We start from the raw sequence: 72,089 nt of genomic DNA, 5'->3' as shown, positions 1-72,089 counted from the left end.
GGAGAACTATAAATTCCTGTAGATCCAGGCTTGCTTCTATTTATCTCTGAGCACCTGTACCAGGGAGACCCACGTGATCAGAGGATCGGGATCTGCAACCTTCTCAGCCTAGAGCACTGAAGAAATGTACAGAGAAGGAAGGCTGTGTTCAGAGTTGGCAACTCCATAAAATTTAGCAGTCCTCGTACTGAATGCAGCAGCATTTGCAGAGAGCAGAATGAAAGCCCCCTGTTGAATCATTGTATCACTGTCATTCTGTGGTTCATCGATTGCCTTGAGCAGGTCCCAGTAACGTCTCCTTTGTCCTAGTCCTGAGATTTTAAAAAGCGCCACATTCGAGGCTCTTTCAGGGTCAGGAGAATGAGACCCATCATTGTTACTGGTTTTTGGCATATTGAATACACCACGGGGAGTTTGCCAGACTCTGCTGTGCGGGTAGGATATTTTTGGTAGCCTGCCAGGTTCTCCAGAGTAAGAACTAGATAATAAGATGTTGCATGGCCACAAATGCGGCCATGCGCTTCCTGGAGCAGGGTTTTATAGTCTCTGGGTCTTGGCCGTTGATGGGATTACACGCTGGGGGTAGTTGGTGGGTGTAACGCCTACATACTGGAAGGTGAGGGATCTGGGTGGAGGAGGCCCCAGTCCCAATCCAAGCAGGGTTCCTCTGCCGGTTCCTTCATGCATGAGGGTCGCCCGAATATGTGGAGAGTGGTCTTAAGCATGACTGTGACTGGAACCGGAGGTCTTCAACTGCTGGGGCTCTGCTCGGGGTGTGGAGGGAAACTCAACCCACCCTCCTCCAAGGGGCCCCGGTGAGGACAGCCAGGCTCGGAGACTGGAGACTCTGCACTGTTCTCTTCTGGGAGCAGGATTTTATAGTCTCTGGGTCTTGGCCATTGATGGGATTACATGGCACTGGGGCAGTTGGTGGATGTAATGCCTACATCCTGCAAGATGGGGGATCTGGGTGGAGGAGTTTCCCCCTGTTGAAGTGGCCAGAAAAAGTATTCCACCTTGAGAGGACCCAGACCCACCCCCAAGGGATCAAAGCCCCTGACACCTAAGAGAGTTTTCGCTGCAACAGCAGCAGCAACTGAGTGTCCAGACCTGAGACCCAGGAAAGGGGGAGGGTTGGCTGGCACCTCCTTCACCTGGAGGGGTGGGGAGGGGGAAAGACACTCCTACCCTTAGAGAGAGAATGGCAAAGGAAGGTCTGACTCCCAAGGGGGCTCAGGGAGGAGTTTGGGGTGTGAAATAAGAAACCACACATCCACTCCTCCTGGAGGAATCAGCCTCAGAGCAGCCGCCTTGAACCTAGAAACGGAAGCTGTAGTGGCCTCGCAGCATTCCCGCACACACCAGGCAAGTCTGGAGCCAGCCAGGGAAGAGCAGTCTCCACCCTCCAGCAAGAGAGGCCTCGGGCAGGAACAGGAGGCATGGGAGTTAGGTGGGACCAGTCAGGCAGCACTGGTCGTTCAATCAAGTGGTTTTCTCCTAGGCCATGACCCATTCCTGCCCCACAAGTCCTGGTTGAAATTCAGAAATACCACCTCGGACTGAGGAGATAGTACAGTGGGTAGTGAGCTTGAACTGCATGAGGCCACTCCAAGTTTGATCCCTGGCATCCCATACGGTCCTCTGAGCCCTCCCAGGAATGTCTCCTGAGGAAAGAGCCAGAATTAAACTCTGAGCACAGTGAGGTATGTCCCCCACCCACAAAAAGAAAAAAAAAATAAAGAGGAAGAAATCTCCTCTTTTACCCACTGCAGCTCAGATAACTGGAATTTCTCTTCACACAGAGGTAGAAGAACTGCTAACTACCTCGGGTCCCCATCTAGAGGGGAAAACCCTTCAACTCCCAGACCTCATGGGTTGAGCATCCTTGGTGAATGAACTGATGGGCCTCCGTTTCCTCACATGAAAACCAGATGCTGAGAGATGCCAAGACTTGCTCTAGACAAAGGTAGGATGGAACTTAAGTGAAGTCTCACTCACCAAGGGAGAAGAAAGAGTCAGGTCTCAGGGAGAGGAATTTCTCCCCTCTTCGTTACATTTACATACAATTACATACTTCCCATTTACATACACCTCCACTTCAGGTCCACAGTCTCTAAAGCCAGGAAGTTTTTTTGCAAGTCTCAGCCTATTCGCAGGGCCTCTCCCTCCATCTCTCACTGAATTCCCCTCCTAACATGGGGGAAGTGTGTTTTTACCCTACACCTCGGAGCAACTGTTTCAGTTCAACCTACAGAGGATGTCTGGGGTGGTCAGCAGAGGCTGCACCTCTCAACTCAGGGAGAGGGTGAGCTGTTCGTTTTCATGGGAGTGTGCTGGCACGAAGGCCCACACATCAAACAAAGACACGCAGCGGATTGAATGATGGCAGAGTCCTGCTTCCAACTCTTCAACAGTTTTCCTTTGCCCTCCAGAAAAAAAAAAAAAAAGAATTTCAACTGCAACCCTGGCCTACTGTGGTTCAGAATTATTTGACCCCATCTGCAATCTCCAATGGTATCTCCTGTCATTCTCTGCCTCATCTTCATCCTCCAAGCCTGGCCTGGTTTCAAAACATCTCCTCCAAACTGTCAATCTCTTTTACACAAGAGGACTTTGCAGACTTGGTTTCCTCGTACTAAAATGGCCCTTTCTTACTTTGGGAGAACCATCTCTTGCTTGCCCTTAAGAACTCAGTTTAAATCGTGGTGTGCTTTGATCTCCTAGTTCTGAGACAGACTTCCACATTTGCCTGTGGACAGCTGCTATGTCTTTGTGGCTCATCTCTGGGTACCAGCAACCAGCACAAAGTATGCACGCAACTAGTAATTAATAAGTATGTGTTAAATGAATAAATGGAAACTAAAGCAAATATTTTTGTTTCTCTTCTCACTTATGCATGTAACTCCCATCTGGACATTTTATAAATGCGAATCTTGTCTCCCAGTGGAATGCAGGTGGGAAAGCATTATAGATTTCTTTTGTTTCCAGCCCAGTATACAGTACAGCACATAGAACAAGTAAAGCTTCTATACAACAGTAAGGGGGGTGGGGGGTGTTTGAGGAATAAATGAATAAATCTCTGAATGAGTGAACAATTGGGCATTTACCCAAAACTTGCTGGGCTAAACGAATCAGGCTGCCTTGCATGTATAAAGTAAGTGTCACATCCTCCCAACTGTGAAACATGTGTTCTGCATTTGTCAGCAGGGCTCTCCTGTGCTCATCTTCCTCACATGGTCCTCACCATCAGCCTGTTAATGGGATCATAAAGGAAAGAGAATAGGGGTTCTGGGCTTTCTCAGAGTCATCAACTCAAAGTCCTTTTAATGTGAGTTCCTGACTCAATAGGGTGTGGAGAGAAGAGAAAAGGTGATGAATGGCCCATGTGCAAGGGGACTCAGATACCTGACTTTGTTCTTATCTGAAGAAGAATGCGGCTGCCTGAGAGAATCAGCAGCAGGCACACTGAGTCATGATGAACTAAGAAATTCAAGAATGCCCCTTGATAAATGTCCACTGGATAAATGAATGAATGCTTCTGTTGCTTATTACCTTTTAAGTGAACAGGGTCAAAGGTTGGTATTAACCCAAAACTCATGGGGTAAGATATTCTTTGTGACCTGGCAGGAATTATTACCAAGGGCAGAGTAGGCCAGCCAGTTCACATGGCTAATGAAGACAAGGTCACAGGTTTGAGGCTCCCTAGAGACCAGTTATCTGCAGGCAGAGGAAAAATGCTCCTGAGGCTGGGTAACCATCTTGCAAGCTCATGCGTTTGTCTGGGAGGGGAGGGTGTAGCAGGGAGGGCTTAGCTGAAACCCTTCATCAGGGAAACCATATTGTTCATTTGCCCGGAATGTCTGAAGTGTGATGATGATGATGATGACAGCTACCGTCTATTGAGTTGTCACTCTGTGCCAGGCACTGTGCGGAACTCTTTGAGTACTGTTTTTTTTCCCCCACTTAATTCTTACAGGCCCGTATTATAACACCACTTTGCAAATGAGAAAACTAAACAAAGTTTTCAGAAATCCACAGATGCATTCACACCTGCTCTTACCCCTGGCATCTGCTTGAATCTGACACAGCCCTGCAAGGTAGATTTCCTTCTCTCTTTTAGAGATGAGAGAATGCTGATATTGGGCACAACTGACTGTGACATGCTCCATATCACCCAGCTGGGAAAAGGCAGAGCCTTGATCCTAGAGAACCAGGTCCCCCTAGCTAATGCTATTCTCTTCACTGAGACCCCAGAAACACTGTTTGTTTGTTTGTTTGCGTGTTTTTCTAGACAAGAAGTTTAATGACATGGTCTTTACAGATAACAGGTAACTAATTCAAAACCAGTAAAAGCAAGACATTTGACCATTGCAAAGAATTGCCACCTAAGGCATTCTCTGGGCTAATCTCACTTGTTGAGGCTGACAAAGGAGACAGTGAAAGGGGGAGAAAGAGGCAAGACCTCTGGAGAAAGAGGAAGAGGGTGATGAGACCCAGAGGTCATCCCTATGAGCCCGTTTTATCATTTACTGGGCATTGCTGGGAATGTGGCTTAACCATCTAGCTTAATCCTCCTGAGGCACTATTTTAAATGCTTTTTGTTTATAACAATCTTTTAAAGTGGACATTAGTGATTCTATTGAGGAAAAAGAAGAACAGTCCATGAGTTTGGGGATCTGACCCATATACTGTCTATGGTACAACGCCTTTCCTAGAGTACTTATTCAATACATGACACATAAATGTCCCTCCTCAAAATTCAAACTCATGTTTTGTAGATGCTGAGCAATGGTCATGGTCATGGTCATGGTCATGGTCCTCCCGTTGTTCATCGATTTGCTCGAGCGGGCCTAGTAACATCTCCAACGTGAGACTTGTTGTTACTGTGTTTGGCATATTGAATACATCACGGGGAGCTTGCCAGGCTTTGCCGTGCGGGTGAGATACTCTCAGTAGTTTGCCAGGCTCTCCAAGAGGGGTGGAGGAATCGAACTCGGGTCGGCCATGTTGGCTGCAGGCAAAGGATGCTCAGCAATATCCTGCCAAACTACAGCTGCACGATACAGGCAGCAGGCCTAGAGAAATCAAGGGCTTAAAATTAACATTTTGTGTCTGGGCTGACTTACAAATTGTAGGATGGTCCGGTCCCTGGACTTGCAGGTTACTCTGGTGGTTCCCCACAGGGCGTGTTTAGTAAAGGAGACACTAAGGGTTACCATTGCCATGAAAGGTAGAGTGGGGGAAAAAGAAATCAGGCACAACTTGCACTCTGAAATACAAGCTTAGAGATCTGTTATCAGCCAATAAGATCTGAATCATGGGGCTAGGTCTCAAGGACAAGGGCACATATCCCTGGACAGACCTCACTAAGACAAGGTAGGCTAGAGAAATGTCTGAAGTAGGAAACCAAGGGCTGATCCAACGAGAATAGGCAAGGGATGAGTGAATAGTGTCAGACTAGCTTCATTCCAAGCAGCTGATAACTAGAGAGAATGTGGGAATTAGAGCGGGAAACAAAATAAAATTCAGTTTCATTTCATTCAGTTAGAATCTCTGACAACTTTCCTGGGTCAGAAGAGTTGGGGCCTTGGAGCTTGGCAGAGACCGAGGTAGAGAGCAGGCAAAGTGGTTCCAGCCGGCAACAGAAGGTGCCTATTAAGCAGAAGGAGACTGAGAACCAGACAGGGTTATGCAATTTGTTGTAAATGTTGGGGTGGACATTCCTGACTTCCGTCGTGTTAGGCAGAGTGACTTTAATATACCCTCCAACTCGTTAGCCCAACTGTATAGTCTCACAGTTCCTGCTGCTCAATCCCTATATCCCCCAGCCCCAGTCCTGGATAATCCTGAGACACCTTAGGCCTGCTTCCAAATACACAGACAGCACCAATTCTCCAGACTTTGAATCCGGCAGAGATGTCTCCAAGAAGCGTCACCCTATAAAGTCAACATTCATCCTGAGATCTAGGATTCCAAAGCCTTCAGTCTGTTTTGGAAGGTGACGTGACAGCCCTGAGAGACAGGAGGCCCAAGGGCGGCGCCAGGTCTCTCCAGGAGCAGGGATAGGGCGACCCAGCCATCAATGGGGCTTTGTGGCCTAGGTGGAAGAGAGAACACCCTGTCTCAGGAATGCACCCTCCTGAGCACTGAGACAGCCGCTCTTTGCCATTATGAAACCCCAAGCACTCTGGGTGTGGTGGGTTTTTTTAAAAGCATATTCTACTGCCACTGAGGAGCCTTGGAAATGTGGAGAGAGCATACCACCCAAATCATTAAATGCCCAGACAGCTCGAGACAGACAAGAATAAGGAGCCATGAGCTTGAGGCTGAGTGTCTCAAAGAAATAAACATGCGGTGAAGGTATTTCCATTGCCAGTAAATACTGTCTTTCAGGGGGTTCAGAAGACCAAACAGCCTCTCTGCACCATCCCCCAATAAAAGAGTGACGCTGTGTATCTAAGGAATGAGCAGCCAGGCACAGAAGCCAGATTTGCCAGCCACCCTCTAATTTATAGGCCGTAAATGATGGAGCCCATGATCTATTGCCCCTGACTTGGGGTGGCGGGGGCGCGGGGGATTTATTCTGGCTAAGCGCACACACAGAGACCACTGATATAACTAATGGCCTTGGGTTGGAAAAGGTCGGGCTCTCACTGAATGCTAAGTATAGATGTTTTGGGACAGTATGCTTTCAAACACATCACAGGAAACAGTTCATGCTACCCATCCCATAAGAGGTCAAACTGATGGAGAGAAGCCCCGGGAGGTTGTTCAGAGAGAGACAGTCTGCAATGTCCAGCAACAACCTTGATCTCTAACAACATTTCCACTGTGCAGCTTTTTACGGTGCCTTCTGACCCCAGTTCTGCCCCATCAAAACCTATCCTCAGGCAAAAGTTAGCTCCAGACCTTCACACCAGGCTATTAGATCAGTGAATCCTGGGGGAGGGGAGGGTCTAAATTTATCTTGTCCTTAATCATGCCACTGCCAGTGTCAGCTTAGTGTCCATCAGACATTCATAGTTATCCATTGATTCATACACCCAACCATCCATCCATTCACCTCTTCGTCCATCCAATTCGTGTGTCCCTTCATGTATGACTTGCACCCAACAAAATGTGTTTCATTCTCAATGCCAAGCCAGCAAGAGAGAATTGAATAATGTCTTATTTTCTTGTGTTTTACTGTTGCCATCTATACATGAAAAGTTTTACTGATTATGGTAAAATAATCAGTACTGCATTGTACTGTCTGTCCTGCACTGTCCTCCTGTTGTTCATCGATTTGCTCAAGTGGGCACCAGTAACATCTCACAACAAATTGTGAGACTTGTTGTTACTGCTTTTTGGTATATCAAAGACGTCACGGTTAGCTTGCCAGGCTTTGCCATGTGGGCAAGATACAAAAAATAATTGTTGAAGAAGGCCAGGAGAACAGCACAGGAGCTTGGCTCCAGTTTAATCTTTGGTATCATTTCACCACTTTGGGTATCATATAATGCCATTCTGGAGGTACCCAAGCACTCTGAGGTGGAACCTCTTGGCTCCCATGCACTCCTGCCTTAGCCCTTGTCCACCTGACACTGCAGGGCATAAGCAACAACACATCCTCTGTTCCTAGCGCTGAATCATCTGACCTATGCAACCCATTAGTCCCATATGGCTCAGTTAAACAAGCATCATGAGGACTACTACTCAGAGCCCCCCAAAAGAAAAAAATGGTTGAATTTTAATACCAAAGAAAGCATTCAATTTAATTAAAATTAATAAATGGTTAATAAAATGTTTCATAAAATGCAGCAAGATATACTTCAGAGATAACCCAACCTCAAAAATACCACAATAAATTGATCAAAGGTAATTCTAGAATTAGTTCAAGGCAAAAGGCAAAAAGCAAGTTATATTTTTCTGAAATGCCTTTTTGTGCTCACTGAAATTTTCTGAACTTCTTTTGATTTATGCTATCAATGGTGTGATTAGTATAATCAAATGACAAATTCGTTGATTTTTTTTAATTCATAAATTTCTGGCCTGAGTAGTATTTCTGCCATCCCACTACCAATGTTCATATATGGAAGCTCTAATGTTACTGCATTAATATGTGGGGGGTCTTCAAAAAGGTTACTGAGTTAAAATGAGATTCGAAGTGTAGACCCTCATGCAAAATGACTGGTGTCTTTACCAGAATAGATCTGGATGCCAGAGACAAACTAGCAATGAGAATAATCATCACTACCCTCTATAGAGCTCCTTAAATGCTCCTATGAGTTTTAGAAATAATAATATGCAAAAATACAACATAAATGGCACTCAATAATGTAATTTGTAGTGCACTCAGATTCCAAAGCTGGTAAAGTGGCAGGCGCCAGAATGAAACCCCAAGTTTACCAAATGTCAAAGCCTGTGATTTTCCCGATATGCAAATTGGATACCACCATGAGTTTGGGGTGAGGACAAACAGGAGAGCTCTCAGAATCATGCTTTATAAGCTAAAAACCATATATTTGCATGCAAAGATCAATCACTAACATTATTAGTAACTTTCAAGATCATGAATGTGAGCATTTGCAATGTCTGGATACCAATACACACACACACACACACACACACACAAAACATATACATATGTATATATATACATATATATATATTTCATGTTTCTTCTTTTGCCTAAATTTCTCATTAGCAGAGTAAATTTTAAAAAACAACTTGGGCTGGAGACATAGCTCAGTGGGCTAAGCAAATGGTTTGTAAACAAAACTGGGTTCAATACCTGGCATCACATGGAGCCCAGAACACTTCCAAGAGTGACCACAGCCTGAGGAGTGGCCACTGACCATCACCAGTGTGGCCCCAAAACAAAACAAAACAAAAATAATTGAAAAAAATAAAAAATAAAAAAATAAAAGCAACTTCTCGAATACTGAGTTAAAAGCTCACATATTCACAACCAGATATCAGATACAGATATCAAGTAGGTAATATGAATGTATCCATATCTGAAAATTTTACATGAATAATTCCAAACATTAAAAATTAAATATTTACTATGCAAAAATAAATGTATACACAAGCATACATTTGCAACAATGCCACTTTGAACACAGAGCCAGTTAAGGCTTAAATAATAGCATTAGGTTATATTTATTCAATTTACAAAGCAATTTCATTCACATCAATTTAATTTTAGGGTCTAATTATCTAATACAGTGGTCAGACCAGAAATGATCACAGCAAAGTCTAGGTGGAAATTATATGTTCTAGAATCAGGAAGATTTCTTTCAAATCTTCATCAAGTCTGTTGTATAAGACTCATAGGCATAATAACAATAGAAAGTGGCAAGTGCTGTGAGATAATTTAAAAAAAGAAAGTACTAGGTACTTGATCATTGTATAATCGAAACCCAAGCACAAAAATTTGTAAGTCTACAACTGTAGCTCATGGTGTTTTACTAATAAAAAAATAAAACTGTCCACTGTCCTCCTGTTGTTCATCAATTTGCTCGAGCGGGCCCAGTAACATCTCCATTGGAGGCTTTGTTGTTACTAAAAATAAAAAAATAAAAAATTTTAAAAAAAATTTTTTTAAAAAAGAAAAAGAAAGTATTGGAAGCCCACATCCAGGTTCTTGTGGCCTGCTAAGAAAAAATCAGGGTAGATATCCTGGAAGGACTACCTTCTAACCTAGGTTAAATTAAATGATGGATTCCAGGGGATCAGGAACATACACAGACATGGAAACACACACACACACACACACACACACACACACACACATACACAGCCACATGGACAAAAAATCAGTTTATTAGCTGCTCTTCCTTTTCTCAAATCTGAAACCTCCATCCTCTCCTTGGATAGTGCCATGATCTATTGTGCTTACACACACTAAGGATTATATTGTATCTTTGTCCCAAAATCAGCATGTTGTAATCCCAATACCCAATACAACTGTATTTAGATAAAGCGATTTTAGGATATAATTAAGGGTAAATAGGGACATAAAGATAGAATTCTAATATGATAGGACTATTACTCTTGTAAAAAAAGATAAGATTCTAATTATCAGGACTGGAGAAATCACTCAACAGGCTGGAGCACATGCTTCGTATTCAGCAATTCAGCAAGTCAGGGTTCAATTCCCGTTCCCTAATGGTCCCCAGACCACTTTCAGAAATGAATTACTAAACACCCTGCCTGGTGTTTGTAATTTGCTAAGCCCCTTAGCAGTGCTGTATCAGATACCCCAAAATAATTCTAATTCTCTCTCATGCTCACTCAAGTCTTTGTCTCATCTCTCTGCCTCCCCTGACTTCTCTCTCTTTGTATATGAACCTAGGGAAGCAAGAAAACCCTGGACACCAGGAGCCTTTCCTTGCTGGCATCCTTATTTTGAACTTAAAAACCCCCACAACAGTAAAAACATCAGTTTGTTAAGCCACTGTAACTTAGGGCATCTTAATGTGCTTCCCAAAAACCTAAGACAAACTCTCCCCATATTTTCCCTTAATTATTTCATTCACTGAATAGTTCATATAGTTAATGCTTCTGGTTTTAGAGATATACTCTCTTCTCTGCTTCCCTGCAAAATGGCCCCCTACCAGGTTATGCATACTAACTAGTGACTATTACTAAATAGTTTCTGAATACAGAGTCAAGAGTAACTCCTGAGCATCACTCTATCTGGTCCAAAAACAAAAAAACAAACAGTCCCTAATTCCTACTCTTTATTTACTCAAAGCTTTTCCACTGCCTATCTGCATAAAGTATTCCACTACATTAACAGAACTCTTGGGGGGCTGGAGGGTGAGGGACAGAGGAACAGAAATTTGAAGATAAATTTTCATTTAATAAAGAGGATAATTTTCTGTCTAATAAAATTCAAAATTATGTTTTAGGCAAAGATGAACTTGACATTTCACCCTTACCCAATATCCTCTCTGCTCTCATTCTGAGTTGACTTTACTCTCAGTTGCTCTTTCCTCAACAGACACAGCTTTGGACTTATAATCTACCAAATGGGACCCTTATGGGTAGAAGAGTATCTCCCCCATGGTGCGGGTGACATTCTAAAATTAATAACTGTATTGTGAAAATAACATGGTCTCTGCATATCTCCACGTGGATATGGCCAATGACATCCACGAATCCAAGGCACAATGTGAGGTGTAGGGTAGCCCCACCCAAATCTTAATTATTATGAGTGTGAAAAAGAGCTCCCCAAAGCAATCTTGAGCTACTACACCCAAATCAGGAAGGATTACTAATCGGCAAGATAGATGATTGATAATAGATAGAATGAAACATCTGTCTATTCCTCTTATTTGTATTTCTTAATTCCGATTTCCTTCCACTTCAACAAGCACTCTTTCCTGTCAGCAAATTCATCTCAACGTTACCACACATTATTTCTTTCCCCTGTTCACAATCCTTCCGTGCCTCCCACTGGAGATGTTTAAGGAACGACAATTTGCAAGCTCAGTGAGAAATTTTAGAAACTCCTTGAATGGGAAAGGACTTGGCAAGAGATGAAGCTGCAATGACAGAACTGTTGTGTGGAGGGAAGGAATATACTTTTGTTTTATTTCCTACAACGAACACAGTTAAGCATTTCTGAAGAGTATGGCCAATAAGTCAGGTACGTAAGAATTCATGTCATAGGGGGCTGGAGCAATAGCACAGCGGGTAGGGCATTTGTATTGCACGTGGCCAACCCGGGTTTGATTTCCAGCATCCCATATGGTCCCCTGAGCACCGCCAGGGGTAATTCCTGAGCACAGAGCCAGGAGTAACCCCTATGCATCACCAGATATGACCCAAAGAGAAAAAAATAATAATTCAAGTCGTAGATGGCAAATTATTCAGAAATGCATATTTCAAAGGATCTCGGCTATCTGGCCAGCTCTTTAGTTAGTTCTGTCCTCTCTTCCCCAAAATTCCAAGAGCCCCAACAAAATGTAGTGTTATAAGGACAAGAAATCTACAGATTTCATGTCAGGATTCCCAATATCAGTAGAGGTAGTAGTAAATTGTACATTTGACAAATATTTATTGATCGAATATATGAGGGTGGCCAAGCATTACATGTGATACTTCAACAACACTTAATCCTGAGTCATATATACAGCCCACAGGATCTTAACTTTTATTGATTTTAAAACATAAAGAAGGACTATAGTTGGATCTTTCTGTTTTGAGCTACCACAAATTTTGAGGAGTAGCTGGATTTGAGTTATTTGTGCACCAACATTTCCAAGATTTATAGCATCTAATCTGTAAGAGATAGAATCTCCGTCCTTCTCGGAGAGCCCAGCAAGATACTAAGAGTATCCTGCCCATACAGCAGAGCCTGGCAAGCTACCTGTGACGTATTTAATATCCCAAAAACAGTAACAATAATGGGCCTCATTCCCCTGACCCAGAAAGAGCCCCCAATGTACCATCAGGCTACACTAGGGACGAATGGAGACGTTACTGGCACTCACTCAGGCAAATCAATGAACAACAGGATGACAGTGATACAGTGATACAGTGAATCTATAAAAGGTTTGTCGATGTAAGAGACTTAGTCTCAAACAAGTCATGCTGTGTTTTCTGTTCAACTTAGGCACTACTGAAGCAAGCATCAAGGACATTTGGAAGCAAGTGTTAGCCTTTGTCAGATGTGCATCAGCCCTTCTTGTCCATCTGTAAGGTAAAATATCAGCCAAATAGGGACAAACTTCCCTGGACCCCAGGTTCACTCCATTCTCCATAGGGTCTTCCCACCTCTGTCCCACCCTCTGCACTGCCAGGTGGCAGCCAGGCTCAGTATCCAGCAGTTTCTCCGCTTGTTGGCAAGTCCATTGAATGCTTATGCTATTGAACAGCTCGAACACTCCTGATGTGAACTGAGCAAAGCCCTGATTGCTAAGCAACCATCACAAAAGCTGAAAGATTTCCAAAATAAAGAGACCCAGAATACACTTGAATCAAGTACAAGAGCATTTGTAATTTGCAATTGGTTGGGTCGTACACTTACCTTTAGTTAGATGTTCTACACTTGGTTACTCTAGAAAATACCTCTTCAAATGCTTTTCTAAGCTGAAAGTTTTTTTTTGTTTACATTTTTCAAAGTCCCAATGAAGAAATAAAAAGGAATATTTCAAAGCTGCAATTGCTGTCAAATAGTGCAAGTTCAGTAAATATTGTTGAATGAATGAACAATAAACACGCGGGTAGAAGACCTGTTTTTGCAACCTGGGGAAAGCATGACCTTGGAAGATGTACAAAAACATACTTATACCACTATGTGTAGATGTATAAGTGGTTTTGAAATACATCTACTATTTCTTTGGCATTTTTAATGGGGGGGGGGGGGCAGTTGATGCTCAGGGCTTACTCCTAGCTCTGGCACTCCTTTTGAGAGACAAAGCATGAGTGAGAGTTGGACTTGGACCTATCTTCTAATAAATAAGATGGTAGAACTGAAAATGTACAAATTCATCATTATCTCTCTCTCTCTCATCTCTCTGATTTCTCATGTCATGAGGTATCTCAAACTATCCATGGAGAGACTTTGTTTTAAGGAATTGAGGACCTCTGCCAATAGGCCTCTGAGACAGCCTTCTTGGAAACAGATTCACCACCCCTGAGTGGGCTTTCAGATGACTGCGGTCTCTGTCCACAACAAACTTCAGTTATATGAAAGACCTCAAGCCAGAGCAACCCAGCTAAGGCCACACTGACCTACGGGAAACAGGGTAATCAAATATTTGTTTGCTGTTCGAAACCATCATGTTTTGGTGTGATTTGTCATGCAGCCATAAAACTATAACTTTCTTTTAACCATCTTTGAGATGACTGTGTATTAAGATACATGTTCAAGAATGAAACCTCTGTCTTGGTCATTCCTGTATCCCAGCACCTGGCATCTGTATGCAACAAGTCACTGAATGATGACCTTGTCTTTCATCTTTCCTGGAAACCCACACAGACAGACCCACACACAGAAACGGAAGTATAATTCGCCAATCCTAAAGAGACTTTGGTGAGGTGAGACTGAGGAACAGCTCACGTGCCTAGCATATGCCAGGCCCTGAGTTAGTTCTCAACAGTCTATGCCACCTTCTCAGCACCACCAAGTGTGTCCCTGAGCACCTCTGGATCTGGCTTTTATTCATAAATTAAAAGGTGGTAGAGGAGCATCTAATAAAAGCTGTTATCCAGACACAGTTATATCAAAAAGAAACTATTAGATACTACTCCAAAAGAGGATGATCCTCTCCCTTATTGGGGTGGAAGGGCATTACATCTAAAAGGAAAATAAAACTCATGTATAAAGGAAGGTGGGGCCATTCACAAAGGCGCCATCTGGGAAGTCCAATCTTGTCATATGGTGGCAGAGGAACTGAGGTGCCAGGTCCACTAGGGATCTATCTGACTTGTCCTGAAATAATGTCACATGACAAATCCACACCCAAGAGCAGATAGCCAAGATGGCTGGAGGATTTGCTCTCTGTGCCACAGTGAGTGGAAGTTCCCTGCTTGCCCGGGAGGCAGGTGGTCAAAATGCTGTGGTCAGTGGTCACTCCTGCTCTCTGCTGGCCCAAAGAAAGTTCACAAAGAAGACAGGAGTGCTAAGGGCAGTTGCACTCAGGCTCAGTACCCTGCCTCCAAGAAATTATGAAACTATGAGATGGAGGACCAATTGTTCACAGTAAGAGGTGGTAATGAGTCATGGCAAATTATGGCAGTAAATCACAGTAGGTTTCCTCTGGACCAAGGAGGGTGATGCGGATGGAACACAAGACTTCAGCCTACCAACCTCTAATGACCACAGACCACTGCTCAAATGAAAACATACACAGTGATGCTCCATTTTGTTTTTCTCCACTGACATTGTGTGATCTACCACACACTGTCCACAAGGAGAATGTAGACTCTGAATCCCATTCACTGGCTGCCCCACTCAGAGGGAGGGACATTTTGAAATACATTCAGTAGCCCAATACTACATAAAAACTTTAAATATTCATTTAAATGCATTACACCAGAAAAGCAAAATATTTTCTGGGGGTGGGCAGAGGGGACTTCCAAGCAATACTCAGGGGATCCCAGAACCACACTCAGCAATAGTCAGGGGAACTTTAGGATGATAGAAGCAGGGGTGGCTGCAGGCAAGGAGCCACAGGCCCCAGATACCAGATGTTGAGATACAGGAATGACCTAGGCAAAGGTTTCACTCTTGAGCATTTTGTATCTTAATACAATGCTCACGTCAAAGATGGTGAACAAAAGATTATTTTTTATGGCTGCATGACAAATCATGCCAAAATGTGTGTTTTCAAAGAGCAAGCAAATAATTGAATTGTCTTAGTTCCTGTGGGTCATTGTGGCCTTAGCTGGGTTGCACTGGCTTGAGAGGTTTCATAGAACATATACTCTATACTGTGCTGTCTCTCTGGCCTTCCATTTTTTTCCCCTACTACTTTTGAGTATTCTTCAACTCTCGGATACCAAAGTATCCTAAGTTCAATTCATTCTGACCTGAAGTTCAATTCATTCAAGGAAAGCATGTTGGCCATCAGTTGTGGGCTAGATGCTATGATAATATCATTATAAACATGATGTAATTTGATCTAATGACCTGATAAAGTGAGAGAAATGAAGAAATAAAATGAGAGAAATGAAGTTCAGAGATTTAAAGTGACATACCAAAGGTTACTCACCTGCCCAACTCTGAACCCCAGATCCAGCTTCTGTCTTTGTTACATGAGTCTTTTAAGGACTTGAAGACAATCTTTATTTCCACCAATACAAAGAATCTCAACACTTTCCTCACCTCTGTTTTCATATGTGCTGACCAAAATGCCACAATTTTGGAAACATTTAGTTGCTTGCCTGAATTTACTTAGGAATAATATTTCCTAGCTTCCTGAAAGACATTTAAACCTGGCTAGCAAGACTTTGTCTCAGCCTGAGACCATCAGATGTATCAAAAAATCCACAAGGATCCTAGCATAGGCAGTTGGTATTTCTCCAAGTCATAACTCTTCTGAAACATTAAAAAATGGTTCTAAGTCCTTCATGATTCGGGTCTTGCCTCCCTGAGATTTTTAAAGGAATCTTTTAATAATATTAATGTCGTATTTAAGAGGAATGCATTAGTATGAGGCTAAAAAGAATTCAGTTGTTAACCCGCAGTGTCACTGCCCCATTTCTCCCAGCCCATTCCATTAACCTAGCAGGAAGGACTAGCTTGGGGAGAAAGGGAAGAGTGGGGGATGGAGTCTAGTAAGAGAAGGCTGCCTTTTTAATTAGGTGGGTCCCCAAACCAATAAAGCAAGTGACAGACCAAGATCATACTATTTGCCAATGCTGCCATCTTCTGGCCAAAAACTAAAATTTCACTAGAAACAGTCAAATCCCAGAGATACTCTTTATACTAATAAAGCAGTCTGGATTTTTTTTTTCTTTATTAGATTGTTTACCATTTTATTAGGTGCTAGTATTTACAACACTGTTCAGCATACTTTTCATGCATACATCATTCAACACCACATCCACCACCACTGGAAAAGAACCCCTTCCCGAAAGCCCTTCCTGCCCTCCATGTAAGGTCAGTTCTAAAGGCAAAATCTTTAGTTTGGATAATTTTTCATTTATTTATTTGCAATGAATCACCGTGAGGTACAGTTACAGATTTACAAACTTTCGTGCTTACGTTTCAGTCATACAGTGATCAAGTACGCATCCCTCCACCAGTGCCCATTCTCCACCACCAATGTTCCCAGTATCCCTCCCACATCCTCCCTCCCCCCTCCCTCCCATCCACCCCAACCCCAGGCTCTGTATCAGGTGGATTCCCTTTTTACTCTCTCTCTCCTTTAGGGTGTTGTGGTCTGCAATGCAGGTGTTAAGTGGCCATCATGTTTCATCTATATAACTTTTTTTTTCACCCTACACCTTCAATGTAGCTCCGACCCCTAATTCGGATAACATTAACCATCTGTTTTTCCTTTATTATAACTCCTTTTTAATCCACATACTGGGGGAGGTCACTTTCTTTTTTTTAATTGTGGAGGTGATAACAGCTGAACACACTCACAAAATTGTACCTCAATGTTGAATCAAAGTTCAGAGAAAATATTTTTCAAATTTTATATCATTTTTATAAGTATGAAAATTTAAAAATTGATATTAAGAATAATTCAGTATGAATCTATTTTAAATTTTACGTAAAATATATAAACCCTTCAAATGTAAAAGAGTGAAGAGAATTAAGCAATTCCAGCTTAACACTTTAGAGCTGTTCATAATCTTTTACAAATGATCTTTTTATTTCTAAGAAGCCTGTTGTGATTTCTCCCTGCGACTCAGTTAAAGTTTTGTTCAGTATCTAAGTATTAGCGCTTTCCCCTCATGTTCTTACTATGGTTAATTTCAACATTCATAGCACTGTGGTCTGAAAAGATGTTTGATAAATTTCTAATTTTTTGACGTTATTGAGTCCTTGTATAGCAGTCGTTGGACTTCTCTGAAGAACGTTCCATGTGTGCTAGAGAAGAATATGCATTCAGCTTTGTGAAGTTTGAATATGTTCCTTTTGCTGTATATGTCAATTAATCCCAGCTCTTGAGGTTCCTTGTTCCGGGCTCTTGTTTCTTTACAGATACTTTGTCTGGTTGATCTGTCCAACAGTGAAAGTGGGGTATAGGAAGTCTCCCCCTGTTATTGTATTACCATCCAGGTGCTTTTTTAGTTCTCTGAGCAATAACTTTGCTGCCCCTTCATTTAGTGCCTCTCCGTTAACAGACAGTAGGGCTTTCTGTACTACTAGCTCAAAGTAAAGTAAAAGTAAAGGCCCTCCCGTTGATCATGGATTTGCTCGAGCAGGCCCAGTAACGTCTCCATTGGAGACTTTGTTGTTACTGTGCCTGGCATATCGAATACTCTCGGTAGCTTGCCAGGCTCTCCGAGAGGGGCAGAGGAATCGAACTCGGGTCAGTCATGTTGGCTGTGTGCAAGGCAGACGCCCTACCCGCTGTGCTATCGCTCCAGCCCTAGTTCTTTAATCAGTAAATAAAGCCATTCGTATTTCTTATTACTTTGTTAAGCACCAGTGCACTGAAGCTCCTATGACTTTGAACGTTTGGTGGCAGCACAGGCCCACTCCAACTTGGGGCTATAGGCCTTGATGGTACAGGTGCCAATACTTACAGTGTTACATCATAGCACATGGCCTGTAAACTGGTTTGGCTTCTATACGAAATAGTACAGAAATCTCTCAAAAATTTATAAACGAAGCTATCAGGCTGCACAGATATTATAGTGGGTAAGGCACTTGCCTTGCACTCAACTGACTCGGGTTTGATCCCTAGCATCACATACGGTTCCCTGAAACAGCAGGAGTAATCCCTGAGTGTACCTGGCTATGGTCCCAAAACACAGAAAGAAACAAATAAATGAAAGAGAGCTATCATGTACTATCCAGCATCTCCATTCCTTAGTATCTAGCCAAGAACACAAAGCACTAATTCAAAACCATATATGCACGCCGACATTGACTGCAGCATGTCAAAAACAAACATTGTCTTCCCGTTGTTCATCGATTTGCTCGAGCGGGCCCAGTAACATCTCCATTTTTTTTGAGACTTGTTGTTACTGTGTTTGGCATATTGAATACATCGCGGGTAGCTTGCCAGGCTTTTCTGTGCGGGCAAAATACTCTCGGTAGCTTGCCAGGCTCCCTGAGAGGGGCTGAAGAATCGAACCCGGCTCGGCTGGGCTGGCCGCGCGCAAGGCAAACGCCCAACCACTGTGCTATCGCTCCATCCCTGACTGCAGCACTATTTGCAATAGCAGTGGTCTTAAAACACCCCCAAATACACCATAACAAATTAACAAATGGGGGTAGATAAAGAAATTGTGTGCTCTCTCTCTCTCTCTCTCTCTCTCTCTCTCTCTCTCTCTCTCTCTCTCTCTCTCTCACACACACACACACACACACACACACATACACACATTTTCCTTTTCAGCATTGTGGTTTGCAATACTGTTACTGGAAGGGTATTGTGTATATCACTTTACCTTCTTTCAGTATTCAGTTTGTGTCTAGAGTGATCATTTCCAACTATCATTGTCAGTGTTGGTCCCTTCTCTGTCCTAACTGCACTCCCCCTTCCCCTTCATGGCATGTTTTCTACAATGGGTCAGTCCATCTGGCCCTTGTTTTGGGGTCAGGAATAATTTTAAATTATATAGCTTACACACAAATTTTTCTATTATGAACATTATGATATTACCCGGAAGAGAAGAGTGCAGAGTCTCCTGCCCCCATGCCTATCTGTCCTCACCGGGGCCCCTTGGAGGGGGGCGGGTTGAGTTTCCTTACCCACCCCGAGCAGAGCCCTGGCAGCCAAAGACCTCCAGAACCAGCCACAACCATGCTGAGACCACTCTCCACGCGCATAAAGGTACCGGCAGAGGAACAAAAGCATGCGGGTCCCGGGGCTGAGATCTCCAAGCCTGTTCCGATTGGGGCTGAGCATCCTCCACCCAGATCCTCCATCTTCCATTAGGCAGGGGTCACACCCACCAACTGACCCCCTGGCGCCATGTAATCTCATCAACGGCCAAGACCCAGAGACTACAAAAACCAGTTCCCAGAAGCTCGCAGCCACATTTGCGGCTGCGCGACATCTTATTATCTCATTCTTACTTTTGGACAACCTGGCAGGCTACCAAATGTAACCTGCCCACACAGCAGAGTCTGGCAAACTTCCCGTGGCGTACCCAATATGCTAAATACCAGTAACAATGATGGGTCTCATTCTCCTAACCCTGAAAGAGCCTTGAATATGGCACTTTAAAATCTCAGGGCTAGGACAAAGGAGACGTTACTGATGCCTGCTCAAGGCAATTGATGAACAACAGGATGATCATGATTGTGATCGTGATAATATTACTACTACCCTTCTGTGGTCATTATCATCACGCTTCATTCAACCTACTTTATTTTTTATGCACTTTTATAGCAAGCTAATGACACTTCACTTCACTCACTTGAGTACACACCACTGAAAATGATTCAAAATGTATATCATTGACCACCATTCAATTCTCATTTATACTAGATGCATGCAACATTTAAATTTGATGAAAAAAATTTTCCTTAGCATACTATTTCACAGAGCTGGAGCAATAGCACAGTGGTAGGGTGTTTGCCTTGCACCCAGCCAGCCTGGCTAACCCGGTTCGATTCCTCTGCCCCTCTCAGAGAGTCTGGCAAGCTACTGAGAGTATCTCGCCCGCATGGCAAAGCCTGGCAAGCTATCCCTGACATATTCAATATGCCAAACACAGTAACAATAAGTCTCACAATGGAGTCATTACTCGGCACAGTTGAGCAAATTGACGAACAACAGGAGTACAGTGCTGTACGGTGCTATACCGTGCTATACGATTTCACAAGTTCCACCACAGTACTCATGCATAAACAGACGAAAATCCCCCAAGTCTTTGCTGATTCCCACCAGGAAAGATAGGTTTCTTGAATTCCCCCAAGAACATCAGAGCCTATAAGAGTAGTCCCCACCCTCCCTGAACTGAATCATCGCCCACCCCCAACCCAGGGAGAATTTAGGCCACAGCCAGCTGCTGAAGCAGTGAGAGGCATCCATACAGGGCTGACAGTGGCATCTTGGCTTCCAGATCCCAGGCTGACCTATTGCTATTTAGGTCAATCTTTAGGCCACACTCCTCCAGCAGTTTGTAGGTGACAGCCACACCCTCATCCTTCAGTGGGGTAAGAAGCTCTGGTTTAAGGGTGAAAGGAATTCTCCAAGGGTATTTGAAGTTGGGCTCCAAGATACTCCTTACCTGAAAGAAACAGTATTTGGGGTGAGCCTTTGGGGTTGGGGAAAGAAAGTCTTCTGTCCCAAGGCTATGCAAAGGAAAGATGAGTCAATCCTGGCTGTGTCATTGAGCATGGGCTACTAAATAATGAAGCTAGCACTTATCTTGCATTTTTTCAAGACCATGTGATATGTATAACATGTGCATGTTTATGTTTATATTTACACATACATAAGAATATATACATATATAAAATATGAAAAAGAATTTTACAAATTATTAACTCCCTAACTAAAGCAAAGTTTAATTCAGATCTTCTGAGTTCCCAAACTATCTATCCTTGTGTGGATATTTTAGAATTGTGGGAACTCTCTGAAGGGCTTGGCATGGAAACTGAGACCCTCTAAGGTAGATTCATACCCATTTGGTCTGCTCTCTCAAGGGAAATGAGTCAGGAATTTCTAAGGACCACATAGGATGTATTCTGTTTTATACACAAAACCTGAGTGATTTCTCCTGCTCAGATTACTTCTTAGCCCAGGTGCCCTCCCTCCCCTCCCAGGATGCTGGTCCTTGAAGATTTCTCACCAGCTCCCGCTGATGGACTAGGATCTTCTTCTCCATGGACCATGCCAGCAGATCCCGTTGGGTGTCATTGAGCACTGAGAGCAATGAGATATGGGGAAAGAGTGAGGAATATGTCTTCTCCCCTACTATGAACAAAGATCATCTTTGGGAGGGAAACTTTCACAGGCAAAGGAATGAAAGTCTTTTGATTTGAAGATCAAATTTCTTTTTTGGGGGGGTTACACCCAGCGATGCACAGGGGTTACTCCTGGCTCTGCACTCAATAATTACTCCTGGCAGTGCTCGGGGGACCATATGGGATTCTGGGAATCAAACCTGGGTTAATCGCATGCAAGGCAAACGCCCTACCCACTGTGCTATCTCTTCAGACCCTGAAGAGCAAATTTCTGACCATAGGATGTTGTCTTTCTTCTTTTGAAAGAGCAACAAAACATGTTCCAGGGTCTGGGGTTCTGACACCAGAAACTTGAGCACTCAATTAATAATCTGATGAATGAAATCGGGATGCTGCTTCTTAGACTCAGGCTCTGTGTTAAATGATTAATTTATATAGTGAGCCCTTGAGTATGATGTGAGGAGAAAATAAAGTCATAACATTTTAAAGGCCTTAAACAGATGATGTCTAAAATCTTCCTTTTTGGCTGGAGTGAGAGTACAGAGTTTGCTTTGCATGCAGCCAATCAGTTCAATTCCCGGCATCTCAAATGGCCTCCTGAATCCGCCAGCAGTAATTCTTGAGTGCACAGCCAGAAATAAGCCCTGAGTATGGAGTAATGTAGGCCAAAAACCAAAACTAAACAAAAAAATTAATGAAATACTCCTTTTACTAGAGGATCACATGCTTTGCATGCAGGAGACCCATATTCTAACCCTTTCTCACATGTCCCCTGAGCACTGATACAGGAGTATACCCTTTGTACATATTACCAGGTGTCACCCCAAAGCAAACAAAAATTAAGTCTCCCTTTCAGGGAGTCTGCTGTTGATGGTAGGGGCTGATCACAAAACTGTGACTCTTCCACTCAATTTCCCAACTCATTCTTACCCAGCAAGGCTTCAAGGAGATAAGGGATGCAATATGGTGCATAAAAAAATGAATCTTCTGAGTTCTTTCTCAGTTCATTTAGAATGATTCCACCAGGGCCATTCAAATCACCCTGGGGAAACTGTTCCATCTGTGGAAGACAATATTCTTGTTGTTAATAATAATAATAATAATAGCAACCAATATTATTGTTATCAATAATAGCAATTAATAATATTGGTAGCAATGCTATTTTTATCAATAATAATTATTGTAGAATAAAAACAACATTAATTCTGCTTCTGTCTTATGAGTATGTAATTGCTCCACTAAGAAATGGGGACAGGGAGAGCTCCACCTCCTCTGGGAGATTCCAATCAGTCTTAGGATATAAAGATACTAGCACTGTAGCACTGTCCTCCCATTGTGCATAAAAAGCTTGAGCGGGCACCAGTAGCATCTCCATTGTGAGACTTGCTGTTACTGTTTTTGGCATATCGAATACACCACGGGGAGCTTGCCAGGCTCTGCTGTGCAAGCGAGATACTCTCAGTAGCTTGCCCTGCTCTCTGAGAGGAACAGAGGAAGATACTAGTAGCCCTCATTATTTTGCCTGGGACAAGAGCACAAATTATTAATTACTGGCATCTTTCTCATATTCCTTGCATCATCCCTTTTATCTAAGTATAAGAATATTCAAGTCTGCCAGATTTATAGGTTCCATCCAAAGTGACCATGGAATGTACTCACCATGTCCTGCAGGTCCTGAAGAGCCTCTCGATCCCCAAGCATGACCAAAATATTATGGAATAAAATATCCTGAATATTCTTGGAAAATTGGGATAGTTCTCCCATTCTCCTGGAAATCTCATCTTGTAGTTGCTTAAAATCTGATCTCAAAAATCAACATTAACCAGAAAAATAGTACAACTCATTAGTTAGAGTCTGCCTATGATGATATGTCCTGCTCCTTTAGTATGAGTCAGACACTTTTATTTGTTTTAACTGATGGCCAAACCTATCTCTGCAGTTGAGCTCCAGGATGGAGAAATAAAATAAGTTAGATAGATGTAAATCACAAGCTAAAAGTGGCGAAGAGAATTAGATAACAGAGATGGACATGGACTAGAGTCTTAGATGTTCTTAGGAACTCGGGGGCTCACTTTCCACATCAATGAAGTGAGGATTTAATTGTTTGTCTGAAAACCTTGGAATAAAACATGGTACACATGAGCTCATCCACTTCTTCCTGTATTATCTATCTTCTTACTGATTAATCAATTAGGTGTTGCATCCTGTCTGGGGTATCCTCAAAAGACCTGATGAACTTGAATGCTACAGAGACATATGCTAAATGAAATTAATTAGAAGGGGAAGGACATGAAATAAGACACAAGGGAAAGGACAAATACTAGATTATTTCACTCATCAATGGTATACAGAGAAATAAAACAAGGGAATAGACACTACCAAATGATAACCAACCATGGCCCTGTATTACAGAGCTGAGAACATGAAGTAAAAAAGGGAAGAAAGCAGTGACGAGGTGAATTAGGTAAAAGGAGAACATTGAGATGTCTTGGGTACCTTGGTGGTATGAGATGAGGTATTTTTATAAAGCAAAGCCACAAATTCTAACACTACTTCAAACAAGTGACCTAAAATATAATTAAATAATATTTGTTTGATGGTTTAATATTTTATAAAGTTTATCTGATGAGAGTGAGAGGAAGATTGAAAGGAAATGTATTTCTCCATTTCGTTTCCTTCCTTTCCCTGTAATCAGAGTTCCATGACTGATATGTCATGTTGGCTGCATCATTTTACCTGCTTCACAATAAGTCCTAAGAAGTACTTGTTTGTCAATGTACGAAAGAATGAATGAATGTATGAAAAAAGGAAGGAAGGAAGGAAGGAAGGAAGGAAGGAAGGAAGGAAGGAAAATGGAAGGAAGGAAGGAAAATGGAAGGAAGGAAGGAAGGAAGGAAGGAAGGAAGGAAGGAAGGAAGGAAGGAAGATGGAAGGAAGGAGGGAGGGAAGGAAGGAGGAAGGGAAGGAAGGAAGTAAAATGGAAGGAAGGTAGGAAAATGGAAGGAAGGAAGGAAGGAAGGAAGGAAGGAAGGAAGGAAGATGAAAGGGAGGAAAATGGAAGGAAGGAGGGAGGAAAGGAAGGAGGGGGAAAGAAGGAAGGAGGGGAGAAAGGAGGGAAGGAAGAAGAGAAGGGAGTGAAGGAAAGAGGGAGGGAAAGAAGCAAGGAGGGAGGGAAGGAAGTAGGAGGGAAGGAGGAAGGAAGGAGGGAAGGAAGGGAAGGGAGGAAGGAAGGAAGGAAGGAAGGAAGGAAGGAAGGAAGGAAGGAAGGAAGGAAGGTAGACTAACTAAGGGGCTTGCATAATGGCTTCTAATTTAAGTCCTGGAGTCTTGCAATTTTCCACCCAGAGCCCTAAGATCCCTTTTGACACTCACCTTGACTCAAAGGTTTCTCTATTCTTTCTGGAAAGAGAATAAACGTGAGCATGTCTCTCTTCATCCATAAATGTGCTTTTGATTCTCCAAGGGTTCTGGACTAGTACCATGTTCTTCCTACACCTGGCCTTCTCTTCAATACCCATCCCATTCTATATCCTCCACTTCCTAAGATGTCACAGAAACTTTCCATCTACAGAAATTAGGGTTAGACCCTAGGGTAGTGGTTACAAAGGCAAAGACAACTTCCTCCTCAACAGATATGTATAGAAAAGGATCCCACCACATCAAATACACACTCACGTATTGGCAGAATCTCACTTCTATTCTCTAAAAAGAGAAAATAAATTCACAATTCAGTAAGAGGCACTCAATTTCTCACATGTTCTGCCCTCAACATCCCTAAACCACTTCCATCAATCCACCCTGCCTTTCTTTACCCAGAGGCCTGGAATTCAAAGTCTTATATATAAAGACAATCAAGGTCACTAGTAGGTTTTCAGAAGTTCCCTGTAAACAATGTCACATGGTAGAAGCAAGGACAACTTCCTGCTCAGCAATATATGCTGAAAAGTATCCCACCCCATCAAATACACATGCACATATTGACAAAGCCCTACTTTTGTGAACTAAAAAGTAGAAATTAAATTCACAATCCAATAGAAGGTACTAAAGACATCCAGTTTCTCATATCTTCTACTGTCAACTTCCCCAAGCCCCTTCTTTCAATCCGCCCTGCCTTTCTTTACCCAGATACCTGTACTTCAAAGTCTCGCATAAAGACAGTGAAGGCCACTAGGTATGGTTTTGTAGTGCTCTGTAGGCAGTGTGACATGGTAGAGGAATCCCATTTCATCTTCACAGCTTAAAATTAACAACAACAACAGCAACAAAAAGAATCTTACCAGTGATAGACATTTCCACTGAAAAGAGAAATAAAAGAGCTCATGACTCCTTTAGGTTTTAGTCTCCCCTCCCACCTGATCCCCTTTATACCTCTTTCCCTCCATCACCCACTTTTTTTTACTCCTCTGTACATCTTAGATTTTGTCACTTACACGACTTTGATTGAAAGTCTTCTGTAGAAGAAAAAATAGAAGACCTTAGAATTTAGACTGAGATGAAGCCCAGGAAACCCTCACACCTCAATACACAACATCCACCTCTGCCTTCCAAGAAAGGTTGGCTTGTCTGTGGAAACACAAGGGTCTGGGCCAGGGTCAAAGGAAATAAAGATTCACGGTAGGGGAAGATTCTGTGGGTCTCTGGCTCTACATAGCTATATAGATGTCTAAAGGGATCATATATTAACAATGAGGGTAAGTAAAAAATAAATGGCCAGTTCTTAAACTCACCATCTGGAAAGGTCATCTGCTTTTTATCCTTGATGAGAAGAATCTCTAAAGGGGGAAAGAATCCAGGTCATTGACTGGAAATATAGTATGACAGGTAAGGTGCTTGCCTTGCATGAGACCAACCCAGGTTCCATCCTCAGCACTGCATTATGGTTTCTGAACACTTCCATAAGTGATCCCTGAGCACAGACCCAAGAGTAAGATCTAAGCACCACTGGTCAGGCAAAAAAAAATCATCTTCTTCATTATTTCCAGGTCGAGTTTGTCCAGAACACTCTTACAGAATCTTTCCCACCCCTTCACCTGCATAGTTTCCAAGGCTGCTTTCCTCAGTGTAAAGGGATCCCTTGTATTCTCTCACATTCACTCTGATCCTCCTAGAATTTCTGTCAAAATTCAGAAAGACGGTCTTAAAAAGATTTCAGAATATGTACTAAATAATGTGTACCTAGAGATCATTATGGACTTTAACAGAGAATTGCCTTTAAAAGAAAATCAGAGTGACTTCTGTGGAAATTCATCTCACTTTCCTGGAATCTCTTCCTTCATGCTCTAGGCCTAATTTTTCTTTGTTTTCTGCATGATTTCAAATATCAAATAGAGAGATATGAAAATTGTCTAATACTCAAGACTAAATGTTTCTAAAGAAACTAGAGTCCCAAGTGGCAGAATAGAAAATTTTCCAGAGAAGAAAACTCCAAGGAGAAACACTGCAGCTGAGTCGTCCAGGTAGGCAAAGTCTCCAGGCTCACATCTCTGGACCCTTCTTGGGATTGGGGTGGGCTGAGTCTCCACCCTACCAAAAGGCCCAGCACTCCACCCGAATCTGACATCTGCCAGCATAATAAATGGCCCAGCTGAGACTCATTCAGGTTCAAGGATCCCGAAGGGTGCCAGCTAAAAGAGACCCCAACAAAAACACTCCAAGACATATCATAGTTAGAATGATTGATACTGCCGATAGAGACACAATACTGCAAGCAGCAAGAGCAAAGAAGGAAATCACATACAAAGGAGCATCCCTTAGATTCACAGCAGACCTATCAGAGGAAACCCTACAAGCCCGAAGGCAGTGGCGAGATATAGTCAAAAAACTCACTGAAATGAATGCTTCACCAAGAATACTCTATCCAGCTAAACTCTCCCTCAAAATCGAAGGAACGGTACACTATTTTATAGATAAACAGCAGCTCAGGAACTTCATAGACTCAAAACCAAACCTAAAGCGAGGCCTAAAGGGGCTACTATAAGAAAAGACAAACCCTACAACCACAACACACCCGCACAGAAAGATGACACAAAACCCCATAACCATTCTCTCTCTCAATGCCAACGGTCTAAATTCACCAGTTAAGAGACACAGAGTGGCAAAATGGATACAGAGACAGAACCCAACATTCTGCTGCCTACAAGAAACTCATCTCAACAGCCAGAGCAAACACAGACTCAAAGTCAAAGGATGGAAAACAATCCTGCAAGCACACAACTCCCTCAAAAAAGCTGGGGTGGCCATACTAGTATCCGACAACATTAATTTCACCTTGAAAAAGATTAGAAGGGACAGTGAAGGCTATTTTCTCTTCATCAAGGGATACGTACAACAGGAAGAACTCACACTCTTAAATGTATACGCACCTAACGAGGGAACAGCTAAATATTTAAAACAACTGCTAACAGATTTTAAGGAGGACATCACTACCAACACAATAGTACTTGGAGACTTCAACATCGCCTTATCACCACTGGATAGATCAACAAGAACAAAACCCAGCAAGGAATTATTGGCTTTGAAAGAAGTAATAGAAGAGGAAGGGCTTGTGGTCTTATACAGGGCTTTACACCCCAATCAACATAATCCATCATATCAACAAAAGAAAAGATAAAAATCATATGATCATATCAATAGACACAGAGAAAGCATTTGACAAGATCCAGCTGGTCCAAACCTTTTGGAAAACAGTATGGACGACTCTCAAAAAATTAGAATTTGATCTGCCATTTGACCCAGCTATAGCACTCCTGGGAATATATCCCAGAGAGGCAAAAAGGTATAGTCGAAGTGACATCTGCAATTGTTTATTGAAATCAACCTTCCTAACTTTCCTCAATATAGTTAAAGCCATCTACCACAAACCTACAGCAAACATCATCCTCAATGGGGAAAAACTGAGACCCTTCCCCCTAAGGTCACAGACGAGACAAGGATGCCCACTCTCTCCACTACTTTTCAATATAGTACTGGAAGTACTTGCAATAGCGATTAGGCAAGAAAAAGATATTAAGGGCATCCAGATAGGGAAAGAAGAAATTAAGCTCTCACTATTCGCAAATGACATGATACTATACTTAGAGAACCCTAAAACCTCTACCAAGAAACTCCTAGAAACAATAGGCTTGTATAGTAAAGTGGCAGGCTATAAAATCAATACCCAAAAATCCATGGCATTCCTATACGCAAATAATGAAAGAGAAGAAAGTGACATCAAGAAAATAATCCCATTCACAATTGTGCCCCAGAAAATCAAGTATCTAGGAATCAGCTTAACTAAGGAAGTAAAGGACCTGTACAAAGAAAACTACAAAACGCTACTTCAGGAAATAAAAGAGGACATGAGGAAATGGAAAAATATCCCCTGTTCTTGGATGGGGAGAATCAACATCATCAAAATGGCAATACTTCCCAAAGCACTGTACAAATTCAATGCAATTCCTATAAGGATACCCATGACATTCTTTCTTTTTGGGGTGTAAAGCCCTGTATAAGTCCATAAGCCCTTTCTCTTCTATTACTTCTTTCAAAGCCAATAATTCCTTGCTGGGTTTTGTTCTTGTTGATCTATCCAGTGGTGATAAGGCGATGTTGAAGTCTCCAAGTACTATTGTGTTGGTAGTGATGTCCTCCTTCTTTGACATTCTTCAAAGAAATGGAGCAAACATTCCTGAAATTTATATGGAACAATAAGCCCCCAAGAATAGCTAAAGCAATACTTGGGAAAAAGAAAATGGGAGAAATCAACCTTCCTAACTTCAAACTCTACTACAAGGCAGTAATAATTAAAACAGCATGGTACTGGAACAAAAGGAGAGCTGCTGACCAATGGAACAGAGTTGAATACTGACATTTCCTCCCAAACATATAATCATCTAATCTTTGATAAGGGGGCAAGAAAAGTGAAATGGAGCAGGGAAAGCCTCTTTAATAAACTGTGCTGGCAAAATTGGATGGCTACATGCAAAAAAGTGGGCTCAGATCTCTGCCTAACACCATGCACAAAAGTAAGATCAAAATGGATTTATGACCTCAACATCAGACCAGAATCCATAATGTTTATTGAAGACAAAGTCGGCAAAACTCTCCATGATATTGAAGCTAATGGTATCTTCAAAGATGTCACACCACTGGCTGAGCAAGTGAAAACAGAAATAGACAAATGGGACTATCTTAAACTAAGAAGCTTCTGCACCTCAAAAGAAACAGTGATCAAAATACAAAGACAGCCTACAGAATGGGAAAGGATATTCACCAAATACACATCCGACAAAGGGTTGATATCAAGGATATACAAGGTACTGGTTAAACTCCACAAGAAGAAATCACCCAACCCCATCAAAAAATGGGGTGAGGAAATGAACAGAAACTTTCGCAAAGAAGAAATTCGAATGGCAAAAAGACACATGAGAAAATGCTCTACATCACTAATCATCAGAGAGATGCAGATCAAAACCACAATGAGATATCATTTCACACCACAGAGACTGGCCCACATCCACAAGAACAAAAGCAACCAATGCTGGCGCGGATGTGGCGAGAAAGGGACCCTCCTTCACTACTGGTGGGAATGCCGGCTGGTCCAACCCTTTTGGAAAACAGTATGAACGACTCTCAAAAAATTAGAATTTGATCTGCCATTTGACCCAGCTATAGCACTCCTGGGAATATATCCCAGAGAGGCAAAAAGGTATAGTTGAAGTGACATCTGCAATTGTTTATTCATTGCAGCACTCTTTACAATAGCCAGAATCTGGAAAAAACCTGAGTGCCCAAGAGCAGATGACTGGTTAAAGAATCTTTGGCACATTTACACAATGGAGTACTATGTAGCTGTTAGAAAAGATGAAGTTATGAAATTTACATACAAGTGGTACTACATGGAAAGTATCATGTTAAGCGAAATGAGTCAGAAAGAGCGGGATAGACACAGAAAGATTGCATTCATCTGGGGAACATAAAGCAACAAAAAGGGAGACTAATACCCAGGAATGGCTGAGATTAGTACCATAAATTTTGCTCCATGAATGGAAGGCCAGCCACACGTTCTAGGTGAAAAGGAAGCTCAGATAGAGAAGAGAGCACCAAATGAAAGGTGCTGTGAGGACCCTCCCAGGGTGGGAGAAGCATGCTAGAAATAGTCTATAGACCAAACGATTGCCACTCAATGCCTCTCTTGCAAAACACAGTACCCAAAAGAATAGAGAGAGAACAAGGGGGAATACCCTGCCACAGAGGCAGGATGGGACGGGGGGATGGGGGGTGGGGGGGATGCTGGGACCCGTGGTGGTGGATGACGGGCACTGGTGGAGGGATGGGCACTTGATCATTTTATAACTGAAACCCAAGCACAAAATTTGTAAGCCTATAACTGTACTTCATGGTGTTTCACTAATAAAAAAAGAAAAAAGAAAAAAAGAAAAAAAAGAAACTAGAGTCCCAAGTGACAGAATAGAAAATTTTCCAGAGAAGAAAACTCCAAGGAGAAACACTGCAGCTGAGTCGTCCAGGTAGGCAAAGTCTCCAGGCTCACATCTCTGGACCCTTATTGGAATTGGGGTGGGCTGAGTCTCCACCCAACTAAAAGGCCCAGCACTCCACCCGAATCTGACATCTGCCAGCATAATAAATGGCCCAGCTGAGACTCTATGCTGCTGAATTATTCCAGTTCCACAGCTCCTGGTGCATACGACCACAGACAAATTTCACAGAACTGACAACACAGTAGGATCACACAAAATCAGATGGGAAAGTTGTATAGAAACCCAGTAAGCTTATGGGGCCAGAGCCATAATGGGTACAGTGTGTTAGGTGTTTTCCTTACACGTGCTGAATTGGGATTGATCTCCACCATCCCATATGGTCCCCTGAGACTGCCAGAAGTGATTCCTGAGTGCAAAGTCAGAATAACCTCTAAGCATCATGGAGTGTGTCCCAAAAACAAAAAGACAAAAAAAAGAAAGAAAAAAAGAAAAAGAAGCCCCTAATATCCATGAGTAAAAACAACAACACAGAAGAATCAACTAGCACATAATTCTTCAATGACTTTAGTAACACATGAGATATCTGTTCTAACAAGCAATACGAAGTAAATTATTTTGTGCCTGTTAAAGGGGCAGACTTTGCAGGGTCACTTCCTGAGATGGGAATATTGGTAAAGGAAAGGTCACAATGGTGGTGGAATTGGTGTTGAGCCATTGAATACCTGAACAACTGTATTATGAACAACTTTGTAAATCATGGTGATTAAATAAGGTTTCACATTTTTTTTATGCAAGAGTACTGCTATTTATTCAGCCACTGATTAGGCTGATTGAATTGTGCATGAACTCCACCTTACTTTTTTTCCCCATATTTTATAATTTTATTTATTGAATCACCGTGAAAGCAGTTACAAAGCTTTCGAGTTTAAGTCTCAGTCATACAATTAAACACACATACCTTCACAGTACCCATTATCCACCACCAAAATCCCCAGTATACCCCTATCCCACACCTTCTCCCTACCTGTGGGGCGGATGATTTCCAAATTACTCTCTCTATACTTTGATTACATTCAACATTTCGACACCACACACACCATTATTATTTGTGATTTTACCCCAACACTCAGATCTGCCGGAAAGGCAACAGTAGACAATTTGTTTTCTATTGCTGGTAATGAATAACATACGATGTCATGTGGCTGCAGTAGTGGCCACGCGATTTTGAAATTCCTATATTTTAACAATTAAATCCAGAGGGATTTCTTGCCAAAACCTGCTGGGTTCTGAGATTTGTTCCTGAGTCTCTGGGATCATGGCCATTAAGCAGCTTCATCACGATCCAGAGAGGCAGTTCGTGGGCGGCGACTTGCTATCTCTTTGGGGTGGGGAGAAAAAGCCGGCTCCACCCCCATCCCATGAGGCCCCATATGCCTCATCACTGAGGGCCCAAACCTGACTGTCCAATGGCCACTGGCAGATGGTGTCCGGACAACACCCTTTTCCCCCCTGGGGTGGCCTGACAACAGTAACATACTGCGCAGTCCAGGCAGTTTTCTGCCAAAAGCCGCTGGGTTTCAAGATTTCTTTCTGAGTCTCTGGGATCATTGCCGTTAAGCAGCTTGATGAGGAGCCAGAGAGGCTGTTTGTGGGCGGTGACTCCAGGTCTCATTGGGATGGGGAGGAAAGAGCTAGCTCCACCACCATCCTGTGAGACCCCATGTGTCTCGTCACTGAGGGCCCAAAACTGACTGGCCTCTAGAGGATGGCAGGGGGAACAGGCCAAGGCATGAAACCTATTCCCACCTGGGGTGGCCCAGCACCGGTAACCTACTGCAGGGACTGGATGCATTTATGCCAAAAGCTGCTGGGTTTTGAGATTTGTTTCTCAGTCTCTGGGATCATGGCCATTAAGCAGCTTAATCAGGAGCCAGAGAGGCCATTTGTGGGTGGCGACTCAGGGTCTCATTGAACTGGGAGGAAAGGCCCGGCTCCACACTCATCCCATGAGGCCTCATGTGTCTTGTCACTGTGGGCCCAAACCTGACTGTCCAATGGCCTCTGGAGGATGACAGCCACTGGTCCACCAGGGGGAAAAGGCCAAGACATGAAACCTATTCCCACCTGGGGTGGCCCAGCGCTGGTAGCCTACTGTAGGAACCGGACGCTTTCTGCCAAAAGCCATTGGGTTTTGAGATTTGTTTCTGAGTCTCTGGGATCATGGCTGTTAAACAGTTCAATCAGGAACCAGAGAGTCCATGCCTCCAATTATATAGCTGAGCTGGAGGTGGTTTGTTGGTGTGTCTCCCACATACCTAGCTTTTGGCCGTTAACTTTCTTGCTAAACTTTGCCCCAAGTTTTTCGGGTCTGGCCAAAGGCACAGCAGCAATTTTGGGATATCTGGAAGTCTGAAGGCACCATCAGGCTGCTGATGCACTCGCCTCACAGGTACAGACTGACCTGCTGGCGACACCATAGCCCCAGTCAAATATTTTTTTAAGAAAGAAAACTACATCAATCATGATTTCCAGAGAGAAGAGAGTGACAAGAAAAGAATAATCAAAATTGTGCTAATTATTGACAATTTACATGGAATAAACCCACTCAAAGATAGACTGAGTTTGTGGAGGAATGGGTTCTAGGAAGAAGATGAGGATAGGGTCATACATTATTTAAGGAATTTGGCTATGTGGGTCAGAGGATGAAAGGAGGGAATTTCTGGAGAGGGAGTTTAGAGTTCATTAATATCAGTTGGTTTATGAGAATGCCTTATGCAGGGTCCATTTTGTTTTGTTTGGGGGCCACCCCAGGATTACTCAGGTAATACTCCTGGCTCTGCACTCATGAATAACTCCTGGTGGAGCTAAAGGGACCATATGGGATGCCAGGGATCAAACCTGGATAGGCCATGTGAAGGTAAATATCCTACCAACTGCACTATCACTCTGGCCCAGATGTTTATGAGATGTCAGAGAACTAAGTGTGTGGTCAAAACAGGAAAGACCCTGGTGAATCAGAGAGGTAAGAAAAGGGTGGGTCAAAAAAAAAAAGATCAAAAAGGAGTACATTGTGAATGTTCCTGTGTGTTTATACACAAAGAATGCATTAAAACAGAACAAAAGAGGTAAGTTGGGGACACCTGTAGAGGGAAGTTCACATCAGTGGTGGAGTTGGTGTTGGAGCATTGTATGTCCGAAACTCTATTATGAAAACTGAAGAGCATCCCACCAGCTAACTCTTGGACCAGTGCTTCCAAGGTGAGTTCAGAAATCTGAACAGTCTACAGAGACAGAGCAAACCTTGATACACCAGGCTGATTGCCTGTATGGAGGCTTGTCCCTAAATCTGCTACTTCCCTGGACACCCTCTCCCCAACCCCCCACCGCACTGACCTAGGGGGATCTCACTAAGAAAATTCATCAACCAACAAGCATCACCTCAAAGAGACTCAACTATGTGGAAGGTAGAACCTTATTCAAGTCCAAAGTGAAGAAGTCCTTTACCAATGTGGGATGAAGGGAGAAACAGAAACTGAAAAAGAAAAGTAACAGAAAATCTGGCAAATCAGTATCAGGCAGAAGACACTAACTGAGGGCAGGAGGGAGCATAACATGAAGGACTTCCAGAACATCAGTTTTATACTAGCATTCACTAAGATGTGTAATCTCCGGCCAGCTAGGAAGACCTTGGTGGCTCTCCCTCTCACTGACTATGTTTGGTGGACTCTTGTCACTCTCCCACCCAGGACAGCCCATGCCATGGGCGGACGAAGGAGGAAACGAGGGCCAAGCTGGTTGGTGATCAGTTGCCATTTATTCCATTCTTCCCACAGGCCTGTTCCAGTCTCAGTCTCACCAAACTCCCCATTCTAGTCTCACACTGCCCCTCATTCCTGTCTCCTCCTGTCTCTCCCGCTCATCTCTCTCTCTCTCCAACTATTCAGCATTGGGGGTATCAATCAACATATCAAAGACCCTTCCTGATGGCCCATCAGGCTCAAGAGGGGAAATATCAACTAGGTGTTTTTCTCCTTTTCTTAGTCCAATAACTTAATTAACATCTTAATTCAACTTCTTAATATTAGTTATTTTGTATGGACACAGTAAAGGATACATTAAGTTTGTAGGGTGGCTCTCCTGGGACATCTTGCTACAGACTCAGACTACAGTGCTCAGGCTGGTTTAAACATTCCTAACCCTAGCAGGGTCCGAATCTAGTTATTACCTTTTGGATAATGACAAAATTTGTCCATGACCATGCTCTTAACTTATAGTTAAGTATACTATATAATATGTATGTACATATACAGGTACTTATAGTTCAGTATTATGGCACTTTGGCCAGGCCCATTTCGATGCCAGGGTAGCTCACTGCTTGCCCTGGGTCCATCCAGTTTCTCATCGGGACCATGCTTTTGGGGTGCTAGGAAGTAAGGGCAAATGAGGCTTAAGTCAAGAGAACAGATGTCCAGGAGTGAATATCATTCAGTCAATTAACTCCCAAGTTTACAAAAGCATAGCATTAACTGTCTTCCTGTATCCATACAAAAGGGACATTGCTCTGAATTAACTATGCAAAAAAAGGACTTAAGGAGAAGAGAAAAGCAATATTTATAAGTCAATAGAGCACAAAGAAAGAAGTTACAAATAAACCAGGAGGAATGGGAACACTGATGGCAGTAACCCAATAAACCAAAGCTACCTATGGCATGGCAGTAAGGACAAACCAATAAGATAAAAATAGATTTGGGTCTTGATGAGCTTAACACAGCTACTACTCTCAGCACAAGCAGCAAGCAGCCGTTCCTGGGGTGATACAATCCCAAAGTGTAGTAGTAGTTTTGGGTCTGGTACAGCAGGCTCACTTCCTGTTCCTTATTTAATTTTTTACTTTACCTCAAGAGTCATAAAATCTTAGGACTTTTTTAAATCCAACAGAACCTGGTCACGATTGCAACTGCTACAGTTTTGTTTGGTTTGGGATTCCTTTTGATTATTTGTTTAGGGAGTATGTAAGCAGTGCTTAGGGCCTGTTCTAGCTCTGCACTCTGGGATCATTCCAATTAGTGCTCAGGGGATTGACTTTATGGGGATTGAACCTGGGTCAGTTACACAGCACACCCTTCCCTGTGTGCTATCTCTCTATCCCCCTGCAGCTTTATTTGTGGTTGTGTATTAACATTGGGATGAAGGTAACATAGGAAGGGCTTTCACTGAGAGGGGTGGGCTTTGAAAAAAACAGAGATAGTGGAGATTTGTGTCACAATTTGCCCAGAGCTATAGAAACCTTCATAATGATTCCCTTTTTTCTATCTTAATTTATCTTCCCATGGGAACACAGAAACATTTCACTAGGGACATCCTTGAAGGTAACTCTGGATTATAGCATATGTGTTTGCTTGGCAGTTTACAGCTGAAAAATGTTTCTCCTCTATCCCTCTTCTTCTCCCTGAAGAAGTCTAGGTTGCATGTTGATAGTTTTCCTTACCGGAGAAGCAAAGTCCCTCTCACAACAACTCCTTCAGCATCAGCTTACCCCAGCCATCCTTCTTAAAAATCAGCTGCTTTGTCTGATACGCCATCACCATATTCTCTGGTAAAGTCAGTAACTGTTCTCTCTTCTTGTCACCAGTTACCTGGCCTTGACCCTGAGAGAGAAATCAGGTCATGCAGTATGAAGTCCTTATAAACTTAAAGATCAAATTAACCTAGAACTCTCATGAAAATTAACAAATCCTTGATTGGTCATGAAGAGCTGGGAGAGTGATGCTTGGCACAGGGCTAAGCAGAAACCTTAATAAAACCCTCAGAGTCTCTCTCTTGGTCTCACAAAATCAGAGCACCCTTCAAGCAGATACAACCCACAGATTTAACATCCAAATTTTGCAACAATGCTTGATAAAGTACATCTTTGTTGGTGTTGACTAAATAGTTCCCAACAGTGTTTTCTTAAAATAAAATATTATGGGTAGGTGCTAAAGAAACAGTACAGCAAGTAAAGTGCTTATCTTCTATGCAGTTAAGATGGATTCTATCCCAGGCAATGTATATGGTACCTTGAGTCTTGCCAGTTGTGATTCTTGAGCACAGTCAGGAATTAAGCTCTGAGCAAATCCTGATGCTGGTTTCAAATCAAAATAGATAAATAAAAAACAAAAAACTTACAGTGATTGTGATGAGATATAAATCAAGTGTGCTCAAGCATTTTCAAGTTTTATTCAAAATATTTCTGCTCAGGGTAAACACTGCATTTAGGATACTTAAACCATTAAGAAACCATGTTAGTGACCTCTCATTTCTTTAAGCGGTAAAATTACATTTTAATATGGCACAAAAGTTCCAAACTTTGGATTCTCCAGAATTTACCTTTACCCACTCAATAATTTTCATATAATATCCTAACCATGAGGATACTGGAATATACTCTCTTCTCAATTAGGTTTTCTTGGCACATGATAAGTGGGGGGAAAGTAACTTGATCCCTTTGATCCCCAAAAAAAAACATGTCCTCACTGTGTTAGTTGTGATTTTGAAGTTCCCAATCCCCATTAAGAAGGATATATACCTTGATATAAGGGGTCTGTGGAATGGAGAATTTTCCAAACCACTTTCTATCACTTTCAACACGCAGCTGAGGACTGTTGGTCACTTCCACAGTTTCTGTCACCACATATAGATCCTCTCTTTTTTGTCGATATTGTTCCAGAAACCATGGCTCTGGTTTTAAAAGTGCCCTACAGTAAAGAAAGAATACAGGAGTCAACATAGAAAGGAGAAGAAAGACTTCTTAGGTTTATCTTGGTTTTGCTTTTCCTCAGGAACCGAAAGGGAGGCAGAGTCTTTGTACTTGTACAGGTGAGCCCTCAGTCAGTAGCTATATATTGGGTAATGGATTTTGTTACTTAAAACAACAGAGTATCTTCTCTGATAAATCAGTGGAGAGCCTCTTTCTTTGGTAAGGGTATGAGAGGAACTTAACCATATTTCTTGGTTTTCTGCATTTTCCATCATCCTATTAGTTTTCTATAGAGGAAATTTATAGATTTCTAACATAAAGTTCTCTCACCAGAAAAAGCTACAAGTAAATAGATACAGATGGTTTAGAGAGTCTTCAGAAAGCCTTAGTGTCAAAGCTAGGGGAACCCAAAGCATCAGGAGGCACAGGGTTTGTGTGGAGAAGAAACTGTGATGGAGTCAGGATTTCAGGTGATTCTCCAGAACGAGTACCAAGTAGAAAGAGAGAGATTATGGATGAACTAGTCATGGCAGGTAGAGATAAGGTGTAGATTCAGGGGAGAAGTGAGAGGTTTGAATAACTAGAGACAAATTTCAACTTTATTTCAGTTCTTTTGCTCAACTCAAGACCTACTCATGGAACTGCACAGGATAATATCTGGATATTTGGGGACTGGAGAGATAGTACAGCAGGTAAGGGGCATATCTTGATGCATTACCTAGATTAGATTGCCTCAAGCACTACCAGGCATGATCTCTGAGCACATAGCCAAACATTTTAAATTATCATAATGAATTCTGATTTTGATGTGTTTCATAAATATTAATGCCATTTAAATTGAAAAATCTTTCATTTTAAGTGGATAAAAACATGATTTTTTTTTTGGTAGAAGATCATTGAACATCATTTTACCTATGTACATAGAGACAAATTAAAACCAGAATCAAATAAAAAAAATTAGCTCTTCCTGTTCGTCCCCAACGCCTCACTAGGTTTTCTTCTTCCCTCAGGTTATACCCTCCACACACACCAGGTACCCATAGGGGGGTGGTCTCTTCTGAAGTGGGTGTGGCCTAATTTTGGCCCAGCAGATACTCAGGCGGCCACAGGTAAATTACTCATACCCAGCAATCTCATGTAACATCTCAGTCTCCATACCACCACACCAACATGAAGAAACAGTGCAAATCCTCACCACCAGGAGAGGACAATGAAAAGTCCAGAAGCCTCATTAGGCATTACTCACTTAAGGGAGCTCTCTGATAAAGAATTCAGATATAAGTAATGAAAATGTTTGATGAACTCAATGAAACAGTGAGACAGATATCCAGTAAATTAAAGGAGGATATTGCTCGAGCGGGCCCAGTAACGTCTCCATTGGAGACTTTGTTGTTACTGTGTCTGGCATATCAAATACTTTCGGATATAAAAGAAACAATTAAGAAAATATGAGAAGAGATGAGAACAGAAATTGGAAAGCTACGCACAGAAATATCACAAATAAAAGATTTCGTAGATGAAATAAAAAACTTAGTCTGTGCCCTCAACAGTAGAATGGCCACAGCTGAAGGAAGAATCAGTGAGCTGGAGATCAGTTGCACGAAGCCTACAGGCAACAACAAACAATGGCAAGAGACCTCAAAATAGCTCTAGAGTGAATCAGAGTCCTAAGGGGATGATTCCAAGAGGAACAACATTAGAATCATTGGAGTACCAGAAGGTCAGGGAAACAGTTCCAATGAAAAAGCCACGGTTAAACAAATCATTGCTGAAAAGTTCCCAGAGCTGGACAATGCAGGCATCCAGATTCAAGGAGCCTGAAGGGTATCAACTAAAAGAGACCCTAACAAAAACACTCCAAGACATATCATAGTTAGAATGATGGATGCCATGGATAGAGATACAATACTGCAAGCAGCAAGGTGAAAGAAGGAAATCACATACAAAGGAGCACCCCTTAGATTCACAGCAGACTATCAGAGGAAACACTCCAAGCCCAAAGGCAATGGTGACATCTAGTGAAAAAACTCAATGAAATGATTTCTTCACCAAGAATACTTTATCCGGCTAAACTCTCACTCAAACTCGAAGGATGGGAGGGCTACTGGGGTCATTGGTGGTACTTTAGGTAGCCTGCAGGGTTCTCCAGAGTAAGAATTAAAGGGATCAGTACTCGACCATTGTATAACTGAAACTGTCGATGTCACTGTCCTCCTATTGTTCATTGATTTGCTTGAGCGGGCCCACTAACATTGTGAGACTTGTTACTGTGTTTGGCATATTGAATACGTCACAGGGAGCTTGCCAGGCTTTCCCGTGTGGGCGAGATGCTCTCAGTAGCTTGCCAGGCTCTCCAAGAGGGGCAGAAGAATCGAACTCAGGTCGGTCATTTTGGCTGCATGCAAGGCAAATGCCCTACCTGCTGTGTTATCGCTCCATCCCATAACTGAAACCTGAGCACAAAAGTTGGTAAGTCTACAACTGTACCTCATGTTATTTCACTAATAATAATTTAAAAAAAGAACAAGATGGATAAAACACTAACAAAACTTACAAAGAAATGTAGAGAACACTAATAAACCAAATTGGAAATGGAAATGGGGACATTACAAGAGAAATTATAGAAATTCATAGGATCATCAGAGATTACTTTGAGAATTTTTACAGCACAGGACAAGAAAGCCTTGAAAAAATGGATAAATTGCTGTATTTCTATAACCTCTGACAGCTGAATCAAGAAGATTTGAGATACCCCAACAGACTATCAGAACTGAGAAACTGAAATGGTAATGAAAAGTCTTCCCCAAAACAAAAGCCCAGGCCCAGATGGAATCACCAGTGCATTCTTTTAAAACTTTAAAGAGGACTTATTGCCAATCCTTTTCAGATTTTGCTAGGAAATTAAAGAAACACAAACTCCCAAACAATTTCTATGAGGCAAATATCATCCTGATATCCAATAGACTAAGATAAAACCAAAAAAGAAAATTACAGACTAATATCCCTCAACAAAAAGATACCCTCAACAAAATACTAGCAAATAGAATCCAACAACTCATGAGAAAAATCCTACACCATAACCAAGTAGGATGCATCCTGGGGATGCAAGTCTAGTGTAGCATTTACAGATCAATCAACATAATATACGATATCAATAAAAGAAAAGATAAAACCACATAATCCAATCAATAGAAGCAGAGAACTTATTTGACAATATCCAATACCCATGTATGATAGTAACTCTCAAAAATCAGTAGTGGAAAGAAATTTCCTCAATATGGTCAAAGACATCTACCACAAGCTCATAGCAAGCATTATCCTCAATGGGGAACAAAGTAACAGCTTTCTCTCTAAGATCAGGAAAAGATAAGTTTGTCCACTCTTGCTACTCCTATTCAAGATAGTAAAGGAATTATTTGCTATGGCAATTAGCAAAGAGAATGATATTAAGTACATTCAGATAGGAATGTAAGAAGTCAAGTTCTCACTAATTGTAGATGATATGACACTATCACTGTATCACTGTCATCCTGTTGTTCATTGATTTCCTCGAGCAGGAACCAGTAACATCTCCTTCATCCTAGCCCTGAGGTTTTAGAAAATGCCACATTCAAGGCTCTTTCAGGGTCAGAGGAATGAGACTCATCATTGTTACTGGTTTTTGGCATATTGAATACACCATGGGGAGCTTGCCAGACTCTGCCATGCGGGCAGGATACTTTCGGTAGCCTGCCGGGTTCTCCAGAATAAGAATTAGATAATAAGATGTTCTGCAGCCGCAAATATGACACTATACTTAGAAAATTCCAAGAGCCTACCTAAAATAAGATACTAGAAATAATATATTTGTATAGTTGAGTGGCAGGTAACAAAATCAATACCCAAAAGTACATGGCTTTCCTATGTACAAATACTGAAAAAAAAGAGAGAGTTACTAGAAAAACAATACTGTTCACAATCATGCCTCAGAAAACCAAGTACTTCTGAATCAGTTTAACTAAGGAGTAAAGGACCTACACAAAGAAAATTACAAAACACTAAGTCAAGAAATAAAGGAAGACACAAGAAAATGAAAACAAATCTCCAGCTAATGGATTGAAAAGATTAACACAGTCAAAATGTCAATAATCCCCAAAACATTAAACAGATCCACTGCAGTCTCTATAAGGATACCCATTACATGTTTGCAAAGAAATAGAGCAAACAATTCAATCTGCTAATCAGTGGCTGAATAAATAGCAGTACTCCTACATGAAAAAAAGAAATAGAGCAAACACTCCTGAAATTCAGCACAGAGTTCTTATCTAAAGTGATCATTTCCAACTAACTTTGTCATAGTTTAAATTGGGTTAGGTCATTCCTCTCATCTCCCCCCCCCCCCCCGTGACTGCTTTAACTATTCATGGTAATTAAAGCAGTCACGGGGGGGGGGGGGGGGGGAGATGAGAGGAATGACCTAACCCAATTCAAACTATGACAAAGTTAGTTGGAAATGATCACTTTAGATAAGAACTCTGTGCTGAAAGCAGGTGAAGAAACAAACATGATAACCTCTTGGTATCTGTCTGTATTTCAAACCATAATGTCAAAAAGAAGAGAGAGAGAGAGAGAGAGAGAGAGAGAGAGAGAGAGAGAGAGAAGTGGGGAGGGAAACTGGGGACATTGGAGGTAGGAAATATGCACTGGTGGAGGGATGGATGTTGGAACATTGTATGACTGAAATCTGATCATGAACAGCTTTGTAACTGTGAATCTCATTGGGATTCAATTTAAAAATGTAAGAGACAAAAAATATAACCCCAAAATTAATGAATCCATAGTTCAGGTTGCACTGTGTTCTATTTTGGTTTGATTTGGTTTGGGGCAACATTTATGTTGTTCAGGGGCTATTCCTGGCTCTGTGCTTCAGTACATGAGGAATCACATGTGGTGCTATTGTGGAGGTGTTACCAGAAGACCATAAGAGACCAAAATTAGAAATTCGAGTAATTCGAGTATCTGTCTGTCTGTATTTCAAACCATAATGTCAGAGGGCTTGTCCTAGGCCAGGACAAAATAGAACACAGTGCAACCTGAACTATGGATTCATTAATTTTGGGGTTATATTTTTTGTCTCTTACATTTTTAAATTGAATCCCAATGAGATTCACAGTTACAAAGCTGTTCATGATCAGATTTCAGTCATACAATGTTCCAATGTTCCAACATCTATCCCTCCACCAGTGTATATTTCCTACCTCCAAGCAAGGGCAGCAGCCTTACTGCAGAAGAACTGGCCTTTTATTAAAATCCTTATCCTAGTGCCCTGAGCACTTTTGTAAGCACCTGAAAAACTTTTTTGCCCACCAGGGTCCACATCCTGGCACCTGTTAAGTTCACACAAGCTCAGCAAAGCAAGCATTGTTACAGAAGCAATACAAAGTGGTTATAGGAGGAAACAATGGTCTTCTTTAACCATATCCCATTAGGCCTCTAGCCCTTTGTTCCTGTGTGCAATCTGTGACTGGCTTTCAGCCCTTTGCAGGAAGTTTTCAATGTACTTATGGGATGACATCAGGTTAAAAAATAATCTTTAAAAAAAATTAACCCCAGATGCTAATATAGAATTCACACAAACAATGAATTAGATTTCTTCTCATATTAGTACTTTGTTAATTTCATTTTGTGCATAAAACATTGTTTTACTTAGAATATATGAGAAGAGATAGCGAAGAAAAAGAAAGGAGGGCATCCCATCAAGTAAAGGAATGGTAAATCCCAAGTTTCAAAGTTGACTATGTTTTTAATGATCATTTTCTTCTAACACCCACCCCACCAGCCCCACTAATTTCTGTTATTCTTCAAATACAGCTAGTAATTATAATGAAACAAACACTGTCAATGTCACTGTCACTATCCTCCCATTGTTCATCAATTTGCTTGAGCGGACCCAGTAACGTCTCCACTGTGACAATTGTTACTGCGTTTGGCAAATCGAGTACCTCACGGGTAGCTTGCCAGGCTTTACCATGCAGGCGAGATACTCTCGGTAGCTTGCCCAGCTCTCTGAGAGGCGGAGGAATGGAACTCAGGTCGACCATGTTGGCCTTGGAAGGCAAACGCCCTACCCGTGGTGCTATCACACAGAGAACAAATTAATCTAGAATGACATTTTTCCCCATTTCTATGCTGCGTCTATCAAGGCTGAACAATGCCTCTTTATCCTAAAGGATGCGTATTTTGCAAACCAACTTTCTGGGTTTTTTTTTTTATGACAGTCTTACCTTGAACAAAGGTCCGTCCAGGTTTTTGTTGTGATCTCATTAATCTGAAACTTGAGGATGGATTCATATGACTTGTTAGTTCCCCCTGATGCGGCCATTTCTGCCCCAAATCCTGCATCAATAGTCACATCACCCTCTCCTTTCCAGACCATATTGTCTTTGTAGATGAATGGGCCTTCTCTGGAAGGATCTGCATAAAGAAAAATTAACCATATATTTATCCAAGATAAGCTATGAGTCAGCTGGCATAGCAATGGTAATGGAATCATTTAGAAATTAACTTATGGAATAATAAGGTAATAATAATAATGAGGTAATGGAATAATTTAAAATTAACTTGCACCAACCCGCCTTCAGATTTCAGTCACATTCTTCAATCTCTTTTAATTTGAGATTCAAAGCCTGTCTATATAGCAGTCCACAGACCAGCAGTTATAACCACTGGTTTTCAACCTTTCTACATCTGCAGGCTAAAAATGGTCTACAATTGGGGGTTAAGAACCATGATTCAAATTTTTCAGTAAGGAAATTAACTAACCAACTAAATCAAATTTATTGATTGAGATATATGTTTGAATCCACGAAGGGCTGGGTAACAGGGAAAGTGTCCTAAAACTTGATAGTTTAGGAGATCCATGCCATCTCTGTGGCAGGTACCAGAAGACAGACCCAGTTGACAGAACATAAAGTAGAAAATGGAAATCATGACTGGGCAGACCTGGTGTGGATCCTAGTTCTACTAGCTCCCATGTGTATAACTTGGAACTGTTATTTCCTATGCTTCGTTTTATTCTTGTGTAAATAAATTCTCATTTGAGGTGTTGTAATGAACTAAGTCATATGAATCTAGATTCACATGATTGTTAAATTATCAGTCTTAGATCTTTATTTCTCATCTTTCATCAAGGCTGAGCCTATTGTTGACCTGTGTGGGTGAGTTTCACCTTGCATGCTATCCCTCCTTTACTTGAGCAGCTGCATTTTCAGCTCTAGCCTTCCTTGTTGCTAACTGACAATACCTGGGACTGGAGTACTTTGGTCCAGGATGTCCAGGAGGGAGAATCCAGCAGGAATGTCAGGCGGGTTCCAAAATGATGAGAATCCATTCTTCTTTTTCCGTAACACATTGAAGTGATGGAATTTCTTAGCGCTTTTTAGATCGGTAACTGGTTTCAGATCTTCTTTCCCCACCTGTCTCAGTAAACGCTTTACCGCATCATCAAAGAGGACCACCATGTTGCTAACAGAAGGAGTGTGAATACAAAGGGCAAGTATGTCAGAGAAGAAACGTACGGTCAACACTTTTTTTTTTTTCCCCTTTATTTTATTTTATTTTTTTAAAGTTGTAGATTTACAATTTTTTGTGCTTTGGTTTCAATTATACAATGATCAGATACCCATCCCTCCACCAGTGCCCATTTTCCACCACCATGGATAATATCCCTCCCACCCCCATCCCCCCATCCCCCCGTCTCTGTGGCAGGGCAATCCCTTAATATACATCTTAACAAGTTGTGCAATACTATCTTCAAAGATCAGAGGAAAGGTTGAATTGTTGCTAAAAGGGACACTAATCATGATGGGGATTTTTTGCAGTTTTAAGGGAAAGCCTTCACTGAAAAGTGACATTGAACAAAAACAGGATTGTCAAAAGCATGTCATGCACATCTTGAAAAGATATCTTTAGTTTCTGTGTTTAAATAGACTATAGACAAGCAGAAACAAATATCTAGTTAAGAGTGTTGCAATATTGATTGCATTCATCCATGTAAGAACAAATTTCTTTGAGAGGAATACCATAATCTGAGGGGGAAGGAGGAAGGTTTTCCTCTAGAGAAGTGGTCCTTCCAGAACACTGGAAACTCAGATTTATGCCCTAGTAACTGCCAAGGGAGCACTAAATGTAAAAAGGTACCAGACTTTTCTACTGAGTTGCCTGCCTTAAAAAATGTTTAAAACACTTAAAATAATGTTCTATAAAAACACTGCACAAGTCAGATAAAATTTATAGCAAAAATATAAAAACTATTTAAAAGCTTCAAAAAAGTTTTAAAAACCTAAAAAATAGCCAAGTTAAAAAAATACAAAAGAGGAATATAAGGGTAAACAGGAAATTGCCAATGTCTTCAAAGCTAATTTGAAAATGTGATAGTAGAATACAACGAAGCATGATAGCAATTAGAAAAAAGAATTATAAAACATGAAAGCAAAGTAACAGTCTTATATAACTAAAGCATTAACACTACAGTACTGTTGGTGTCTTCTGGGCTAGACTCTTCAATAAGAAAATTTGGCGGGCTTTTGCGTTGCTTCACCATTGTGACAAGTGTGGTTTAGTCCTTCATGTTCACTGTTACTATTCTGCTTGATATGCAGTGTGAGTTGAGATAGGCTTATGAGTTATTGGCTACTGTGTTTCTAGTGGCTGAGCTAAAATAGAGAAGATTCCATCTAAGAGGGTAGCTTATGGTACCTATGGCATATGTAGTGGGAGAGTATTTCATTAGCGGCTGCGGCTCTGGAAAGGGTCCCTGGCGCTGGGCACCGGACTGTACCTGGTTGGAATGAGGAGAGACTACCCGGAGATGTTCAGCTTTGTTGCCGAGAGGGAGGCCTCAGTTTCTGTCCTGCGCAGATTACGGGAGAAAACCAGCTGTTCTAGGAGATGGAGCTAGCTGCACATGCCCAGAGAGAGTCCCAGGCCCTGGGGGCGGGCTGTACCTGGTTGGAATGAGGAGAGAGTACCCGGAGATGTTCAGCTTTGTTGCCAAGAGGGAGGCCTCAGTTCCCGTCCCGCGCAGGTCAGGGGAGAAAACCCTTATTTTATTTTTTAAAAAAGTAAACATTTTATCAAATCATCTTTCAACAGCACTTTGCTTCCATATTTTAGCTTTACATATAAACTACAACAAATATTGGGATGAATATACTGTTTTTTGGTTCAGGATTGCTTATGCTCAAGGATTATTCCTGGCTCTGTACATAGGAATCACTCCCAACTATGAATGTCTGAGATCAAATGCTGGGGATCTAACTGGGTAGGCTACACGCAAAGTTAGAACCTTAGCCATCTCTCTCTCTGGCCCCAGGAATATACAGAAACTTTATCAAAGAAGAAATCCGAATGGCAAAAAAGCACATGAGAAAATGCTCTACATCATTAATCATCAGGGAGATGCAGATCAAAACCACAATGAGATACCATCTCACACCTCAGAGTCTGACCCACATTCTAAAGAACAAAAGCAACCGGTGCTGGCGCGGATGTGGCGAGAAAGGGACACTCCTTCACTGTTGGTGGGAATGTCCACTGGTTCAGCCCTTCTGGAAAACAGTATGGACGATTCTCAAAAAATTAGAAATTGAGCTCCCATTTGACCCAGCAATACCACTCCTGGGAATATATCCCAGAGAGGCAAAAATGTATAGTCGAAGTGACATCTGCACTTGTTTGTTCATTGCAGCACTCTTTATAATAGCCAGAAACTGGAAGAAACCTGAATGCCCAAGAACAGATGACTGGTTAAAGAAACTTTGGTACATCTACACAATGGAGTACTATATAGCTGTTAGAAAAGATGAAATCATGAAATTTACATACAAGTTGTACAACATGGAAAGTATCATGCTAAGTGAAATGAGTCAGAAAGAGAAGGATAGACATAGAAAGATTGCATTCATCTGGGGGATATAAAGTAACAAAATATGAGATTAATACCCAAGAATAGCTGAGAACAGCACCAGGAGGATTACTCCATAGCTTAGAGGCCAGCTGGGCATTCTAGGCGAAAGGGCAGCTCAGATAGAGAAGGGAGCACCAAATGAAGGGTGTTTGGAGGATCCTCCCAGGAGGGGAGATACATGTTGAAAGTAGACTATGGACTGAACATGTTTGCCACTCAATGCCTCTTTTGCAGACTACAACACCCAAAAGGAGAGAGAGAACACAAGGGATTGCCCTGCTACAGAGGCAGGGTGGGATTGGGGGATGGGGGTGGGAGGGATATTATCCATGGTGGTGGAAAATGGGCACTGGTGGAGGGATGGGTACTTGATCATTGTATAATCGAAACCCAAGCACAAAAAATTGTAAATCTACAACTGTACCTCATGGTGTTTCACTAATAATAATAAATAAATAAATAAAAATAAAAATAAAATGATGTTACCTGCAACAAACAGGAGTTTATGAGAATTGTGTAAAGCCAAATAAGTCAAAAATAAATTTAAAGTATTGATGATTTCACCTACATGTACAATGTAGGTACAAAGTTGATAATACACAAAACAAAAGAGGAAAAACCAATGAGTTTTGATAATAGAAAAGTAAGCTTAGCAGAAGAGAAATAAGGGAGAAGGAAGATGAGGTGAGGAGAAATTTACAAATTTTGAAAGGAAAAATATTAAGGAACAGCAGTAGAGAAGATGAATGGAATAGTTCCATTAGTTCCAATAGTTTCAGGGTTTGTTACATCTCATATGTAGGGTTAGAGCAACACAATCAGTAGAGATCAGTGACAAAAGCCATTATTAGACTTTACACTGACAATTAACTTCTAAAATTTATTTTGTATTTTAAGAATTAGTTAACAATAAAAATTTGTTTTCCTTAGCTTTTACATGCTTTTATAAGCTCTCTTTTTTTAAGAATGGCAAGAATTTTTACCTTTCATTTAGATCAAATTATGCATACACAAAATCTAGTTTTATAACAAAACACGTTGGACATTTTTATTTCTAAGCATGCGTGCTCTGTCCTCTATTCATCCATATCCTAGTCTCTGACTGAAACTTACCAGGCTGGAAATTGTTTTGTTCTGCACAGAAAGTACAGTTGAGAAGTCCTGTGCTAAACAGTGGACCTTCTGGAATAAGAGCTTGTCACAGATCAAGATCTAGGACCACAGAAAATTAGCTCTTGAGATCTTCCCTGGCAAACACTTGAGGAACTGAGTCAAGGGCTAGGGCATTTCAGTACTATAATAGCTGAGATTTTCTAAAGCAAAAGTGGTAAGGATATTCCAAGGAAGTGTTGTGGAAAGAACTGTCTGAACAAGTCTTTAACTCATGTATTTCTTCCAAGACTGGTCTGGGTGTTTCTCCTTCCTGTTTTGTTTCTTTAGTGCTGTTATAGCAACCTAAGACATTTCTTTCATTTGTTTTCAGAAGATTTTATCCAAGTGATAAAATATAACTCCAGAAAGTAACCTTCACAAACAAGAAAGTGCTAGTTTCTTCCCAGATACTGCCAGTGGGGTACAGAGATAATAGTGCCATTTGCAGATGGAGGCAGTTTTACTTTTTCCTTTCCAGTTCATGTGTCTGAGATTTCCTTTTTTGTTACACTGGGTGTGACTTGCAGTCATTTCTTTTTCTTTCTTTAGACATTTCTTTCAACTGTTTAACTATTTTAATCCAGTTTTTTATAGTTTCATGCTTAGTTTCATTATTTCATCTAGGGAAAGTTTTAGTAGTCAAGAATTGGTAGCTTGTCTCTTGTCAAGTGTACACAGACCTATTCACACTGTTTCTTACTTACGGTAGGGTGTTTGCCTTGTGCGCAGCCAGCCTGACCAAGCCAGGTTCGATTCCTCTGCCCCTCTTGGAGAGCCTGGCTAGCTACCAAGAGTATTCAATATGCCAAATACAGTAACAAGAAGTCTCACAATGGAGATGTTAGTGGGCCCACTCAAGCATATCGATGAACAACGGGAGGACAGTGTTTGTTTGATTCTTTTAATAGCGACAGGGTTTTTGGTTGTAACCACTCTCTTATTTCTCATATTAAAATTAATGCCTTTTTATTCTTTTACCTTTGCCAGTCACAATCATGAAAAAAGTTTATCAATGCAATGATATTTTCTTTTGATTTTGTTTTATTTTTGTCTGTTGTTACTCAAATTAATGAAATTTTCAAAGAACCAGTTAATTGTTTAACTGATTTTCTCTATTGTTTATTTATTTCATTGATTTCTGCTGTTATTTGGGTTTGTGTTGATCTTCTTTTATTTGTGTTTGGAAAAGAAAGCTTTGATTATTAAATTTGACCTTTAGACGGGTTTGAGCCGGGCTCGGGGGAGCGGCGGGGACCTCATGGGAAGGGGGGCTTTGTGGGCCGTCCCCCACGCCCCACCGAGGTCGCCAGCTGCCCCCCACGAGCGGCTCTCCGGCACGGCCACGGCCCCGGAGGCACAAGGACTTAGCACAGAGAACCAGCCGCTTGGAGCAGAAAAGCAAATGGACTTGTGTTGATCCGCGCCACCAAGCCTGCCCGGAGGGGGAAGGGCGTTGACCGGCCCGCCCGCTCCTCTCTGGAAAGAAAGATGGCGGCCGCACAGGAGCCTTGTGGAAAGCGGGTTTGAGCCGGGCTCGGGGGAGCGGTGGGGACCACATGGGAAGGGGGGCTTTGTGGGCCGTCCCCCACGCCCACCGAGGTCGCCAGCTGCCCCCCACGAGCGGCTCTCCGGCACGGCCACGACTCCAGGGCACAGAAACCAATCTATTAACTAGCTAACTTTTAATAGAAATTCTTCCAGGGTCAATAAGTAAAATAGCAGAAATTTAAAACCGCGCGGCCGCTATTGCGGCCGCGCGACATCATTTTATTCTTAAACCAAGTTGTAGAAAGCAAATCATTCCACAACGCTGTTTCAGCATGTCTGATTGGGGGGGGGGGGGGGGGTCGTAAACTCTAAACAATAATTGTGCATCTTCTATCGAAATAATCTATCTAGTCAAAGTAGATAGAGTATTAACTAGAACTCATCTGCCTCACAAAGAATTGGGAGGGGTGGGAGGTGGGGGTCTATTGGGGTTCGGGGTTAAAAATGAGTATTGGTAAAGGGAAATGTGTTTGGTATCTACATGACTGAGACCTAAACCCGAAAGCTCTGTAACTTTTCCCACAGTGATTCAATAAATAAATAAATTATAAAAAAAAAAATTTGACCTTTAGAGGGCCGAAGACATAGCTCAAAGGGATAAAATCTCAAAGGAATAAAATCTCCTAGGACTGTGTGAGATCCTGAGTTCTATCTTTGGTCACCACCAGCTGTGGTTCTGATGGTCCCCAGTACTTCTGGTCCTGAGTAATGCTGGGCCTTGGAAGCTGAGCCATCAGACCCACCCTTAACTCCCAATACTGCTGATATGGCCCTAGAAAAAAGAACTTTATGCTTGTTTCTTGGGGATCTCTGTTCATATTTTTAATTTATTCAGGTAACCATTAGTTTCAAGAATTCGTGGACTAAAAAAATAAAGTATTGCATGAACTCCCAAAATAGTCAGTGCCATTCATAGAGAAAATAAGCTGAAGTAGCACATTTCCTGACTTTGTAGTAGAAAGCTATAGTAATCAAAACAGCACAACGTTGTAGTATGGATAGTGTTGTAGTAAGAAAATGGTTTAGAATTGAGAGCCCAGAGATAAATCCTCAGATCTCTGGACAATTAACCTATAGCCAAGGAGCTTGTTGTGTCACATGGAGCAAGAAAAACTTATTCAACAAATGGTGCTGGGAAAACCGGATGCCACATGCAATATTGAAAATTGATCCATATTTCACACCATACACAAAATTCAAAGTTGTTTAAGGACCCCAAGTTTTACAAGATTCCATAAGAGTGTTGGGGAAAATATAGGCAGAATGTTCCAGAAAGATTTTTTTTCATGATTCTATCCCATTGGCAAAAATAACAGATATAAAAATAAACAAATAGGACTACATAAAAATGAAAGGGTTCTGCATGGCAAACTCATGCTAAAATAAAAAGACATAGGAGAGGTGTTAATATTGGGGTAAGGTGCTTGCCTTGCACAGAGCTGACCAGAGTTTGATCATTGGCACCATAGTGACTGCTGAGTGTAGAGCCAGGAATAACCCCTGAGCACCACTGGATGTGCCCAATAAGGAGGAAGGAAGGAAGGAAGGAAGGAAGGAAGGAAGGAAGGAAGGAAGGAAGGGAGGGAGGGAGGGAGGGAGGGAGGGAGGAAGGAAGGAAGGAAGGAAGGAAGGAAGGAAGGAAGGAAGGAAGGAAGGAAGGAAGGAGTGGGAGGGAGGGAGGGAGAGAGTGAGGGAGGGAAAGTGAGAGGAAAGAAGGAAGGAAAGAAGGAAGGAAGGAAGGAAGGAAGGAAGGAAAAAAGGAAGGAAGGGAGAAAAGAAAGAAAGAGAAGGAAGGAAGAAAGAAAGAAAGAAAGAAAGAAAGAAAGAAAGAAAGAAAGAAAGAAAGAAAGAAAGAAAGAAAGAAAGAGAAAGAAAGAAAGAAGAAAGAAAGACAGGAAGGATCAGGGATGGTCAGGAAAGACAATGCAACAGATAAGATAACTGAAAAAGTCAAACAGAGGTGCACACAGCTCTAGCCAGGTATAAACCCTGAGCATTGCCAGGTGTGGCACACACACACACACACACACACACACACACACACCACTTTCACCCGACTCGGGTGGATCCCTTGCCATCTGTGACACACACTTGTGAATCGGCTGGGGAAGTGCCGCTCGGGCCTCGGAGGGTCGCTCTGCGGGGCCCCGGGAGCCGGGAAGAGCTCGCGGCCCCGCCAGCGTGGAACCAAGAGTCCGCCCACCCGCGCTGGCCTCTTGTGGACGCGGCGGCCCGGGAATAGAAAACGCCGGAGCCCAAGCGCAAAGTTTTGCGCCACCTGGAGAAGGCGAGAGGCACCGCGGCGGGAGCGGCCGCGCGAGTCCCCCTCCCGCGCGGGGCCCCCCGGCGCCGCGCCCCTTCCCACTCGCGCCCTCGCCTGCTCAGTTCCCCGCGGGCGCCGCCGCCCCTCTCTCCACCTCCCCTTCTCTGCCTCCTCCATCTCCACCCCCAGCGCGCCCCCCTTCCTGCCTCTGCCGGCTTTTCTTTTCTCTCTGGCTCGCTGCTGTGGCCAGCCTCCGGTCTGAACACCCCCCCCCCACCTCCCAATAAATAATAGAGGGGCGTTTAGCAAAACAGGGGCGCTTCCTTGCAAGACCCATTACGGCGCGCAACGGCACCAGGGACCCTCATGGGATTCCGCACCCTGAGCCGGGCGTCTTTGGCTCCTCCACCGAGGCTAGCAGCTGTTCTGAAAAGGCCCGGCTCCTCGCGGTGCCAAATCCCCCCCCCCCCCCCCCCCCCCCCCCCCCCCGATCTCCGAGGTTCGGGGTCACCCTTGCTGGGACCCAAGAGACGGCAGGGGCGCCAAGGTGGGGTGCGGAGATGCGCTTTCGTTCCCCCTCCGGCAGCCCCCAAGACAGTTATTCCAGAACCAGAACCGGACTCATCCCGGCTCAGGCTTTCTCCCCTTTCCGAGCCTCCCCAACACCAAGTCCTAGCATTTTTTTTCTTTTTTTGCAGACCCATATCTCTAATCTGATTATTCTTTCTTAAAAGTCCAAAATGCCAACTTCTAAAAAAGGAGCAGGCGGGCGAATGGCACACGCCTTGGAGATCCGCGGGCGGTACACACGCGGCAGCGTCTGTGTGCTGCTGTCAGAAATTCTGTAAGCCGAAATTTAAATGTCCTTTCTGAGACAAGGAAAAGTCAGCGGCTCTGAGCTCTCGCTCACACCCGCGGTATGACTGCTTAGAAGGCGCTCACATTCACTTAATCACTTAATCCCCGTTATTCATTGATTTACTCGAGCAGGTGCCAGTAACGTCTCCATTCATCCCGGTTGCATGCTAGCGTAGCCCAATGGTATCTGTTCATTCTAGGAACATGCAGAGCCTCAAACCGATCATTCAGGGTCTTGACGAAGAAATGTGACCATCTTGTAGGTGGGCGTCCACGTGATCTTTTGATGTCCCGTGGAATCCAATCAGTAATGGCTCTAGTCCAGCGGTTGTCTGTAAATCTCATTACGTGTCCAGCCCATCTGATTTTTGATGTCTTGGCAAATGAGACAGCGTCCCTGATTCTTGAGCGTTGACGAAGATCAGAACTCCGGATTCTATCTCTCATTTGAGTGAATCGTGATATTCCAAGCATAGCTCTTTCGATTCCTCTTTGAGAGCCCCGAATAGTGTTCTCATCCTGTTTTCATAGGGCTCAGGTCTCTGAGGCATATGTTAATGCAGGAAGAACAGTGGAATCAAAGAGATGTGCTCATAGCTGGAGGTTCTTTGTCCTTTTAGTTATTTCTTCAACGTTCTTGAAGGCATTCCAAGCTGCTCTCTTCCTCCTGCGCAACTCAGGTGCCAGGTCATTCATCATGTTGATTTCTCAACCTAGGTATATATAACTGTTGCATTCGGAGATGGTGGTTCTGTTGAGAGCGAATGGAGCGTCAGGAACAAGGCTGTTTCTCATAAACATTGTCTTCGTAAGATTTAGCTGTAGTCCGATCTTTCCACATTCACGGTCAAAGTCGTTCAGCATTTGTGCCACTTGGTTGATGTTTGGTGTTATTAGAACGATGTCATCAGCAAAGCGGAGGTGGTGTAGTTGCCGACCATCTATCTTCACTCCCATGCTTTCCCATTCCAGTCGTCGCATGATGTTCTCGAGGGTGGCACTGAAGAGTTTTGGTGAAATGGTATCACCCTGCCGAACCCCTCTCTTGATATGGATGATTACTTCTTTGTAGAATGGTGAGATCTTGGTAGTGAATCCGCAGTAGAGCTCACGAAGGATCCTGATGTATTGAGTTTGTACGCCCTGATTGGCTAGGGCTTCCATGACCGCTTCCATCTCAACAGAATCAAAGGCCTTCTTTAAATCAATGAACGTTAGACAGAGCGGCATCTTGAACTCCAGAGAAACCTCAATGAGCTTAGTAATCGTGTGGATATGGTCAATGGTACTGAATCCTTTTCAGAATCCAGCTTGTTCACATGGTTGTCCTTCATCTAGTGTTCTGCTAATCCTATTCAGGATGACTGGAGTGAACAGTTTGTAAACAACAGACAATAGGCAGATTGGGCGATAGTTGCCAATGTCGTGGATGTCTCCCTTCTTGTATAGTAGCACAGTCCTGCTGGTTTTCCATTGGGATGGAACCTTGCATTCAGACAGGTAGCGTGTGAAGAGTCGAGCCAATGTATTGATGAGTACTGATGGTAAGTTCTTCAGATGTTCAGGTCTGATCTTGTCTGGGCCAGGTGCTCTTTGTTTCTTTACCTACGAGATGGCATGTTGAATTTCGGAAGGGTTGCATTTCGCTCACATTCGCAATATGGAATTCTTACTCCAGTGAGCTCAGGATGCAAAGATTTCTGCCTACTCCAAAGGACAGAGCCCTTCATCCCCAACACCCCCAAAGCGGGGGTGGTTGAGGGGATGAGCAATTAATCCAATAAAGCAGGAATCTTCCAACTGACCAGGATGTGTCAATACATAGACCCTCTCAAAAAACTCTAAATAGTTTCAAAAACGCTCTCCGTCTTTTTTTTTCTTTCCCCCTCTTCTGTCATCTCCGGAATCTCATCTTGACAAGTCTACCCGATCCAGTTCTGGTTGGTCCCCACCCTATCCCGACCCACCACAACTACTCCAAGCAAAGTGTCAATGGCAGGAATGAGAGAAAAGACACCCCGATTTGGGCATTCAACTCCGCGCGGCATAAAATGGCAGAGAAAATAAATTTTAATAAAAAGAAAGAAAAGAAAGAAAGAAAGAAAGAAAGAAAGAAAGAAAGAAAGAAAGAAAATGATCTGGGTGCTTACCGGGTTTTCCACTATCCGAAGGAAATCCAACGTCTCCCCCCTACCCCCAAAAAAGCGGAGAAGAAGCGCCTTTGAGAGGAGTGGGCAGTCGCAGGGGAAAGTGTCCTCTTAAATGGGCAGAAGAGTCTCTTCGAGTGGGAAAGGCGGCTTCGCCGCAACCTTGTTCTCGATCGGGTTTTGTAAGTTCCAGTGCAAAAGTGCCGGTCCGCGGCAATGGGCAAAGTTTCTGGGATGCGGCAGGGGTCGCGAGGAGGGTGGGCTGGGGAGAGGCGGCGGCAGGGCCGGGGACCGAGGAGGCTCCCCTTTCGCTGCGCTCCCCCGTCTCTGCGCGCCCGCAGCGCGTCTCCGCTGGGCTCCGCAAGCTTCGCTCTTCCACCCTCGCAGGCCCGCCCCGCTCGCTCGCTCGCTCGGCCTCTCCGGCTGGAATTACTACAGCGAGTCGAAGAAAGCCCAGAAAAAATGCTCTTTTATACTGGGCTGGAGTAGACGAAGATCCCTCCCCCTTGTTTTTCCTGCCAACCTCAGAGAAGCCCAGCCCTTCCCCCCCCCCAGACTGGAGAGGAACCGAGCGGCCGCCGGGGCCGAGCGGCAGAGGAAGGAACCGCCTAGAGGTGCGCAGCTCGGGGGTCTCCGAACGAGCCGACCCTCGCCTATAAAAGGCGGGTGGGCGGGGATTTCTCCTAAGAGGATCTTTTTTCTTCTCCCCCGGAGGAGGAGGAGGGGGGGGGGACGAGGTGGGAGGGGGCGCTGGTGCCGAGGGAGGGCCGTTGGGGAGGAGACTCGCAGCCTGGCATCTAGTGCGCCGAGTTGCCCGATGTAAACACTGAGCGCGCAGCTGAATTAACTGCATGCGCTCCCATTTTATCTCGCTCGCGTTCAAACCTCGCTTTCTCCCCTCCCCTCCTTTTTTTTTTTTTTTTTTTTTTGCTTTCTCCTGCTCCACTGGCGCAGTGCTCTGTTTGACAAGCCGCATACTTCTTTGCTGCCAGCTTAAATCTTCGCTGGCGGAACAGCTGAACCCTCAACTCTGAGAATACACTGCGTACCCACCGCCACGCCACGCACGTCCCAGGCGGGCGGGCGCCTCCCTAAGGCTGGGGAAAGGGCAGTGTTGGAAAAATAAGTCTCGGAAGACAAGGAGCAAAGGAAGGGTATTTATGGGCGCGCGCAGAGCGTGTGTGTGTGTAGGGTCGGGGGGCGGGGAGGGAGGATGTTAGTGTAGATGGGGATAAATGATAAGCGGTCTAGGGAGGGAAATGATTCTTAGAATGATTAAAAAAAATAACTACAACACATTGCCACGTACACTTGGAGACGCGGTATGAATAAAACACCCAGTGTATTTATTGGGGACTGTGATGCTTTATGCATTATGTGTGTACAGCTATCTCCGCCGAGCTCCTACCGCCCAGAATGAATTCCCCCAATTTGCTGCCCAAACAGCAGAACCCTCCAGCCCCCGCCCGCTCAGATCTCCACGAAGCTGGGTCTCCCCTCCCCTCTGCCCCCTCCCCCTCCCCCGCCCCGATGTGCTAATCCCGCTGTGATTTTTTTTTCTGCGCGTTTCCGAGCTGGATGGAGTATTGGGGAGGTCCGTGGTTGAGGATGGGTGCAGCTGGGAGGGTTGTGGGGGGCGGGGGGAGCTCTCCACTCGCTCTCCACCGGCTTTCGCCCTCCTGCTGTCCTCGGCGCCCCTTCCCGAGTTTCCCAGTTCCCGGAGAAGCCGGGCTTCTGAAGAGACAAATCCCTTTTGCACCCCGTGGCTCCGATTTGCACCGCTCTGCGGACTCACAGGTTTTGGGGGAAATCAAAGGCGCGAGACGGGAGAATATTGGGGAGGGGTCGAGACCGGACTCCCAGGAAGAGGGGAAGAGGAGAGTCCGCCCGGGGTGTCGGAGGAGACACTAAGTGAAGGAAACCGTTAACTCTTTCCTCCTCGGACGGACCGGACGTGGTTACTTCCTTTCTGCTCTCCTCTTCCCTTTATTATTAGAATCTTGGTTGCGTTACAAATGGATGCGTCTGTTCAATGGCAGGGAGCCTTCTACCACTTCCTTGCCCTCCCCGCTCCCTTCGGGACCTCGAGCCAATTAAAACATTGTCCGAATTTCAGGCGTTATTACCTAGGTCACCGACTATGCCCCCCTCCCCCCACGCCGTAGTGAAAGTTCCTAATGTATAATCTGCGCACTGCTGTATGCATTTCATGAATCCGTCGACCCAGAATATCCCACGCGACACATGACTTGGTAGCCTTCTGAATGAATATATATTTAACGTGCCCTTTGGGATTAGCTCTTTTGTTATACTAGGGCATTAAGCACAAAGACAATAACCCCATCCTTGCTCCCCCGTCCAAAGATATTTAAAGCAAACTTTTTTTTTACTGCACGCCCCGCCCCCCTCTTTCAAAAAAAAAAAAACCAAACCGAAAAGAAAATATATTCGGGGCGAGGGGCGTGTGGAAGGAGTGCTTGTGTTTAAGATAAATTATTACCCGTGGAGTTAGGAGCTCAGTGTTCAATTGTTAAATGAGTAGTAACTTCCAAGTCCTACGCACAGCACAATTCAGCTTGAAGGACTGCAAATTACTCCAGCCCCGAGGCCTTTGCAGCAAAGAGGGGAGCGACCAATCCCTGGATTTGCAGCAAAACGCTTCCCCCCGCCCCCTCGTCGCGCGGCCGGGGAGCTCTGGCTGAGAAAGTAAAGTTAGTGCGCCCTGTACTGGCCGCGGGGACGACCGCGGAGAGCAGTGGGGGAGGGGTTGGGGACAGGGCCGTCCGCGGCCACGGGTGTTCCTTAAAACGAGTTTCCAGCCACCTCCTCTGGATTCCTCCTGACAGGCCGCAGAAGGAGGCAAGAGAGGAATTCCTGGATGGAAAAGTGGTTCAAGAGACCGTTTCTTGAATGGCCTAAGCGGTGGTGAAAACGAACTGATCACTGTTTATTAACAATGACTATCCTCTTCGGGAGAAAGGATGCTTTTTCTGGGGATACGTAAAAGAACACACACACACACACACACACACACACACACACACACACAGAGGCATGCACATTTCTAACAAATTCCAAAGCAGCAAAGCACACTCGGCTCCCTGTTACCATCTAACCACGAAGTTTGAAAGCAATACTGAGCAGTAGTGAGGAGTATTCAGTTTTGCTTATTATTTTGAAGGGAAAAAAATCAGAATGGTGAACAATAACTCTATGCTTTGATAGTAATGGGTGGGGGAGGGAACATCTGTGAGACCATTGAGAAAAAGTGTGAGATACCATTTTAATAAGTCGTTTTCATACCAAAAGGACTAGGCAGCAAAGGGCAGGAAATTTACACAGCATGCTTCCGGTGGATTTCAAGTAGGTTTTTTTTTTTTTTTTTTTTGAGGAGAGGTTGTTTGACGGTGTCTGATCACCTGGATGTCCCCTTAGGGAATTTGTCTAGGGGAAGCGAGAAGGGCCAGGAAGAACCTTCCTGGATGCGGTCCCGGTATGCTGCCAGTCCCTGGAATCTTTCTCCTTGGTTGCTCAGATGCTCAAATGCTCCATGGGGGCAAAACCCCATCACCCACTCAAAGACCAGCCTCTAAATGTCAAGTTTGACTTGCCGGTAGTAGTTTTTGAAAGTTGCTGAAGATGGGAAGGTCTGACTTATCATGTCAGGCCAGTGGGGTGTGGGACTTGTGAACTCAGGCATTAGCCCCTCGGTCTCCCCGGGCTGGTTCTATCACTTGGGGTGTTACATTCACGTTAACACCTTAACCAGAGTTTGTTCTTCACCCCCTCCACCCCCCCCCCCCACCTCCCAAGTAAGTTGGGGATCATCCCATTTTACAGCTCAGGAAACGGTTGTTCCATCTCGGTAGGGTGAAGGGACTTCACTGTTTTTCTTTCAGTCATTTTAAAGAAACATCTGACCTAAAGTAGACGGACATTTGTCAACTTGAGAAATGCTAGAGACTGAAATCTACCATCCTGTCTGAGATGACCAAAGCTCATTGCAGAAGGACAATTGTAAGCTAGAAAAAAGGAAAATCAGGGTCTAAGGGAATTCAAAGATCCAGATCTCCCACAGATAGCTGCTGAAGGTAATCCCTGAAGGACTCTTCTAGGGTTTAGTTTTTGTTCTATTGTTTTGGGGCCAATTCAGACTCTCTGCTGGTGTAGGGAGGGAGGGTGTGCTGCTCCTTACCGGATTCAGGGGACCACACAGTGCCAGAGATTGAACCTGGAATTCCTAAGTGCAAATCTTGCACTCCAGCCCTAGAGCCATCTCTCATCTCTCTGGCCCTTGCTGGGCACTTTTTGAGAGAATAACTTACTTTTGGAAGTCCAGGTAACTGTGTCTATTGAGTGAACATCTGATTTGCAGTTGAAGAGACTACAGTTCTCTGTTTTTTTTAATCCCCCTCCTCTCCTATGTTGGGGGAGGGGAGAGGAGCAGGAATTCTAAGAATAGGAGGTTCCCCCAGGACATCTTTGTTATCACCAACACCACAGGCAAACTGTCCCTTAAGATTGCCTCACCAAAGGGAACTCCAGTTCCTCTTAAAAGGTTCAAAAAAGAATCATAAAGTCTCACAACCTCATTTTCATAACAGCAGTTTTGAATTTAGGAGAAAGGATTCTACCTCTTCTTCCCTCTGTTCTCTTCTTTGAAGACATTTTTCCCTCACTCCTCAGGATGGTTTCCAACTGAGTTGATCTATCCACAGGTAAGAACAGTAGCTAATAAGGAAAGGTACTAACTACAGTACCCTGGAGATCACCACGCTAGTGGCTGCTTGTGGATCCCACAGAAACCCCCTGCTCCCAATAATGGGTCCTTAGTCCAAGCTTCCTTCACTTCCTCTGAGACCTGTTAGAGTGTCAGTCAGAGAGGGAAGAGAATAAAAATACCCGTCTCTCACAGAAAGATCATATTGAGAGGACTGGTGGATTAAAAATCAAGCCAGCAGCTCAGATAGAGAAGGGGCCACCAGGTAAAGGGTGCTTGGAGGGTCCGCTCAGGATGGGAGATGTGTGCTGAAAGTAGACTACAGACCGAATGATGGCCACTCAATACCTCTATTGCAAACCACAACACCCAAAAGGAAAGAGAGAGCAGAGGGAATGCCCTGCCACAGAGGTGGGGTGTGTGTGGGGGGATTGGGTGAGGGTGGTGGGAGGTTTACTGGGATCATTGGTGGTGGAGAATGGGCACTGGTGGAGGGATGGCTACTCACTGGATCATTGTATAACTGAAACATAAGCACAAAAGTTTGTAAGTCTGTAACTGTACCTCACGGTGATTCATAAAAAATAAAAAAGAAAGAAAAAAATTTCAAGCCGGCCAGGTGATGGTAAAAGAAGGGAGCTTTAGAGTATTGTAAGACCAGCTTTGTGCCCCAAGGAGAGGAAGACAGCAAAGCAGCTCTTCAACACAGAAGAAATAACATTCAGCTTCATTCACCTGAGAGATGAGAACACAAAAAGGCCAGAAAAAAAGCCTTTGTGCTTTAAAAAAAAGAAAAAAAATGCAAGCTGTGTTTTTCAAATCTGGGCTCCCCACCACGACCACCCCTTGCTGCAAACATACTACATGGGTTAAAGCAGCTGAGCATGAAAAAGAAATGTTTTTTTCATACAAAATCCAAGAGTCTGTTTTCCTGTGAGTCACTGAATACGTGTGTGTGTGTGTGTGTGTGTGTTTTCACCTCTGACCTCAAACCCTGGCTGAGGGTCTGACGCTGGAGCCTGTCCATCCATCTCGTCTCCAGCTTGGCTGTCTCCCTTCTCTCCAGTCCTTAGAGGATCCTGCCCTTACTTTGTAGCTGCTGGAGCAGACAAATGGTTCCATTGTTTCACTGCTTCAAAGGCTTGGTTTATTGTTTCCTAAGTGCCAAACCCAAGCAGATCTCAAGAGTTTCCACACTTTGGCTCTCTTGGCCAGTCTTGACTATGGTCCTTTTGGGCTGCATCTGTCCTCAGGATGGGCCCTAGTTTACTCAGACATACAGGGGGCTTGGCAAGAGCCTCACTTGGGGGAAATCTTTGTCCCTTGTGACCTTCCTTTGTTCCTTGCAACCTCCTATTTTTGCGACCGGGCAGCTGGTGTTATACATCCAGACCTGATCCTTCTGACTTGCAGAGATCCCAAATTCAGGCCTCTGTATTTCTGAGAGCAACTCACCTTTGAAACTTTTCACTGGAAAACTGTCTTTTCCCTTCTCTCTCCTTTGATACAGACTTCGTTCCAGAAGCCCTCAGTGCCATTCAGAATTTTTCAGTAGCTTCCCGTGGCTGAGAACAAGGCTCTGCCTCCTGCTCTCAGCATTTGGGTTCTTGTGTATTGCTCTTCACCTTCTCTCTTTTTCCTTTCGGGCCCACTCGAGCAAATTGAGGAACAACGGGAGGACAGTGACAGTGACTCTTCCACCGTGACAGGCAATTTCCCCCCTCGTCACTGTGTTTGGGTAGTTATCCAAGGCATTGAATTGGCAGTTCCATCTTTCAGCTGAATTCATGGATATCTCAGGTGACATGTGCATCTGACCACCTGGAAGACCTAAGAACACCAGGAAGGCTATCCTTTTTGCTGAAACATGCAAATCTTTTTTCTTGCCCTGTAGGCTAACCTGGACACTGGAACTTTTTTTTCTTTTGCTTTTTGGGTCACACCCAGCGATGCTCAGGGGTTGCTCCTGGCCCTGCACTCAAAAATTACTCCTGGCATTGCTTGGGGGACCATATGGGATGTTGGGGATTGAATCCACGTCAGCCGCGTGCAAGGCAAACACCCTTTCCGATGTGCCATCACTTCGGCCCTAGGACACTGGAACATTTTTTCTTCAAAGCAGAGACTCACCCCCCCAGTCTTATTAAATCCCGTTCTGACATTGAACCCTCATTTTCTCCTAGAACATCTTAGATCAAACACTGCAAATGCGAATGCTTATAAGGGACCCAAACAAGGGATGTAAATTAGGGAGGCATCAGCGAGTGGTGGGCACCTTGGCCGAGTGAAAACATTTGTCTGTGTCAAGTACTCAGTCTTCTCATTTGTTGCCCTTTCCTGCCAGTTTATTGGGGATAGCACGTTCAGTTTTTCAGGGAAAGTGGAAATCTGGGTTTTTATATTGGCATCTAATTAAACAATTTATTTCCATGAAGAAGAAAAGAAAATCTATCTTTGGATAGATGCAAAGAAGTTTTTGAGCTAAGATCTCTGCTTTTAGGTCTCAGGTGGGTTCCTTTAATGGATCTTCTGACAACATTTCCGTTGTCATTAGCGTTTACCCATCACCTCATTCTTTTGTGGCAGGAAGTCTAAATGCTTACTGCCTTTGTGGATTTACATGTCTGACTGGCTGACCATAACTTTCTGAAGTGAGAACCAATTCTATCTTAATCGCATTTGCTTCTTCTGAGCAGACCTCTATGTTCTTCAATTCTGTGGATGCCACCTCCAGGGGGCAGGGTCCCTAACCTTAAGCCCAGTTCCCTCAGTGAATGCTTACTGAATGAATGGCTTTCAGAAGAAAGGTTTGAAGTTCAATTCTAGCCCCGCCTAGCTCAGTTTTGATTAAAAGAGGGTTGCTTTGAGAATCCTTTGTTTCATTTCCACCAGTGCTTTGAGAATTCGAACACAGGCAATGAAGATGGGAATAATAATCCCAGATAACTAGGGAGTCAAACTCAGTGACTAATAACCAAGTGCAATCAAATGAAATTAAACTAAACTTCACAACCGTTCAAAGAAGTTCCTGGTTCAGGTCCCATTCCCCCACACGTTTATCATATCATTCATAGAAAATTTTTTTTAAATTTTATTATATAACTGTGAGATATAGTTACAAGCTTTCATGTTTGAGTTACAACCACACAATGAACAAGCACCCATCCATCCACCAGTGCACGTTCCCCACCACCAATATCCCTGGTATACCCCCCTTTCCCACCCTCCCTCTTCTTCCACAGCAGATAGTATTCCCCATACTCTCTCTCTACTTCGGAGCATTATGGTTTGCAATGCAGACACTGAGAGGTTATCATGTTTGGCCCTTTATTCACTTTCAGCACACATCTCCCATCCCCACTGACTCCTCCAACCATCATTTTTTTAGTGATTCCTTCTCTATTCCACCCCCGCACCCCCCTCTGTCCCCCCCATGTCCCCCCCTCCCCCATGCCCGCCCTGGCTCATGAGGCAGGCTTCCAACCATGGAGCAATCTTCCTGGCCTTGCATCTACTGTCCTTGGGTGTCAGTCTCATGTGACGTTATTTTTATACTCCACAAATGAGTGCAGTCCTTCTTTGTCTGTCCCTCTCTTTCTGACTCATTTCACTTAGCATGATACTCTGCATGTCTATCCACTTATAAGCAAATTTTATGACTTCATCTCTTCATAGGAAATTCTAAAGAGAATGAAAGAAAGGGACGTGGGGGAGATGGGTATGGGATGTGGGCTGGGACAAGGGATGCCCCAGTGTTGGATATCAATTCAACAGTCTTGATCAACTCTTTCACAAAGAGGAACTAGCATCGCAAAGGTCAAAGTCATCAAGGTTTCAAATAATCATTATGATTTTATTTCACTCTCTATGTGAATTTTGTACCAGACAAAATGCATCTCTGTGAGTTAAGAATATTAGAAAGTCACTGAATTGTTTCATGACATCTCCATAGTAATCCCATGAAGTATTGATTAAAAATCCTTTTTACAGGGGCCTTGGAGATAGTACTGTGGGTAGGAATCTTGCCTTGCGTGCCTCAGACCTGGGTTCAATTCCTTACTACCTATATAGTCCCCTAAGCATGCCAGGAGAGTAATCACCGAGTACTGCTGCGGTTGTGGCCCTAAAGTAACAACAACAACAACAACAACAGAAATCATTTTTGCAGATGGGGAAAACTGAGGCATTTGTAAGGACTTGTTTGTATGAGTGGCAACCTGGGTTAAAAAGTTTTTACCACACCTTAGTAAACCACCATGCTTGGTGCTTGTTATTTCTTCGCTGCTGCTAATTAGGGCAAGTTTCAGATGGGAAATGTGAAGACATGTAGGAATTTACCTCTTATTGCTCCTCTTTACCTGGTGCATTATACAAGGGGTGGGAAATAGGGATAAGATGATGGATACAAGTAAATGAATGCTTTCTTGCCTTCCTAACAGCTTGGTAAAGTACATACTCTCTCTGCTAGAAGATTTCGTATGGTAGGTTAGTGATGCTTGAGATTCTAAAATCGACTTTGGTTTCTGTGAAAGGATGAAGACAGAGGGAGAGGCAGTGGGTGGGAGGAATATAGGAGAGAGAAAAAATAGTTTGGTAATCTTACAAACCTTGAGAGTTTTGTGAATCTCTCTTAATCCTAACTTCTTAATCCTGCAGAAATGACTCCACTGAACCAAACCTAGCTTTCCCCATCTATAGAAAAATGACAATACCCAAAATTGCCGTTCAGAGTTTTCTTGAAGGTGAAGCAAGAATGCATACCCTCAAGAATGAGAGCTCTTTTGTCGTTCTTGGAGTTAGCAGTGTTCTTTATCTTTCAGCTCCCGGCTTTTATTTATTATTATTTCATTTATTTATTTATTTATTTATTTCCAGATTGGAATGCTATTGCCACCCACGGATTTTGTTTGTACAAGGAGTCTTTGAGAGTATGCGCAGTAAATCCCAAGCTCTGAGTCTTAGCTGGCATCTTGGTGGATGTCCATATGCAGTAGGTCTTATTATGGAGGGTCACTGTTCATTGCTTTCTGCCTGTCTACCCAGACTGTCATGGCACCCAGCCTGCAGTTTGCAAAATAAAGTGGACTCCTGTCTGTGCCCCAGTCCAAAGTATTTGGAGCATCAATGCTTTCCCTGGCCTGCTGCCTGTGGGCCAGCTTACACACCTTCGCTGCATTTCTGCAGGGAGTGGGCTGAAGGAGGGAGCAGACACTGGAAACTGGCCAGGGAACTTCACAGGCCCAACAAAGAATTTTTCAAAAGGGCTGATTTGGTAATAGGCAGAGGGGAATTCCACGGATAAATAATAATTTATGCAAGGTACACCATCTGCCTCCCCGTTGAAACATTCGTGCATAATTGCAGGCTCAATTCCCTCCCCATTCCTTGCCCTTTACCTTTCAACTCCTTAAATAATTGTATTGACACCTTGTAAGCTGACTGAAGGGCTGCAGAGGCACAGGGAGAGGCACCTCGTCCCACAGCTTGGAGGCTGACTGCAGAATTTGCCATTAAACTCAAATAATTAATTTTAATGCATTAGAGGATACAATACTAAATAAGAACATATTGAAGTTCTGGCCAGTATATCTGATTGTTGTGCGGGAAATTAATAAAAACTGGTTTCACTAGAGATATGAAATTGTAAATTAAATTTGGTCCTTGAACAAAGATTCTGTTCCAGGCTTCTCTAATTAGATTAGGAATGGAAACCTGTGTGCCCCAAACCCCTCTCCACACCACCCTACCTTTACTTTGACAGCTCTGAGAATGTTTGGGGACTCTTTATTTATGTCTGCATTCTTCTGTCTGTCTTTGTAGCCTGGATCAAGTCTGGCGAGGATAAACCTGAGTTTAGAGTTTAGGGAGGAGGGCGCGACAGAGGTGGGAAGCTCTGGACCATTTGGGGCATCATGATAAAGCACTTAGAGCAGAAGCAATAAATGTCTCGAGGACTGAATCTTGCCTGCTGCTATCTTGGCTTGGATGCAAGTTTTGACCTTCTCAGTGTTTATAATATCTTAGCTGCCAACACCAAAAAGTCAATAGATTTCACATAAAAACCTGAATTTCAGTTTCCCTTGAAAAATCAGTTTTAGCAATCCTGAGCCCATACTCCCAAGTAGATGGGGGCCCAGGAACAATTGGCGCTTTGGAAATTTCTCTAGTTTTTCCATTAGCCTTAGGCCTCACCTCTCCCTTATGCTTACCCCACTCCACTTAGTCACAGTCCATTTCTGGTTTCTGCCTGTCCTTGTAGGCATTTCAGTTTATGATGCTTGATTTAGAAAATTTCTTGTCTATTCATAGCTCTGATTATAAAGAAAAATGTTGTCCTTGTAAAGGAAGCAATTAGGAAATATTTATTGGGAAATAACATCACTAGCTAACAGTAGGCACGTGTGCCCATGATATATCGGAACCATTCTTCTAAGCCACCTTTTTTTCAAACAATAACTTCATTGAGATACAATTCACATACTGGTCTAGTGATGTGGCTCAGTGGTAGAGCATACATGCTTTCCACATGTAAGACCCTGCATTCTATTTCTGGCATTGGGAAAATAAATGTGACATGCCATACAATTCGTGTACTTGAATTGCAAGACTTAGTGTTGCTTTCTAATCTAGAGGACTATGCTATTCTATGCACAACCAACTTTTGAACATTTACATCATGCTCTAAAGAAACCCTGTGTAGCATCCTTTGACTTTATGTAGCATAATGTTTGCAAGGTTCATCCATGCTGCAATCTGCATAAATACAAATTTTCTTTTTTCGCTGAATAATATTCCAATGTATAGATATATAACTTTTATTTCTCCCTTTACTTATTGATGAAAATTTGCATTGTTTCTTCTTTTTAATATTGTGAATAATGGGGTTGTGAATATTCTTGTGCACGTTTTTGTATCTTCATTTCTCTTAGAAATGCACACACACATACATGCCATTCATAGATGGCCTTATATATACACATTGCATTATACATATATAAACATACTCACATGGGTTAGGGGGGTAGTTCAGCAGGTAGGGTTCTTGACTTGCATGTGGCCAACCTGGGTTCTATCTGGGCAACCCTTATGTTCGTCTGAGAACCTCCAAGGAGTAATTCCAGAGTGCAGAGCCAGGAGTAACCTTTGAACTTCTCTGGATGTGGCCCCCAAATAAACAAACCTACACCAAACAAAAATCAGACAAACATACACACCGACATTTTCATATGCTAATGAAAGTGTTTAACCATTTGAAGAACCACCAAACTGCTTATACTAGTTCATGTTCCTACCAGCGGTATATGAGAGGTCTAATTACTCCATATCTTCAACAATACTTGTTGTTATCAGTCTCTTATTTTAAAATCATAGTCATATTAGTGGGTGTATAGCAGTGTGTCATTATGGTTTTGATTTGCATTTCCCTAATGGCTAATAATATTGTGTACCTTTTCATGTTTACTGATTGACCAGTTGCCAGGTCTGTTTAAAGTGCTTAAATGGAGTAATTCTCTGGTCCATAACAACCTTGGGAGATAAGTGTTATTATTACCGCCCTTTTCTATTTCATGCCAGATTCAGACTTTTGTTGGCAAGCTTTCATTCCAGGGAATGAAATTATTTCCTTATTATATGCAAGGAAAGTTTAGTTCATGGTTCTGGGTAAGAATGCAAATCTTTTTTTGTTTTTTGGGTTTTTTTTTTTTTGAAGTTTATTTTATTGAATCACCGTGAGATACAGTTACAAGTGTTCATGTTTGAGTTACAATCACATAATGTTCAAACACCCATCCATCCACCGGTGCACATTCCCCACCACCAATCTCCCCAGTATATCCCCCTTTTCCCACCCTCCCCCTGCCTCCAAGGCAGACGATAGGAATGCAAATCTTAAGGAGAGGACAATCTAATGTAAGGTTCCCACTGAATTGTCAATAGCCTGGTTACTTCTATTTATTAAGTTTTTCCTGACATTTTTATTTTCTGTTTCCTCTGATTCAGGGAGTCTTCTTTGATTAATTGTCATTAATCTTCTAGAGTCTTTGAGAGTCCTCAGATTCCCCAACTTTCAGTCTAATCTAGATACTCTTCTCAGTGTACTCTGGATGGATGTGCTAGCAGAGTCATTAGTATTTTATATATGCGTATATAATTATTTTTTTCTCTCTCTGCTGTTTTTTGTTTTTGGCCCACACCCATCGGTGCTTAGGGATATTCTTGATAATACTTAGCAACTATGAAGTGCCAAGGATGGAGACAGAGCCTTCTGCATGCAAAGTTTGAGTTCAACATACTGAACTGTCTCTCTGGCCCTTTCCTTTTGTTCTTTTTTTAAAAAATTTTACTTTCTGGGGATTGGATCTAGATATGATTCATTCATGGCATACACTTCACCAATGTACCATATCCCTGGCCATTTTCTTGTCTTTATTTTAAGGAAAATTTTTGTTAGATACATTGATAATTATCCTAGATGTGAACATTAGCAGTCTACCTATTTGCATTTAATACTGGATCACAAAAAAATCATTTGAAGTAATGAGAGCATAATTAAAAATGGCTATAAAATATTTTATTATGCGATTATAAAAATAGTTCACTTGGCCATTTTCTTTTACAATATTTGAATTGTTTTATTGTTTTGCTATGGTATATAACACTGATGTGAACATCTTGGAACATAAAGTTTTTCCTATATTTATTACTATTTTCCAGGTTGAGTATCAGAAAGACACTGACCAAGTCAGCGGCATTTGTAGGGCCCTTGATCTCTTCTGCTAATGTATTGATTTGATCTCTTCTGCTAATATATTGATAGGAAAGACCTGTGGTTATTTAGACTGTTCCAAATATACATGATGGTGTCAGCATCAGGCTTATTACCAGTCTGAAACCAAACCAAAACAAAACAAAAGCTTGGCTTCAATCTGCATTTCTTTGCTTAATAGTGGGATAAAACTAATAATTACACAAACACGGGAAGTGCACCTTAATTGATACACCAATTAAAAAAATAGATACACTGTTATTCGAACATTTTCCCTGAAGGAGTCTAAGAAAGACTGAATGTGCACATTTTTGGTGATGATAAGAGAATAAAGTGGCCCGCATAGGCTCAATAAAACTGCTGTAATAGAACTTGTAGATAAGGCAGAAGGACATATGGTGGAACCGTAGCTTACTTTTTCCCTGCCTTATCAGAAGAGAGACCTGCCACACTGTAAATGGTGGCTGCACCTGGCAATGCAATAAAAAGATCTGCTGGGGGAAGTGAGGGTGGCTCTCACGTGAACACAGGCCAGGCCCTGCGATGTGGAGTGTTTCAATTGGAGGAGCCTGAGTGGACGCTGGGAGGATAAGGGTTTTTCAATGTTTTAATTTACTAGAGCAATGAACTTGTATTTCTTGTTCTATCTGAAATCTCACCATGAAGCCCGGGGTGGGGAGGAGAGGGGAGGAAACAGCAGGGCCAGTAAGCCCACTCTCTTTCACAGCAGGATCTTTGTCTCTAGAGGTTGTAATAAATGCCACCCTGGGGACCCTTGGAGGGCACAGAGAGAATTCCAACCTTTGACTCTCCTCCTGGCATTTACATGTATTCATTATGCATCCTCACTGCAACCAAATCTGATGGGGGGGCATCCTTATTTACATTTTACAGTAGAGGGACTTGTAGCTTAAGGAAGCTACATAATTTGCGTGGAATCCAACTGGAAGCCAAGGGTCAGACATCAAATCCTGGCAATTCTAAGGCCAGTTGGAGATGTTCAAATAGGAATGAGGATGCTTGGTTAGCTGTGACCCACCAACCAAAAAAACAGAACCTCCCAAATATAATCTTCCCCCTCCCCTCACCCAATAGTGCTTTTTTTCTTTAGTATTAGAAAGGAGATCTCTGATCTTTGTCCTAGAAAGAAATGTTAAGATCTTGTTTTTAGGAAATTGGCTGAAGCTGAGTTGAAGGAGTTGGGAAGAATTTGGGCTATAGACTTTGGTGCCTGAATTAGCGGATTACCTTCTGTGACTAAATGATCTAGGTATTGCAACAGAGACAAAAGTTTTGTGTCTCCAGTGGGTAGGGCATTTGCCTTGCATGCAGCCGACCTAGGTTCGATTCCCAGCATCCCATATGGTCCCTCGAGCACCGCCAGGAGTAATCTCTGAGTGCATGAACCAGGAGTAACTCCTGTGCATCACTGGGTGTGACCCAAAAAGAAAAAAAAAAGAAACAAAAGTTTTGTGTCTCTAAAGTGACAAACCCACTCTGTGATTCTACTTTTTTTTTTTTTTAAGAACAGATGAAGGTGCACCAACCACATTATTTAGAGGGAGCAAGAGAGATTTCCACATGTCTCCTACCTCCACACCCGTACAGACTCCCCATTCACAAGTAGCATACATCAGAAAGCCGCACCGTCTAACAAGGATGAGCTTCCATCTGCACATCAGAATCACATCAAAAAAGGTCATAGTTCACCTTAGGTTTTACTTTTGGAGATGTGCGTGTTATGAGTTTAGATAAATAATGGATGGTCCTTTGTTATTAGGGTATTTCCCAAACATCCTATGTATCCTGCTAGTTCATAAATTCATACCTGCCAGCAAAGAGTGACATTGCCACTGTTTCTGTAGTTTTGCTTTTTGGGGAGGACACACCTCGAGGTGCTCAAGGTTTACTCCTGCTTTGAGCTCAACAATTGCTGCTGGCAGGCTCAGAGAACCATCTGGGGTGCCTGGGATTGAAACCAGGTCAACCGCCTGCACGGCAAGTGCCCTACCAGCCATTCTATTACTTTGGCCCATCCATAGTTTTGCCTTTTCCAGAAAGCCATATAATTGAAATCATACAGAATGTGGCCTTTTTTAGCCTGATTTTCTTTGTAGGAAAGAAGCATTTAAGGTCCCTCCATGTTTTCTTTCATGACTTGGTAGTGAATTTCTTTTTAGCACAGAATTCAATTTTTAGTTGTACCACAGGTTTAGGTCTACATTCACTTATTGAAGGCCCTGTTGGTTTTTTCAAATTTTGATTATTTTGAGTAAGAATATCCACGTGCAGATTTCTGTGTGAACAGTTTTTAACTCCTCTGGGTAGAAAATCTTGATTACTATTATTTCATTCTTAACCATATTAGTGGCTCTGGTCTATTAGCATTCTTATACCCATTATACAGAGAAGAGAATTGCAGTTAGGAGATATCACAATATACTAAAAAGCACATAGCTAAGAATTCAGACTCAGAAATTAGAGAATTAGTACAGCATGTAGGATTATTACCTTGCATATAGCCAATCCAGGTTCACTTCCCAGCACTAGATAGATAGATAAATAGATACAGATATAGATATTGTGCCCCAAGATCCACCAGGAGTGATCCCTGAGTTCAGAGCCAGGAGAGACCACAGACATCACTGGGTGTGACCCCCTAAACTCCAAAAAAATCACAACTGGAAATGTAACTCAGAGCACATACTTCACATGCAGAGGGCCCTGGGTTTGCTCTCTGGCCCCTGCCAACCAATCAAACAAATTAAACCAAAGTCAGCCCAGATAATACAAGATTTTTGTCATAGATGCAATACCCTAAGATTTAAAACGCAGTCTTTCAGCTTTGCTGAAATGCTCTGGGCATCCCTAACTGGCTCAAGTAGCCTCCCTGCTCTGCTATAATATAAAAATGTATTTTGTTGTGGCACAG

General features: G+C 42.9%; 1 protein-coding gene across 1 annotated transcript; it reads right to left on the bottom strand.

The window, feature by feature from the left end:
• Positions 1-20,385: 20,385 nt before the first annotated feature.
• LOC130021322 (gasdermin-C-like) lies at positions 20,386-46,632 on the bottom strand. The gene is made up of 14 exons (XM_056112049.1): positions 46,575-46,632; positions 45,039-45,259; positions 44,020-44,209; positions 37,586-37,754; positions 36,557-36,668; positions 26,269-26,313; positions 25,972-25,992; positions 25,819-25,836; positions 25,217-25,243; positions 24,914-24,940; positions 23,201-23,340; positions 22,472-22,601; positions 21,427-21,500; positions 20,386-20,862 (listed from the first exon to the last, which is right to left on the bottom strand). The coding sequence occupies exons 2-14, from the start codon at positions 45,253-45,255 to the stop codon at positions 20,623-20,625; spliced, it is 1,410 nt and encodes a 469-aa protein (XP_055968024.1). The 5' UTR covers positions 45,256-45,259; positions 46,575-46,632; the 3' UTR covers positions 20,386-20,622.
• Positions 46,633-72,089: the final 25,457 nt, after the last annotated feature.

This window comes from Sorex fumeus, unplaced genomic scaffold, assembly GCF_029834395.1.
Source record: "Sorex fumeus unplaced genomic scaffold, SorFum_2.1 ptg000002l, whole genome shotgun sequence".
NCBI lineage: Eukaryota > Metazoa > Chordata > Mammalia > Eulipotyphla > Soricidae > Sorex > Sorex fumeus.
Note: the sequence above shows the minus strand (reverse complement) of the source record. Positions and strands in the feature narration are given on the sequence as shown.

Bases quoted from the DNA above. Each gene is read 5' to 3' on its own strand.
- LOC130021322 (XM_056112049.1), bottom strand. From the start codon at position 45,255: ATGGTGGTCCTCTTTGATGATGCGGTAAAGCGTTTACTGAGACAGGTG. The intron at 36,669-37,585 runs GTATATATCCTT...TTTCTCTCTCAG, and splicing joins CACAGACCCCTTATATCAAG to GGTCAAGGCCAGGTAACTGG. The intron at 22,602-23,200 runs GTGAGTACATTC...TGTCTTCCACAG, and splicing joins TTCAGGACCTGCAGGACATG to ATGGAACAGTTTCCCCAGGG.